This window comes from Trachurus trachurus, assembly GCF_905171665.1.
Source record: "Trachurus trachurus genome assembly, chromosome: 9".
Classification (NCBI taxonomy): Eukaryota; Metazoa; Chordata; class Actinopteri; order Carangiformes; family Carangidae; genus Trachurus; species Trachurus trachurus.
The window spans coordinates 28,064,771-28,134,492 of record NC_139895.1 but is presented as its reverse complement, the minus strand read 5'-3'; the positions used below and the strand labels follow the sequence as shown (position 1 = coordinate 28,134,492).

Sequence of the window (69,722 nt, the reverse complement as noted above, 5' to 3'; positions counted from 1 at the left end):
CAGCTCACGTCTCTGCCCTGCTGATAAAAACAGCTTGCACCGACAATTAACGGTAATGAACCTATTCATAGAACAATAGGGATATTGGCAATAGGCCAATTTGCCAAAATGTTGAAACATCACTTTATCATCCCATCCCATGTTATCAATAAAACAGCAGTTACTGTGGCAGAGGAATTGTCAAGTATTAATCACCATTGAAGATCATTGTCCAGAGAACGTCACAGTGTTTGTTGGTCTTAGATTGTTTGTTTGCAGAGTTTCCAGGTGCAGCTTCAATAAACCGTAACGTGTTGTCTTTTTTCACCACAGGAAATCCAAAGAAACACATTACTGCTCTGAAAAAAGCAGTGGACACCGTGTGTGTAGGAGAACCATCTCTGTACAACTCTCTCAACCTCGCCATACAGTCCCTCAAGTAGGTTCTGCAGTGTTGGTGTTGTAGGTCGGCCTGTGTTGTGTTACTCACTGTCACTCACGTTACGCTTGTCCTTGTATGAAGGCACATGCCTGGACACACAAGTCGAGAAATCCTGATAATCCTCAGTAGTCTTACCACATGTGACCCGGCCAACATCTATGAGCTCATCAAGGTAAAGTCACAGCCACACCCATGGTTCCACTGTCATCAGTGTCCACTTCTCTTGCTGCATCTCTGCTCTCCTTCTCTGCCATGTACAACATGTTTCTCCTCTGTCAGATCCTCACGTCTCTGAAGGTGCGGGTATCGGTTATCGGCCTGTCCGCAGAGGTCCGGGTGTGTACGGTGTTGACCAGGGAGACGGGTGGCTTGTACCATGTTATCCTGGATGAGTGTCACTTCAAGGAACTTCTGATGATGCATGTCAAACCTCCTCCAGCCAGCTCCTCTTCTGAATGCTCTTTAATACGAATGGGTCAGTAGTACACAGATGTTTTACCTATCTTTGGTAATGAATGAACTCTTCTCTTCTGTCTCTAACTGGAAACATAAAACATCACATCCACTCTCCTGCAGCTACACATACTCATCAGAGCTTGTAGCGCCTCATTATGTAAAAACGTTGCATTTTGTAATGTAATACATTTTCACCTCATGATGTAATAATGCTGCATTTTGTATTAAAATTCTTGAACACAATGTGTAATAAACTTTGCAGCATTTTGTAAGCAGTTGTTACATAATGCACCAAATTATTACATTTTCTATATGAAGTGCAACACTCGTATTTTGTAACAACTAATGCAATATGTAACAACTTATTACAGAATGCAGCAAACCTACCTATTACCTATTTCATTTAAGAATTCTATCACAAAATGTGGCAGATTATTACAAAATGCAGCGTTATTACATCACAAGGTGAATATGTATTACATTATTACATAATGTGGCGCTACAGAGCTACTTAAAGCAGAAGTAAGTGATATATTTGTGTTAATATAAGTCTTAAATAGTTATATCTTCCGACAGCAATCACTTACATAGAGTGTTTGGTCTGAAACACGGGTCTGTCAGTCCCTCTGCTCTGCTCTGAGCCGAAGAGAAAACATTTATCGTATCCTACAGTTTTTATCCAATGAGGAGAGAGAACGGCATGCAGGGCTGTGTGTGCAGCCAAGGGACGCCGTGAATGTGGTGACGTAGGGACGAGGACTGTTATGGTGCGTTCAAGGAAACTCGTAACTCGTGTTTTTCCGACCTGTGAAGTCGTACCAGTTCAATCTGGTACGACTTCACGGGTCAGAAGTTACGAGTGGCCGTTATAGTGCACTTTCACAGGTCGGAAAAACAAGAGTGGGTTGCCTGAAACGCTACAAAGTCGTAAGTTGTGACTTGAAGCTGTAATTTACGGTTTCAAAAGCCTGCCTGGAACGCAGCATTAGCCAAAACGACCGGATCGCTTACTTCTGCTTTAATATAGATTAAATGTAGATGAAAGAACTTCTTTTGTCCTGTTTGGGTTATATTTGTTTAGACCTACAGAGTCAGGGTCTGTTGAAGGATGGACTTGTCATCTGTGTGGGGTGGAAAGGTCAGACAAGTGTTGAAGAGAAATCATGAAAAACACTATTCATGTGGTCTTTTCATCAGGTTTACTGACATTAAGAGAAATGCAGAACGACATTAACCTCACAATTTTAGTGTGGAGATACTGTCCCTTTTTTTTTTTAGGATTGGTAAGGATTTGAATTCTTTGAATGTAAACTTCCTCAGTTTGCCACCAACATCACCCGAAATATGTGAAGGTAGACAGGAACATTTAGCTAAAATGTTTCTTTGAAATACTATATTCATAACGGCTTAAATCCAGTTCCTCATTAAAACATTAAGATTGTTCATGAAGAATCTAGTGAATATTCAATCAGACCCACTTAATATGAATCCCGTGCTTCCTCAGGTTTTCCTCAACACACTGTTGCTGCTCTGACTGACCAGGATGCCAAGCCTTCATTCAGCATGTCGTAAGTAGAAAACTGTAGAGTAACTGTGGGCTGTGTATACAGTCTTTGTAATGTGTTGCTCCTGGTGTGTGTGTGTCTCTCAGTCATCTGGACAGCAACAGTGGTCCAGGTCTGTCTCTCGGAGGATACTTCTGTCCACAGTGTCATGCCAAGTACACAGAGCTTCCTGTGGAATGCAAAGTCTGTGGTACGTCTAATATGTTTTTGTGTCACCATAAGGTTAAATTAAAATTTCAGTTCTCTTCTTGTGGCATGAAAAAGTATTGTCCTTCTTGACGTGCATGTGTGTCGTCTCCAAGGTTTGACTCTGGTGTCGGCCCCCCACCTCGCCAGATCCTTCCACCATCTCTTCCCTCTCCCAGCCTTTAGAGAGGTTCCAGTGGAGGAGCTCCAAGGAGACAGGTGGCTACGACACATCCACAAGCTCATACGCCGATATTGTGCTACTGTATGTCTAAACTTGTTATGATCTGGTTTCAGGTACTGCCAAGCTTGTCAAGGGGAATTTAAGGATAAAAGTGTAAGTACAGTGGCAAAGTGAAGTTGTTTTTCTTCATCCCAAAACATTTACTGTCACAGTTATATGAACTGTAGGATCCCTGACCTGTACTCTGGTCAGTCTGATGTCCTCAACTACTGTATAGCGTTAGTTGATTTTAAACTTGTATTTGTGTATTCACTTCAGCTCTCATCTTCACGTGTCTCCTCTCTCCTCCTCTGTTTGTAGATATTTACCTGTACATCGTGCCACAGTGTGTTCTGCGTGGAGTGTGATCTCTTCATTCATGATTCGCTGCACTGCTGCCCCTGCTGTATTCACAGTCAGACCGCCCCCTGAAACTTGGATGGTTGACAAAGGAAAGAACACAACACAGAGAAGTTAGAGGAGAGACATTAACATGATGTGAATCAGATGCTGTGACCTTCAGACAGCAGATTTCAATCCGGTCCATCATTTCTGGGAGATTTTGGACAATCTGTTGGGACAGCAGTCACATTTCAAAGACATTGATTCAAAGCTCCTGTCTACTCGGACAACTCGTGTCAGATGATTTTGATTGGTGCATTCTTCATAATTTTGTATTACAGTTCTGATTGTGACACTGCAACTTCAGTAAAACTGATTTTCTTTTTTTATTTGTGTGTACTGTAAATTTCTCTGTCTGGTTTTGCATTTGTTGTGTGTGGGATAGACATGGGCTGTTACTACCATTGATAGGTAGGTACATAGATTTTTTAAAAGTTTATTTAAAAAAAATGTTTGAGGTCACTGATTCTGTGTTCTTTGTCAACACCAAAATTCACACTGGATATTTTCTGACCAAATAAATATATTCATATTCACCACCCAGGTGAGGTGAGTATTATACCTGGAAATGTGGAGAACCATTTAAGATAGCATTTAAATCTTTGTCGTAGAACAATTAACCTGAGAAAACACGAAAAATCGAAATGTGCCTAAAATGTAGAATGCATTGAGGTACTGTATTGAGCCTTGACAGAGAAGACTGGTGTAAGAATTGTTGTTATCTTCAGTCGATATCATTCAAGTCCATCAGATGGCAGTGATGCGACGATACGACACAGGCAGCTGTCCGCGGAACCGGAAGAAACCGGAAGCAGAGGAAAACATTTATGCTGTGTCCGAAATCACCCCCTACTCACTATATAGTGCACTATATAGTGACCACGCCATTTTGTAGTGGTGTCCGAATGTTTAGTGATTATTAATGTTCACTATATAGTGCACTGAATCTATCCCACAATTCACCGCGAAATGTAGTGAGCATCCGATGGTCACTAACCGGAGCAAGATATCCCATCATGCATTGCGGTCACGGATCGACGCCGTTAAGCTCCGTCGGTCCAGCGTTACGTCGGTCCGGCGAACAACGTCGCCCCGGGGGTACGTCGCTGCTCACACAGGTACAGCTTCACTTACATGAAACGTCGGCGTAAACTTCTATGGTTAACACACCGGTCCAGAACGACCGGTGTAGCTACCAAATAAATGCAGTAGTGCAGCAGCCTCAATAAATGTGTCCAGCTGCCAGAGTTGTCCAGTCGCAGCTTCCACAGACTCCCACAACAAACGTCAGAGCAAATTTCCTAACAAGCTTTATAAACTGACCACAGACTCTGGATAGCGAGGCTAATTTCTGTTAGCCCGTCTATGGTGTTTTACATTAACGTTAGCATTAAGCTAGCGGACGTCATGCTTAGTTGTGACACTGGCTGTGTGTGTTTTGAATGTTGTTTCAAACTATGTGGGTTTGATTGAACATCTCTGATGCTTAAATATATATATATTACCGCTTAATATATTGCTTTACTCCTCTACACCGGCCGTTACCATGGTTGTATCCATGGTACCTGCACCGGCCGTTATCATCACGGTCGGAACGTTTTAATTACGCGACGTAATACGTCATTAACTGTGCGGCGGAGTAGTGTCCGAAAGTGTTTTTTTAATTGACCAATGAGTCCACTATATAGTCCACTATATTGAATTCACTATATAGTGAGTAGGGAGGAGGGAATGAGTGAGTGATTTCGGACACAACCTTAGTATTTTGTAGCGCGTGCTGGCGGGAAGCTCCAGTCATAACCATAACAACACACACGAGCTACCGACGGAGCAGCGTAGTCCTCTCCCGATGTCCCGCATTCTCAACGGTATCGTGGCGGCGTGTCCTGACCTGGGCATTGGATACAATGGAAATCTGCCGTGGCACCCTGTTCGACTCTGGTAAGTGGTGTTCATTTGTAGGTGAGGAAATAATTGATGCGTTCGGCGCTGCGCACCTGAAGCTGCCATGGATCTAGATCCTAGAACTTACAACTTTTAAGAATCGCAGGGTTTCTTTCTCAGTTTTCAGACCAATGACCACTTAACCACCTAACTCTTAACAGCCCCTTAAAATAAAATGGCAACATCCACTGTCCACAAATACAAGCTTAAATGCCAGCATTATCAATATCATGGTTTGATTTTACGGCACGGACAGTGTTAAGGTCGGTCGAGTTGAACTTTGGTCCAGAGTTTGGGTCAGTGTCGTGACTCGTGACCAGCGCTACAAATAAGACTTGTTTTGAATGCAGCATCGTTCGCATTTTGGATGTGATTGGAAGAGACTGAGTGCATCTGACACACACACACACGCACACGCACACACACACACACACACATATATATACGGGTGATTCTTAGACTACGGGCACTTTTATGTTCTTTGGTCAAATTTAAAAAAATACACATCATTTTGTATAAATTCCACTTTCTTTGTCAAACTAACAATAAAACCACCTTAGAAAAAATGTACCACCTTTCTATTATAATTTTTTCATACTTTTCAACATTCTTACAAGTGTCAAAATCACTGTTTTACCCTTGTCGCGCACCCAGACTTTTAAACTTCAACAATGAAAATAATGTTTAAAAATGTGATTTATTTGAAAACTACTAATGTGCCTGAATTAAGTATCAGTAAAATAACTAAAACACATTATAGTGTTTAATGTAAGACAGCCATCAATATTATTTTTTATCCAAAATATAGCTGTCGCACAGTATCATGGTCATTTCCACCACAGCACTGTAATGTCCCCTTAAAAAAATTCTCTGAGAGATTGTATGGATGGTTTCTATGGCAATGTACACTGACATCAGAGCACATGTTGGACATGGAGGGAATTTTCAATTTCATCAACAACTATTGAAGAAAAATTAAGATAAATGTTGCTCGATCAGTATATATATTTATTGCACGTCATTTCCAAACATGTTATACCTTCATAGGTGTTTTTTTAAAGTTTTTTTTTTTTAGTTGAGTAAGTGTATTTTGCATACATGAAATCCTAAGTATCAATTCAAAGCTAATCAGTTAAGCTAGTCTGCATTTTTTCACAAAATACTGTAGAAATGTCATTTCCACCACCATCATTTCCACCACATTATCCTCTGTGGTGGTAAAGAAAGTAGTGTGGTGGAAATGACATTTATGCTTAAAGTCCAAGTGATATGGATTGTGAGAGTAGTTATTTTTTAATATTACATATTAAATTAACATTAATCAACATTAATAATATAATTATATGTTATATTCCATTTATTTATATTTTTTTAAGATGCCACGTAAGACAGCAGCAGAAAGGTCACAGGCCTATAGGGACTAAATACATTTTTGTCATCTATTATTTGATGGAACTTAGATATTGGCTTTTAGACTACACTACAACCAGGGATGGTTTTGTTTAATGACAGTTTAAGAAATGTTCAAATAAATGTCTACTGTTTCTATACATTCACATTAATTTGTTGTCATTTCCACAACACCCTGTCATTTCCACCACCAAAGACATTTTAAAAAATTATTGTAAAAGTTCTCAACACACATAAAAGAAATCTCCACAATTTAAAAGGTCATGATCCACTTTACATAATAATTCAAGTTATTTATTTTCTAAAAAGCCCCTACCCAAGCAATATTAAATTCCAGATGTAGCAGGTGTACAATTCAGCAGTTGGTCCTTAAGAGATTGAATTTATTTAATTCATAAATGTATGATTATTGTGTATTATGGAAAAATGGTAAAACATAGTTACAAAAAGGGTCTCAGATAGTTTTAGAGTGGTATAAGTTATTTATAATTGAATAACAGTTGTATATTGAGATGTGGTGGAAATGACATTTGTTCATCGCAGATCAGAAAAAATGTACAAAATTAACAATTTGCCTTGTAATCTAAGTTTGTCCTCTTACAGATCTTAAAACTAGACAAACTATTTTAACTTATGAGACTGTGTTAGGTCAGTTTTGAATAACTTTTTTTTTTTCAAGTTCACATGGCTAAAAGTGCACCTAGTTGAAGAATCGCCCATATATACACACACACACACACACACACACACACACACACACACACACACACACACACACACACACACACACACACACACACACACACACACACACAAGTAAATAAAGTGCTTGCTTACTAATAAATGGAAGACAGACTTAAGATTGCACAAGTCATGGGTTAACCAGGTATCACTTACTCATTTAAATCTAAGGCCAGGGGCTTGGCTATATTATTACCTGACACATAATCCAATCCATCCCTTCAAGCACCATCTCTGACCCCAACGGGTCTTTTTCATCCACTTTCACTGATTCATCTTTCTAAATAAATTAGACTTTTAACTTCAAAAATGAAGAGTACAGAAAGCCATTTAAAAGTGAATGTGGTTGAAGGTTGGGTTTTACAAGACTACCACTATCAGCACAAAGTTTATGGGGTTAAGGTGTTTCTTCTATAAAAAGAAAAAAAAAAGGTCTCTTGTATAATTTGTCACAAATGAACACTATGCACATAAACTTTTGGCAAAGTAGTTATTCAATGAAATATGGACCTAACTGGATCATATGTTCTTTTACAGTAATGAATTCAAACATTTCCGAAAGATGACAGCGACCTCATCTGCAACAGGTAACTTATAATGACTTTGTTGCATCCACTTGTTCAGAGGTTGAAGTTTTACAAGTCACAGTCAAACATTTACAGTAACACGAATATATATAAGACTTAAGATGGGACAGAAGATTTCACCAGGGAGCTGCACAATTAACTGAAAAATAAATTAAAATTGCAATTTGGCTAAGTGCAATATAGAAATTAGAGGAGCTGCATTTTTTTTGTATCAAATATGAGAAGAATGAAACTGGGATGTGTAAGGATTGTGCACCGTCAACCCCATAACCACTGTGGTCCTCCTGGGGTTAGGGTTGAAGGCGGCTTCTACTTACAATATCTCACAAAAGTGAGTACACTCCTCACATTTTTTGTAAATATTTTATTATATCTTTTCATGGGACAACACTGAAGATATGACAGATATGGCAGTCAGTGTACAGCTTGTATAACAGTGTAAATTTGCTGTCCCCTCAAAATAACTCGACACACAGCCATTTCTGTCTGAACCGCTGGCAACAAAAGTGAGTACACCCCTAAGTGAAAATGTCCAAATTATGCCCAAAGTGTCAATATGTCTCCAGACCTTTTGTGTGGCTACCATTTTTGGGAGACAAGACAATTAAGGCAGTGCTGGAAAAAAAATGGTAGCCAGTTAGCCACACAAAAAATTGACACTTGGCACAATTTGGACATTTCACTTAGGGATGTACTCACTTTTTTTGCCAGCGTTTAAGACATTAATGGCTGTATGTTGAGTTATTTTGAGGGGACAGCAAATTCACACTGTTATGTAAGTACACTGACTGCTTTACATTGTATCAAAGTGTCAAATCCTCAGTGTTGTCCCATGAAAAGATATAATAAAATACTTACAAAAATGTGAGGGGTGGTGTACTCACTTTTGTGAGATACTGTATGTGTGGTGGTGACGTTTCTGCAGAGTTCACTAAAATCAGTGTTGTTGTAGCTGTAACCTGTATAGGCCAACAAAGAATCAAATTGATAAGCAGAATCAATGGCACTGATACCAATAAAACCTTATTAATTCCCATCCATAGTTGTCATTTCATTGCTAAGAAGGTTGAATTTGTATAGCAATTACTGGAAAATACAAGAGGTGTAAGTGACAAACTGACAATAGAATGAAAAGTGATTCGTAGATTAAGTTTCACATATCTTTATGATACAGCCATACAGTTTTGTGCAGGAATGTGGGAAATATTGTCAGGAAATGTGTACATTTAATCAACGACTGTACATGCATCTATTCACCAGGGTTCGATAACATTGTAATTGACAGATAGACACCTCTTTCAGGAAAACTTAGAGGGATATTTAACATTTTGGTCATAATCCCTATAGTTTTAGGAGTAGGTTCATTACCTTTAATTTTCAGTGCAAGCTGTTTTTAGATTGGCGGGGCAGAGACGTGAGCTCTGAACGGTATTTTCGCCTTTCCCTCATCAATACACAATCCAACAACTCCAAAACGCTCTTGTGGCGAAGTTGTGACCTGCACATTCACCACGCTATGAGATAATAATGGAACATTACAAGATGGAGTTGTTTTTGAGGCAAATGCAAAACCTGAGTTACATTCCAGACACGGCTGCTGGGCGGAGTGATTTCAAAAGCATAAAGTTCTGAGTATTTGCTGCATGTGTCCTAATGTTACATAATTATACATGAGTATTTCATAGCGTGGCAAATGTGCAGGTCACAACTTCGCCACAAGTGATTTTTGGCATTTTGGATTGTGTATTGAGTTTGATGAGGGACAGGGGACCTTACTGTTCACCTCCATTGTGTTTGCTGAGCAGCTCACATCTCTGCCCCGCGGATCTCAAAACAATATGCACCGATAATTAAAGGTGATGAACCTACTGCTATGACTATAGGGATTATGGCAATAGGCAAATTTGCCAAAATGTTGAACTATCCCTTTATCCCTTTGGTATGTTGTGGAAAAAAGTTGGTGTTGAAGTTCTAGTATGTAAATGAGAAGGAGCCTAATGTTGCTGTCCTGCAGGTAAACAGAATGTTGTGATCATGGGCAGGAAGACGTGGTTTTCCATCCCAGAGAAGAACAGACCCTTGAACAACAGGATCAACATTATCCTCAGCAGAGAGTTAAAGTATGTCTCACACTACATGCCCACCTAAACGGGCACCTAGCCACAAAGCCTGTACTTATAATTTTCACACTGCATATCTTCAAAATCAGGCTGGTTTCCAGGATGCCAAGTAGCCTACTCATTTTAATGTAACAATTGCCGATAAGAACCAGTGTCAAAAAGGGAAAAAAATAAAATAAAATTGATCAAGGACTTCATGATCGATTACCATGGCAACAAACGAAGCTTCCAAGCTTCGATTTTTTGGGGTCAGCCCTACCCTTTACCATTAAAGCTTAACCTTAGTTAAACAGCTGATAGTCAAAGGAGCAGTATGAAAGACTGTGGCCGAAAATGTTGCTGCAGTCAAATTCAAAATACTGCACGCATGATTCCTTAGTCTCTGGTGACATATTGAGTTATTTTATGACTACTTGCCATACATTTCTTACATAGCTCCTTTAAATGACTTGTTACGGGGAGAATGGAGACTCTCTGCCTAGTGTCTTTTGGCAGAAAACCAACCTTGCAAGATCAGCGCCTCTGACTCGGTGTCCCAGATCTTGTCTTGCGAGAAACATGGACTGCTTTACGGCACTGTGACACGGACACACCCGGTCATCCATAATGACTTGTTAATGTTACTCACCTCGGTAGTCATGGCTCCACTGATTGCCTTCTTGCCGGCCTCGTTGAAAACAAAGCACGTGGCCAGGGGAGGAGGGATAGCTGTGTGTTTTTACAGTGAATATATCCACTCTGAAACTGTCGGGGGAGCTCTGTAGAGAAAAAAGCAACCAAAACAGTAAAAAAAAAAAGTGACCAGACATGCAGAGTTCTCCTTTAAGTTGGTATTGATCAAGGCTGATGACTGTCACTGTGTTGGGGTGGAGTCAGAACATTTCAGAGATATATGGGCAAATAAAAGCAAACCTTATTTTTATGAACTGAATCAATGAAAGATGGGGAAGAAAATGATGTCACACTGCCGAGGAAACCTTGTAGGGGCTGTGTGTCTTCAAATCAAGTATGAACTCAGTATATTACTTCACCTCAACTATTGCTCAGTGTTACACTAACTGTAACTTTCAATATTCCCCCAGAACCCCCCCCGCAGGAGCACACCACTTTGCATCAGACTTTAGCTCAGCTCTCAGGCTCGTCAACACTGAGCTGGCGGACCAGGTTGACCAGGTGTGGATTATAGGAGGCAGCTCTCTCTACAAGGTACAAGGTGCACTGAGAGTGCTGTCACATTGTCTGTTTTACAATCTGTACAAATGTTCTTTACCTTTACGAATGCATAAATTATTATTGTGTTGTGTATGGCAACAGAAACAGTATCAATGAGGAGTTCAGTTAAAGTTTCATTCTTATCTGTATCTTACCGGCAGTAACAATATAAATAAGTACAAATGTCATAATGATATGAATAAATTGTGTGCAAATCATATCAAATGTGTCATTTTGCCATGATGGCCATACACACTCATTGTTGTGATTGCTTTGGGCACCTAGGAGATGATGGAGTGGCCAGGGACCAAGAGACTGTTCATCACGCAAATCCTGAAGCAGTTTGAGTGCGACACATTCCTTCCTGAAATTAGTCCAGACAAATTTCATCAACTGCCAGAGTAAGATCAACATACATTATTGTCGGTCATCTAGAATTATTACGAATGGATTCTTATTTAGTAGTAACAGCATTTAACAACCCACACATATCAACATTAGCAATAACTGAAATGCAATTCACAACTTCAGAGCCAATGTGAATGAGCTTATTTCCCCCTGGCCAGGTGTGGGAGTGCAGCTCACCGTGGCTGCTCCTTCTTCAGATGTTTCAGTATCACTGACATGGACATTGCCTCATTGCCTTCCTGTGTCTGCTGGGGAAAATATTCACTCATGTCACAATAAGGCAGATATACAACATGTTAAGAGTATTTGGGCCATTGGCTCTAGAACTTTAACACTAATGTGTTTACCAGATGAATTGGAGAATAAGGAGCTTTACTCCACTGGCTAAAATTATTTTCTTTTCTTTTAAATCTAAATGGTCTTGCCCCATCGTACCTCTCTGAGCTTCTGCACCCCTACACACCCAGCCAATCTCTTTTCTTTGGTTTTTTACACCACGTAGATTGTTGATTTTATGTGCACAGACATTTTATCTTTATTTATTATGTTTTATTGTGTTTTTCATCGTTAGTATTTTGTCTTTTTATTATGTTTTATTGTTTTTATTTTACCATACAGCACTTTATAAATATTTGTGTTTATTTAAAATTGTGCTATGTATGTAAATAAAATTGGATTGGATTGGGTTTGTTTCTCCAGGTTTCCAGGAGTGCCACAAGAGCTGCAGGAGGAGAATGGTATCCAGTACAGATTTGAAGTCTATGAGAGCACAGAGCAATGAAGACGATAAGCAGAGAGGAAAAAAAGATCCTTTTTGAAAATGGCCGCCACAACATTGTAAATGCAAGATTTTTATTTGCATTTTGAAGTGATTTGTTGGGTGCTTCCATGCCACATTGGAGTTGAAATAAACTAGATTTCAAATTTCAATAGGTTTCAGTTATTCCTGTTGTAGTTATTTATACATGGAAGTCGGGTCACAAAAACACTTACTAAGGAAAAAAGGGTTAATCATCAACATGATCACACTTTTTATTAGACCTTTTACAGCAAGGGCAGCTGAGCAATCTGCTGTCTGACTGCTCAGATAGACATCCGTCCAACTATCCAATTATAAAGTTGGGATTATTGTCAAATCAAAGGCAGACAACCTTAGCTATTTCATTCACTGTTTCACAATTAAATCTACCCTATATGACCTTTTGTATCAAATTTGATACATGGGTTTTTGAGACCTCTATATCCTCACTGTGATTTTTTTCCCCTTGAAAAACCTAATGTATACAATCAGATACATGTAATGGTCAGATAATCCACCAGGGTGAAGTAATTAATACACCAGGGGGTCTTCACTTGGGACATCCAAAATGGCCACCGTCAATCAGTGACCCACATGTGTTTTATCGTGGATATTTTTGGCTATTTTGAAAACATTATGGAAAGAAAAACTTTTTTTTTTTTACTGAAACTTGAATATGAACAGTTACTGCATTGATGTAATGTAAAATCATTTAATATTTAATAACTTATTTTATAGTAAAACCGTGTTGAAAATGTGTGTATCAAATTTGATACAGCAGGTTTAAAAGGTAATTTTTTTGGCAAATCTGTCAATAGTCATTTTATTGCATTTCATACATTATGCATTCCATAAAGCAACATACAGTCTTCTTATTATTTAAAGTTACTGTCCCAGGTGGCTATAGCCTATTTAAGATTTTTTCATCAAATTGCACAACTAAACACCCACCCCCTCTGTCCAAGACCATTGCTAAGTAAAACAAACCGTTGCTAGCCGCTCTGATAAGTAGCACACAGCTATGCATGATATTTACCTTATGTTTCATTTTTACCTTCATTAAACAGCTTGGGACTAATTGTAACTTGCCTTTCACACTACTGCTGAAAACCAAACCTGCATGATCAGAGCCTCAGAGCCAGTGGGTCCGAGACAGGACCATGCAGGCTTGGTTTTCAGCAGCAGTGTGCAAGGCAGAGAGCCTTCACTCTCCCTGTAACAAGTTACAAGTCACTTATCTTACATCACAATTAGTCCCAAGCTATTATTATTATTATAAAATTATTTAGCAACGGTCTTGGACAGAGGGGTGGGTGTTTATCAGGTGTCCAATTCAGGAAAATCAGTCAATCAATGAATAAATGCAGCCTTGGATGGTAACTTTAAACTAATTTAAGGTTTAAATGACATGATTAGGTATATTTAGAGTAGAAATGTATAACCTCAAAGGTCAAAGGTCAAAGGTCTCTGTATTGTCATACAATACATGTTAAAAACATGGGATGAACGAAATTGCGATGCCCTGGTCCCGTGTCAGCCCACTAAGATAAAAAATAAATAAGTACAATAAATAAAAACTGTAATTAAAAAAAACTAACCTATATTGTATTTTCAGTCTGCTGTATCATGATTGAATATTGGGTTAATGTTATAAATAAATAAATCAATAAATAAGTAAAAGCGTGATAAAAATTAATTTTTTTAACTTTCTGCCATGAAATTGAATATTTTGACGTAGGGAAAGACAGATGTACAAGTTTAATAGGTAAGCTTTAGATGAATCAGTTCAAGACATCCATGGAAAATGACTCCTCAAAGTTGAAACAAAGGAGAAGATGGAGAAGGAACATGCGCCAGTCCACTGGGAATAAAATGAATGCGATTGCATATCTCACTTGCTCTCGTCACACTCTTAACTGTAATATTCACAGTAGGCCTGATCATTTTGGGGTTGATGTTGAGCTATACCTATATTTTATCATCAAACCTCATTTGTAGACAGTAATCTTTAGTTTTGCAGCCATGCATAACATATCCAATCTTGATGTCCTGCAGACAGGGGCGTAGCACCAAATTCTGGGCCCTGTACACTCGTAATGTCACTGGGCCCCTATCCATGCCAGTGCGATAATAATGGAACGTTACGAGTTGTTTTTGAGGTAAATTTATCCAAAGCCGCCAAAGCGAGTTTCCGTCGGGGGCAGTTTTCGGCAAGCAATCTCTTTTCGGCTCTATACTGGCTTTGCATTTACCTCGAAAATAACTCGTAACGTTCCATTATTATCTCATAACATATCTCCGCCAATCTAAAAATAGCTTGCACCGACAATTAAAGGTAACAAATCTACTCCTAAAACTATAGGGATGATGGCATTGGGTCAATTTCCCAAAATGTTGAAGTATCCCTTTAACAGTTGCTTCCCCTAATTCTGCCTTCTTCTACTTGGGCCCTGGGTATTCAAGTCCCCTCCCCCCCCCACTACCACGCCCATGCCTGCAGATCCATTGATTCAAGAAGTCACAGCTTATTACATGAGATTGATGACAATAATCAATAGAATAATAATTTTGTCCCCTCTGAAGACAGGTGCCCCTCTTGATAAGGATTTTTTTATTGATAGATTCCAGTGTAGAATGTTCAAAATGCATTTGTGTTTTCATGATGTATAACCCATGTTTATTAATGGTGGTGTTATACACAGTAAAACGGAGAAAGAAAGAAATAGTGCAGTGGGAAACAGCGTCATTTATTGTTTCCATGTCTCTGTCCACTTCAGAGAGCTAAATGTGATGATGCACTATTTCCTTCATCTGTTACCAGTTGCCTTTACTGCAGAGCTCAGAGTTCCTCAGAAAATGCTTTTCACACAAACCTCTTTAATTTACCACTTCTGCATATAGTGATACATCTTTTGAAAGGAATGAATATTGCTATTGTGCAGTCCTCACCAAAACAAATGTCTGCAGCCTTGAACCTTCTGGTGACGTCAGTGGGACTATTGTCACTGCACACGTTAACAGGCTGAAAAGAAATGAGTCTTACCTGCGCAAATGCTTCACCAAAGACTACTGTCTGACTTTGGCTGCTCACAATAGGCTGCGCCGTCATTGGCTGTGCACTTTCTATTCCTCAGCTGCCATAGGCCAGGCTTCCACTGTCATCTGACATATATCAGTCTTCACACTCTCCTTTCATCAGTCGTTCTCCTGCATGGATGTCTGCTCTCACCACCGGCTTCTCCTCAGCCCATCAACTGGGAGGGGCCTGCAGCCTCAATAGCTCTCGTGGTAAAGAATGAAACACATTCAGGTAAGTTTGTGCACATACCAACAGTAACTTGCCGTGTGGAGTTGGTGTTAGTGTTTGTTTCTTCACCACAGTTGTGCTTTAATTAGTTACATTGTTTTGCTGCATGTTGTTGAACCAAAAGTCATCACATCAGCATTTACAGTAGAAGCAGTTTATTTTGGCTATTTTTAAGCTTTTATTAGACAGGACAGCTAGGAGAGAGACATGCAGCCACTTGACCACCAAGCACCATGTGCATGTGTATAGAGAAGTGATGTATATACATATAAAGCACCAGAAATAAACATTGTAGTAGTAGTGATAATACACAATATTAATCTTTTAGTCTTGACTGAAGATGACCATGATATGATGTTACAGAATAACATTTCTCAGCTGTCTGTGTCTGTCATTAGCTATTCTGTCTGTTTTGGTGCTGGTTGAAGGCCAGGCCCGAGCGCTCAAAGAACACAGATGCGGGTGAATGTCATCCAACAGAAAAGGCTGCTGACTGGTCTGGACAAATAGATTTGAGTGAACCATGACACCTTTGTGACAATGAATAAAATCGTACCCTTGGCATTTAGTATGTCCAGCAGATATCTTGATTTGTAATTGCTGGTATGTGTACTGCAGTAGCTACATTTCATTTTTCATAAGGCACATTATATAATCATCATCATAATGCCTATAGGATCTTAACACCAGTAGATTGTAGGCTACCTTATACTTTATTAATTTGACTTCATAACATGTCTGACAGACTATAACAATGCTGTATTGTATATTTAACTCCTCTACCTTGGAGGTGTTGGTTACTTCACACACAGAACGATGATCACCACCCAGTTCTACAAACAGCAGTGGAATTTACCCTGACTAACAGGAGCAAGTGAATTTTGCTTACTTGCGGCAATAATAATGATAATTCACAAATATTCACATGTATGATAATATTGGTACGTTAACTTTTGGTAATTAATAGCTGCAGTAATTGCTTATTTAAACAATCATGTGTAATTTAAAGTAATTTCATGGCAAACCTAGAGAAATGCTATTCCCTGCTGCTCTATGGAGCTTTCAGTCAAAGTTGTGTAATTAATACAGCACTTCCACTGCTGTTTGGTAGTTTTGAGAGCAGCAGAATGTTTTATTTTCACATGCCAGTTTAGAGCAAAGGGGTTTTGTGGAAGGCTGGGATAACGTTGGTCCTGGCATTATGACAGGGAATGTGTGACGCCGTGATGAACAGGGACGAATGTAAACCGCCAGACACATTGACAGATTTCATGCATAGTGACGTACCTTGACACAATCAACAACCTTGTCCTAGCCGTAGATGAGCATATCCTCTGTTTTTTCTACATCACATGACTTGTGTTTATTAAAGTCATTGCAGTTGATTTTATGGCATTCATATTAAACCTCAATTCAGTTCAACTCCAACTCCAAACTCCAATACCAAATACAGAACTGTGATTGCACCAACAACGAATGACACTCATCAGAGTGTTGCTCTCAAGGATCACCCATGCTTTGGTAATCTCAGCATGCTGTGAACTTTCTAAAATATTATCATTAGAGCCTATTACAGTGCAGTTGGAGGTTGTCAAGATCATGTATTGTAGAAGACAGCTGTAGAAGGGCTGCTGACCAACTCCCTAAAGCCAGGTCTGGTCATTAGAATGGGTTTGATGATGGTTAAAACAAAGGAGAGGTGATGTTCAGAATCTGGGAGGAGAGCAAAATTGCAAAATGCAGCAAACCTCTTCCATTGTTCCCTTCAGGATGAAATTGTAGCTCTCGGGTCTCAATTAGGTATTCTGAACCAGAGCAATGCCTGACTACTGAAACAAACCACAGTGCTTATCCCAAAACACCATGCATTATTACTGTAATTGCACAGCCCAAATTCTGAAACCTAAGTCTGACAATGGCTGCATTTATTTTCAACAATCCAACCTTGTTGGAGTTGGTCAAAGACTCACCCATTAAACTTAATTTTGTGCATAATCACAGAAACATTAATAAAAGGGGCTTGTGTGAAAGTGAAAGAAAAAAGCTGAATGCACTTGCTATGTTACGCACCAAGTGCCCACAGAAACATGGAGCCATTTAAGGCCTATTGATGTGAACTTCCATCATTAGTAGTAACCATCATTCTTTTGCTCACCCTTAGTTGCATTGACACATGCGACAGTTGTATGATGATTACATAGGGTATTAGACTCAAGACAACTTTAACAACCACAAGCATCCACTATTTCAGTTAAAAAATTGACAGTGTTGTTCAGCAGTTGGGCAGCAGAGTGAACCAAAGACCTGGACAGATGGTTGCCCCTACTAGCAGGCTGGGCAAAACAACGACCAGAAGGCAACAGTAAAAATTCATGTGCCAAAATGTGTCCAGAGGTGTTCAAAATACTATTATGAGAATATCTCTATCGTGAATATCTCAGGGTGCAGATAACAGCATGTAGAAAAGACTGGGAACAGATCTGAATGATTCAGAAATGAGAAACTAAGCACCTGCAGTTTAACTTCAGTTGTGTGTGACTTGAGGACCAACAACGCTAAGCTACCAATAGCTGACCACCAATTTTTATTTCCTTTATTGCAGGCACTCAGCTGTGTACACCTTTCGACCAACCAGTGACAATTTTCCATCAGAGAGAAGGTGGATAAGAGACAAGAAAGACTTTACAATGGATGAGTCAGCAGAAGTCCGAACAGACGGCAACTCTCTGCTAAAGGCTGTCTCTCTGAGTCGTCTGCGTCTCACTCGGCTGTTGTTGGATGGAGGGGCCTACATAAATGAGAGTAATGAACATGGCGAGACACCACTTATGGTGGCCTGCAAGTCACGCCATACAGATTCACAAAGTGTACCCAAACACAAAATGATTCGGTACGTTCCATCAGACATATGAATGCTATTGATTTGTGAAAGCCTGTGTTTGTTGAGGATTACTAGCTGCAACTTTCCTGGTGTAACAAATACAATCTTAACTCCCAGGTATCTTCTGGAAAATGGGGCTGACCCAAACATCCAAGACAAGACAGGAAAAACAGCTCTGATGCATGCATGCCTCGGACAAGCTGGAGCTGAAATTCTGTCACTCCTTCTGAGCAGTGGAGCTGATCCAACTTTGGAGGATCATGCTGGCTTATCCGCACTGATTTATGCAGTCAATTCAGGAAACAGGGATGTCCTACGTGTCCTCTTAGATGCCTGTAAAGCAAAGGGTAAGGAAGTTATCATCATCACCACCAACAAACTACCATCCGGACATCAGGTTACGAAACAGTACCTCAATGTCCCTCCACCCTCTGACCTGGAGGAGCGTTTGCATTACACTCCAACAGCTTGCACGTCTGCATATGAACTCCAGATATTAACTCCTCCCCAAGGCTCCTCAGCAAGTGCTTCTCCCCAACCAGGTAGCCCCTTTCTTGGCCTCAGGGATTCCCACTGTTTTGGCTCAGGGTCCAGCCTAATCACATCGCAACCTGGTTCTCCAATTAAACATTCTAGTCCTTCACATGCTAATGGTATAGATAAACAACACAATTTTCATAAACCACACTCGGAGCAGTGGTCCAAAAGTCCTTCCTTCCTGCTCCAGCAGAGCCAGGACTCCTCTCTGACAGAAGAGCCGGTGGAAATTACACTCGAGGACGATTTGTCCTCAAGATTCAATAGCAATGTCAGCCACAGACCTGTTGCTGTATTATGCGACCACGGTATGGATATCCAAGACACAACAGGGTTTCTGAAATCAACAGAGAATGTGTCAGGAAATAATAAGGGAGGAGTTGGAAGAAGAAGTTTTGGTAGAAAGATGTCATATGACAGTGCTGCAAGTTCACTGCATTTTGCCTCCCACCCAAACCTGCATCGATCTAGTCTCCCCTTTCCCCATGAATCCAGCCCGGTGGATGAAGATTCCTCTGACTGTCTTACACAACTGAATGTTTCTAGTCTGCAAAATGTGGTCCATCGACAGAACATTGGATTTAACCACTACAGTTCTGACTCTCAGTTACCACAGTTTGGCAGCAGCCGAAACAATGGCTCCAAGAGCAGCGGTGGAACTGGAATGGGAACAGAAAGGCATAAGCTCGTCAACGTCAGGTCTTCCACTCTGTCAGGATCCAGGGAGTCCTTGGAGAGCACTGTCTTAAACCGAGGCACCGCCTGGCTGGAGCGGAGAGGCTCTGGGGCTCTACTTCTGGATCACATTGCCCACACCCGCCGTGGATACCTCCCTCCCCTGAACCCCCACGCTCCCATACCAGACATTGGGGTCAACTCCAGCTCTTCAAGTGTAAGTAGCAAGATGCCGAGTGGCGTTCCTACAGGGTCAAAACCTTTTGTCCCTTGTGCACCTGTTTTCCCAAAGAACATACAAGCCAAGAAAATGTTATGGCGGCGCCACTCAATGCAGAGTGAGCAGATGAAACAGCTCGGCAACTTTGAGGAAACCTTTGGTCATTAGAATATTATTTTTGCATGTTTTGGGGAAGTTGTATATGCACGTACCAGTGTCACATATTGTAGTAACAGCTTACTTATATTTCAGTGAGGAATGTGTACTGCACTTTTTCAAAATAGCTACATGACTTGACCTTCTGTTTACATATCTTTCAACATCAGATTTTCTTCCTCTGTGAATTTAATGCTTATTGGTTATTGAGATGATTATGTTTTAAGTATGTGACATAAATATGGAATTCTGGTCACATGATAAGAGGGGATGGTAAACTCTGTCATGGAAAATTGATTTTATTCCTGCTGTCCACTGACTCCTGGTCAGTGATCTCTTTCCAGTCAACACTGTGAGTGACTTTGGTCTGCTGTTGTTAGCTTACTGAGTTTCATTCTCCCACTGCCACTGTGATAAAGACATACAAACAGTGAGTGTGTTCATTTACATTTTCAAATTCATGTACATACTGAGTTATGAATGTTAAACTCAAGTTAGCTCCCCCCAAAAAAACCCCAACAAAAAACAACAAAAAAAACATTTTATAACTCCATAACTTATGTGTCCATGAAATACAGAAAGAATGTGCTACATGTGCTTTTGAAAGCCAGGCAGAGTTGAGATGTAACATTACAGAAGCGTTCATCTTTGAGAATGACCTTGCATCAGAGGGAGGACGGTGCAGTGAATAAAACTCAACAGATATGACAATATATATTCTACAATAGGTACAAGTATAAATAATATATTCATTAACTAGATTTGAAACATGCTCTGAACTGTTGGAATAAATTGGTGGTGCAATACTAAGGTTTCTTTTTCAGTCCACTCTCTTTTAGAGTGTAAGCACCTCCAACACAAACCTTTTATGTAAACTGCCAGTTAGAAAACCTGCATCCTTGAAAACATAAAAACTCCTGTTACTTTTCTCATGGTTTACAGAGCTGCCAATTTTCAGTGTTCTTCATTAAGCTGTATTTTCAATAAACCTGGTTGAAAAGAAGATGAAAAGAAGATGAAAAGAAAGGAGTCCGCACACTGGAGTATAGCTCCCGACTGAATTTAATAGTCACACAACATGTAACGTTTCGGGCATCTGCCCTTCATCAGACATGGTGACACATCTGCTTAAATTAGTGAACCGGTCACCTTATTAGCTCTGGTGTGTTGAAGACATTCAGTCTGTGATATATTTTCAAATTTGGTGCGTGCATGTGATCCACTCACGTTTGTATTGTCTATGGAGGAAACGCTTCTCAAGGTCGTCGGGCTTGAAAGTCAGCCTCGGAACTGCAGATGCGCCAACTGTGAAAGGGGCAGGCTCTTTTTCAACAGCACAGAGTGGAAGGAAGTGCAATGGAGAATGGAATTTCTGTCGGTACTCTTACGTCTAGGAATGTCTAGGAAGTTCATCTTGTCTTTGTCATAATTCATGGTAAATGTGTTGATAAACTCATGGAACTCCTTGAGTAGCTCCTCAGAGATGCAGTATATTCCCAATTTGTATTGCAAAAATATATTTTTGTTTCTCACATGTGCCCTAAGATTTCACATGCAACTCTACACAAAAGACAAAGACACTGCTGACTTTCCCCTGCCAAGCAGTGATGGTCTCCTGTGAAGAAGAAACAAACCACAGCCACACAATTTGACACCTGAACTCTCTGCTTCACATGTCTGGGAGATCATAGTAGATCCTGCTGATGTCAATCTCTTCTTTGTAGCGCACAAAGTCCAGCGGTGTGACCGTGTCATTCTGGCCGGTCCACACAGTTAGAGTGTACCTGTAAACAACATAAATATTTAGTGAACAGCTCAAAGATCATAACATTACATTTAGTAATGTTAGTAATCAGTATTTTGACAGACACTTTTATTCAAAGTAACTTGACAGTGAAGGACAAAACTGAAGCTTTAGTACAAAAGGAGGCGTTGGATTAAGAAAGTCGTCTTACACCAAGGAGCAAGGAGATCAACAAAAGAAGTCAAAGTCATTTTATTGGTCTCCCATGGGAGACATTTGTCTTGGACAAAGGGCATGCTGCAATACAGTACAGAAAAGCTTCACCTAAAGTGCTAAAAACATGCAATAAATATCAACATAGTTGTCTCCAAGAATGTCTTAAAATGCAATATGCATAAGGAGTATAGAAAACAAATACTAACACACATACGGTACATACATTCGTACATTCATTCACAGTTCATCTTGGCATTAGGGGCCTCTTTGAATCCCGCTCCTCTCCCACTAGCTGCTGAATTTAATAGGCAGGGATGGACTGTGACGTGAACTGTGATGAAGCGTTTGAGAAACCCTGTTTGTTTGTTGAAAAGTGCACGAGTTGTGTCTGATAAAATATCGTTTGTCTGCCTGATGGTGGCCTGTTCAAACAGAACTTGAGGAGTGAGTAGGGCAGGGGGAACCCATGGTCATGTACAGTTGAGGACGAAATTATTAGCCCCCCTAGGAAATTTCACTTCTCAAGTGCTGTTAAACAGAGCAAATATGTTTTTATCAGAGCATTTTCAAACATCATAGTTTTATTTTGACTGCTCACATTAATTTACTGCACACAGAAATTTAATTATTTCACAATAACCAAAAACTACCGGGTCAAAATTATTATCCTCCCTGATACAAATAGTCAGTTGTGTATCCCCTGCTCTACCTTTACCAGACCACAGTTTTCCTTTGCATGGCATAATACCAAGATGTGTTATGTCCAATTGTTTAACAGTGGAACTAAACAGAAACGCAGTAAATGCTGATGTGAGTGATCACCCTCATTAATAATTACCTGTCTGACTGCTGCAGCAGCCAACTGAGCTGGGAGAAGGACTGGGCCAGGAGAGCTGCACGAACTGGGAAGGTGACCGGATTTTTTAGGTTTTTACATATCTCCTCCATCACATGCACCATGTCCCAGGTGTAACCTGAAGAAAGTTGACATGATACATTTCATCACACAGGCTGCCTTCTTAGCTTAAATACAGGTCAGTTACTCCAGGTATTACTGGTTTCAAGAGCATGCCTGGTAATTCTAGACTTTTCTTTTTTGCAGACAAAACCAATATGCAGACCCAAACCATCCATGAATTCTCAAATATTTCAATTGTTGTATAAAAACTATTTAGACACACTAGAATGGTGCCCCCTTAGGGTTAGCTGAGTAGCTCGTATCTCTGCCCCGCCGATCGAAAAATAGCTTGCACCGACAATTAAAGGTAACAAACTATATAGGGATTATGGAAATGGGCGAATTTGACAAAATGTTTAAATATCCCTTTAACATGACATTTTTCCTCTATCGATACTAAAATGTAAACAGTCAGGGACAATGAAGATTCCACACCTGCGTTCTCTGTCCCAGCAATCCATCCAGTAGTCCAGCCAAGCGACAGCACGGTGTGAGTGGGGAGAGTTTTGACGGCAGAAAGAAAACCCTGAGGCTCGAGAGGCGTGGCCCGCCCGCCAGGTCCAGAGAGAATATCTGCATTGACCCACACAGGACAGCTCAGCTCAGCCAGCACCACCTCCAGCAAAGCCACAGAGGGAGACACTGCCTCTAAGCTGCGTGAAGAGTAAACCACGGTGTTATCATGATACACAATCACACATCACTTATACTACAACTGCCTCTCACCTTTTAAAATCTAGTTTGATTCCCTTGTCATGTGCTTTCACTGCCTCCAGCCACTCCTTCAGTGTGATGTCACTGTCTGTGTCAGGGGGGTGCGCCATGACCGGCTCTTTGGGGTCATGACCTCTCATGATTACATCAGCCTCCAGCATATGTGAGGAATCTAAGGGTAAAATTTGTTAAAGAGGGTAAGTGAAGAACAGTTGGTTATTTTCTTAATTCTGACAAGGTCAACATATAATCCAAATTTTGATACGGCCAATTGCAATATCCACATTGTAGGAGCTGTAGTTTCTGTTTATAGGTGAAATGTACCACGTCCACTCCACACCCGTCACGTGTGGGTGTGGTGGTGTGGTTTTCGCTACAGGTACAGTACCATGTGCTAATGTTGACATTGGAAATAGGGATGGGCAATATTTCGGAATGATCAAATAGATGCTCAGTTAAAGGAACAGTTTATGAGACTATCATCTTGTCTGATAAAATGTAAATTTTCCCTTTTTACTGTGGCAGAAGGAGAAACTCCTACAGCCATTAGAAAGTTCTGTGTGAAACTCTGTCAAATAAAAACATACATAGGAAAATAAATGTTCATGCTGCTTATTGCAGCCGATAACTTCGCACTTGGGCTGCTTGCTTCTTACTGTTGCTGTTCCGGAAATATCTCTGCGGGCGGAGCTCACCTTTTTCGGCCCAGGGGGAGTATAAGTACCGGGAGGGCACACTATCTTTATACTATCAATTAAGGGAGCGAACAGACTTTTTTCACCTCCAGACGTCAGAGAAAGGCCACGGGAACACATACAGTATAACTGCTACAAAACCAGTATAAAGTGGATTTGGGCCCTTTAATGTCACCAGCAATACAATGAGAAAAGGGTGACTCCAGAAATGGAGAAAATTAACTATTCCAAACTCTGCAATCACTCATCATTTCAAAAAACTAGTAGCGGAAGCAGTGGTTTAACAGGTAGTCAAGCCACAAAGGTTCCCTTTTCCCACCTTCTGATGTGACACATTTAGTACTTAGAAAATGTTGTCTTGCACCTACTTCCTGTCAAAATAATAGAAATATCTGCAGCTTAGTCAAAACTAAATGCATTCCTGTCCGATATCTAATTGTGACTTAGCAGGACATAGATCATTGTTATCTGTGTAAGATTGAAGAAGAACATTGTATCTCTAATATGCTTAGCTCATTACACATTACAAAGCCTCTACATTTCACACAGCATCACTACTGATCAGCAACATCCCGCTGCCTTTATATGGAACAGAAGTTGTTGTTCACCTGCCAGAGCCTGTGAGAGCCTGCTCCTGCTGTTTACGGCATGAGACCATTTTACCTCGGCAGCATGTCTCCTCTGGATCTGGTTCAGATTCAGGAAATACGCCAGTGTGTCGTCACCCATCCCCCTGAGGACAAACCGTTAACATTAATTAGTTCCCACTTTTTATATGAGTTTGGGTTTATGTAGGCTTCAAGAGTAAAGATGAGTTAAGTAATGTTAGCAAGCTGATGCAATGAGTATCCTACCGTGTAGTTGTAAAATACTCTACACAATTTATATATTTTTGGCATTTCGTCCTTTTAGGTATGTCATGAACTGTAGCCTACACGTCTCATTAATAAAATAACTAGTTGGCTTTAATCATGCTGTCGAACATTTAACAATGGAAGAAATCTACGTTCCCCCCCATTAATGTTAATTCCACATAAACCTCTCAATAAGAGCAGAAAAAGTGAACATCACTGACATGCTCTATTGGCTCCTGAGAGTGTAAAGACCCTGCATGTGTCCCCACAAAACAATGTCATGTGCTACAGATAGGCACAAAATCTAAGACCAAAAATATAAGGTCCATAAACTACTCATCTTGGTGAGGGACACTGATGCCCGACTGCTCAAAACTACACAGTACTTAGTAGAAGAAGCTTTATTGTCATTGCATGATACAACAAAACTTTGTTTAGCAGCAATCTCTTGTCTTGTAGCAGCTACCGTATCAAGTGTATTAAATATAAAATAAATAAATATGTATACAAATATATTAAAAAGTATTAAAATGTGCAAAAAGAGCAGTTATTATAATGGTAAATAAATATAATCTCGGTGAGGAACACTGACTACTCAAAACTACACCTTAACAGTAGAGTAGTTTATTAAGTGCCTATTCCAAAAATATGAGGTGAACTACTTCTCAAAGACATTAATTCCACTTCAGCTACCATTTCGCTATCATTTACTTAGGATAATTCAAAAAATAAACAGTAAAAATATTCCATGTCTTTTGTGGAAGTAGGAGTTGGGGAAGTACCAAGTCCAACAGAAGAAAATGTGTAGGCTACTGGTATTCCACTTCAAAGTCAGACGCATAATATTTTTTGTCTAGCATGGATCTACTCTAAAAGTTGGAGAAAGCACTGTGCTGTTCTGTTACAGGGGCTTAAAACTACGGGGCTAAACTAAGATACCGGTAAATATACACAAGACAAACTGAGCAAAACAGTTAGACAACAACATACAGCTTTCTGTGTAGCCCGTTTGTGACAGTCAGCTGTTAGCTTCTGAGCTCAGTTGGCTGCTGTGACTGTGGCGTGGACAGACGGAGCAGATTCAAGTAGATCTCCTTCTACGTGCTCACGTTTCTGCAGGTTGAAGAACTGTTGATGATGTTACTACGAACGCAGTGAACGTCACCTCAAGTCATAAGGCTCGTTCGAGATGAGCCAGGCGTGCGCAGAATCGATCGCCGGTGACCAGCGCACAATGCATGCCGGTTAGATTTGTGTCCGACTTGATCCCGACTTGCTCTGACGTCATGCACGCGCCTGCAACGATAACCTCACGAGATCAAGGCGGCCGCAGTTTTTAGAGCCAGGCGCCGCAGTTGCAAAGACGGTTTATAAACCAAGACCTTTCATGAGAGTCAGCTTCCTGTATGCATGTCACGTGGGCTTCTGCACGGCCACGCCCCTTTAGAGAGACCAGAGGCAGCTTGGAGTGTATTGATTCCTATGGGACAATTTAATGTGAACACCGATTATGGTCGGGCCTTTCTCCCCACGGTCACTGAACCAAATTTTGAACTCATTTTTCACAAGCCACATCTCTTCTGAACAGTTTGACACCAAAATGGTAATTTTCAGACGGAGAGATCCGGAGAAAATCCACTTTGTTCCAGACCTGCCTCTGTCTCTACGACACACTCTCGCGAGATTTGGCACCGATCTCCATGGCAACGTCAAACAAACGGCCGCGAACTCCCGTGAAAATGATTTAAATTATTTTTGTCATGCTAAATATTACTGTTAGTAGTGTAAATATTTAATGTTATCATAAGAAAATATAAATATCTCACTTTCATCTACCTACAAATTGTATAAATCCACACACACGATCACAGACGAGGTGGGGTGACGGTTGGCCACGCCCACTTAGAGAGACAGGAAGTGTATACCATTTCATATCATTGGAGCAGCCGCTCATGAAGTATCTTTCCATTTATTGAATATCTTTGGCAGTTGCTCTCCACCGACTGCAACCGCCTGCAGCCTCAGGGCATGATGGGAAACGCACCGGATCATGATCTGATTGGCTCTTAGTTAGGACTGCAAACACTACGTGTTGTTGTATAATGCTAGATTATATGAATCTCATGTTGTAGGCCTATACTGCTTAAAAAAATATTCACACTGAATCAAACTTATATCCTGAGAAATATATTGGTTATTTATTAGACAATTGCAGTACAGCAGAAGAAATATATGCTTTGGTGACTTCCTGTTTGTATTGACGGCGGCTGGAAACTGTCCGACTTGACTGCAGCTTTCTGTCACCGCCCCCTGCTGCTGCCGCCTGCTCTCGCCGGCCGTCCAGGCGAGGCGCAGTTCATCTCGAACGAGCCTATATTCAGGCTGTTTACTGCACCTTTTCCGTGACGAGGGACCATAGACTGTACGTGAGCCCAAAGACGGTTTATAAACCAAGACCCCCCCATGACGAGTCAGCTTCCTGTATACATGTCACGTGGGTTTCTGCACGGCCACGCCCCTTTAGGGAGACAAGAGGCAGCCTTGAGTGTATTGACTCCAATGGGAAAGTTTAACGTGAACACAGATTATGGTCGATTCTTTCGCCCCACTGTCACTGAAGTAAATTTTGAACTCATTTTTCACAAGCCACATCTCTTCTGACACGACAACATTTTGACACGAAAATGGCAATTTTCAGACGGACACATAGCCTACAGCACGTCCGGACGATGTTGTTAGGCCCATTGAGAACTCGGACTGACCGTCTGTGGCCAGAGCACACATTTATTTAGAACAAGTTGTATTCCAAAAAATATTAGCTCTGCCTCTGACCATAGACTGTAAAAAAAAAAAAGGCTCTGACCCAGAAAAGGGTCTCTGAAAAATAACCCATAATTTTATGGTCAAAGTCAATCTTCTGCGTTGGACTCCCCTCGCACCCCCAGATATATTAAGTTTGGAGAAATTTGAAGAAATTTAAATTTTTGGTAAAAAAAAAAAAAAAAATCAAAATGGCCTGTGTGGTTTTTGGCATTTTCTCCAAAATCACTGGCCCGATTTCAACCAAACCTTCTGCGTTGGACTCCCCTCGGCCATCCAGATGATATATTCGAATTTGTAGACATTTGAAGAAATTAGATTTTTGGTAAAAAAAATAAATAAAAAAAACTTTTTTGACACCCACGGGGGTTTTTCAAAATAACCTGTGTGGTTTTTTGGTCATTTTCTCCAAAACCACTGGCCCGATTTCAACCAAACCTTCTGCGTTGGACTCCCCTCAGACCCCCAGATGATATCCAAGTTTGGAGAAAATTTAATTTTGGTCAAAAAAAACTTTTTCGACAACTTTTGAAAATCAGCATTTTGGATCAAAATTCAAATTTCTCCAAACTCTAATATATCATTTGGGGGGTCAGAGTGGAATCAAAGACAGAAGGTTTGGTTGAAATCGGACCAGTGGTTTTGGAGAAAATGGCGAAAGACCCCTCCAGCGAATACTAAAAACGCCCCGGGGTGTTGATAAGTAGCTAACCTTCCTTTTGAGCCCAAAATGACCAAAAACCACACAAACGATTTTCAAAATTTCCCAGGGTGTCGAAAATTCAGACAAAAATTCAAATTTCTCCAAACTCGAATACATCATCTGGGGGGGGGGCTGAGTGGAGTCCTACGCTGCGCAGAAGGTTTGGTTGAAATTGGGCCAGTGGTTTTGGAGAAAATGGCAAAAGACCCATCCAGCGAGTGCTAAAAATTTCTAACTCTGGGGGATTGTCGAAAAATGGCGTTTTGGGCCCAAAATTCAAATTTCTCCAAACTCGAATATATCATCTGGGGAACCGAGTGGAGCCCAACACAGAAGGACTGCGTCTAACGGTGTCCTTAACACTTATTTTACACATCACTAACCTGAGCTCTGGTCAGGACGGGTAATTTGAAGACTTTTACATCATATTGTATCCGTCAAAAGAAAAGCAGGTTATCATTTTTGGAAGATTGAATACAAAGCCACTTAAAGGGACAACGAGGAGTTTTGGAAAAGCGAAGCGTTTTCACACTACATTTATGAGCCTCCGCGCGCACCGTACATTTCTTTGACCGGGCGCAAGACGGACTCATGTTTTCATTCATCAATAATTAAAGTCAGAGGTTCAAAGAGGTTCACATACCACCGTAGTTCCGACCATAAACGGCGATGCGGCTGCGTTATTCTCATGATTCGCAACGAAGGAAACGCTGGTCGGCTCGACCAGCACTTCCGCCAACACTAATAATAACAAAATAGCGATAGAGACAGAACGATATATTTATCGAAAATGGGCCCATTAACAAGTGTGGGTAGCGGAGATTCATCCACATTAACGTGAGACTTTTTTATAACCGAATAGAAACTCCTCGTTGTCCCTTTAAAGCAGAAGTAAGCTGACTGTTTGTGTTAATATGTCTTAAATAGTTATATCTTCCGACAGTTTGGTCTGAAACGGGTCTGTCAGTCACTCTGCTCTGCTGTAAGCCGAGGAAAAACTTGTCCTTGTATCCTACAACCTTTAGCCAATGAGGAGAGAGAACGGCATAAAGGGGCGGTCCTCTCTGTGTGTGCAGCCAAGGGATGCGCGTGAATGTGGTGATGTAGGGACGAGGCCGGGGACTGCTAACTCCATCGGCTGACAGGAAGTTAGCCAAAACGACCGGATCGCTTACTTCTGCTTTAAATTAGGCTACTTGATGACACCGTCTATGTGGTGAAAGTGTTGTTAATTATATTATTTTTTATTACACACTGTTGGTGTAAGGTTTGTCTGGATTATTATTTCCCTAACATAAGGTCCGAGCAGTGAACTCTGATGATATGGGGTCACATTTTCTTTCAATGGACCATGTGAAGACTAGGTCTGTCGACAGAGGTCATGAAGAGGAGGAGCCAGGGTCTTTGTCTTATGAGTCAGAGGTTTATGATGACATTAGGACACTGAGTGGAAATATCTCTGACTGAAACACATAAACATCTTGAGAAAAGTCACATAAATTTTACTCTAGAAGAATTAGAATTTAGAATTTATTGAATGAAATACGCTAATAGGATAACCTGTGCTATTCACAGTCCTGGCTGTTGATTTTCTGCTTTTGAAATAGTTTGGAATAGGTTATGACAATGTGGATAATCCAGAGACAAGGTTCAACTGTTTTCTATGTTTTGGATTTGTGCTTCCATTGCAGCAGAAATGACAGTGTGTACGGTAACAGAAATCAGTGATTGGGTGACGCCTACTGGTTAGGATGACTCTTGCAACTTTGATAGTCTGCTGCCAGGTCAGTTTCACTGCTGAAGCCTTGAAAATCTCTAGTTCGAACAGACTGCAGAGCAAATACAGTAGCCTATATGAGATAAACCATCTACAACATTGTCTATCATCATTACTCATTACTTTTATTGACCATGCAATACATTGTCTGTCTCTCTCTCTCTCTCTTTTTTTTTTTTTTTTTTTTTAAATCAGAGAACAGTCAGGATTCATTATGATAAATTGGTGGTATAACCATAGACATAATATATAAATGTCTATGGGTATAACAAGTGGATCTAATATGCGCATTTACTTCAAGCTGCTGCTTGTCGTTAAAATTAGTACTGTTAGTTTATTTTGACGTCCATTGATGTTAGGCTATAGGCATGCCAGAATGTGAAATAGATCGCTCCTCGTTGACCATAATGCCGTCGGGACAGGACAGCAGGACAGATGTATGTTTTTATGTCTGATAAGATTAGAGGGGGGGGGGGGGGGATTAAACAGGATGCAGCTGATCTCAGGTCTGTGGGAGGTCTGCTGTGTTGCGTCCGTGTCACACACCCCACCTTTTTTCCCCTTCTGTTGTCTCCTCTCTCGCGAGAATCCGCGAAGTTTCCGGTGTTGTGTATGTTCCTGGAAACATGGCGGCCAGCTTCCGCGGCCGTCCTATCCGGAGTCTTCGGATGCGAGGTAAGCGTGAAAAACTCGACCCCGTGGTATCTCTAAAAACGGGATATTGCAAAACTAGAATTTCTCGTGCATGTGATGACCTTGGTGTGACCCCTCCCCGTGTGCTCGGTGTGTGTTTGTGACAGGTCGGAATGACAGCGGGGAGGAAAACGTACCGCTGGATCTGACCAGAGGTAAGCAGAGGCTGCATCACATCACCCTGAAAGCGATTATTGTTCAAAATGGATGAGGGGCATTTCTGCACACACCAGCCCCGTGGAGTGAAAAACCCAGTTAGTCTGTGCACAAGTCCTGCCACCACTGCTGTTATGTTGTACTTTCCCCCTTTCTGTTCCCTCTGGCAGCATCGCCAACAATATCATAATAACAGGCGGCATCGAGCTAACTAACTAGCAGAGTTAGCGTGAGCTAGCTGCCACAGCTAACCAGCCATGACGACGCTCTGTTGTTTTGGATAGTGTGAGTGGGCAACACAGCCTGTTATTTAGCCAGCCAGCCATAAGTGCTACAGTCATGCACCGGTCATCCCTCTAGGAGAAATCGGGTTTCATGGCTGTTTAGCTGAGTAGCAATTAGACATCACAGGCTGCGCAGGGTGGTTTTGTCTCACTGGCACTGATGCACAGCTGCACAGGCTGATCAGAGCTGCTCCTCCAGCAGCAACACTTCATCCCGACTGGTTCAATTACAGCCGTGCAAACCGGGGTTGTTATTGCAACGAGGACGTCAGATAAAATCAACATTGAAAGCCAGCGCTGTTAACAGTCTCGCCAACAACGAGGGATGGGATGGGGTGGGAGGCTGGATGGAGGGAGGGGTGCACTTAATCTGTCAGCTGTTTCATTATAGATCGTCAGAATATAGTATGGAGGATATGTAGGAAGTTTAATTACGGGTTAGGGTAAGTGGGTCATAGCATTATTGAGATTTGCCACAGGAGCTTTGCGCAGTTTTAAAACAGAAGACTCCACCATGTCAGTGCCAAAGACTTTGAACATCACCGAGCAAGAAATCCTCATGCAAATTTCACCTCGGATGTTTTTTCCTCATATGCACATTCTTAGATGTTACACAGGCTCAAACTTGTCTAAACCTGGTGCTACTGCACCTGTGTATGCCAATTAAATGACCTCGAAGTATGTCTGATTCTGCAACGGTGTATCTTCCCCTAATATGAACTGAAATTGCCTGTCAGTGCTTGTTTAATTTCATTGAATCTAATATCACACCAGTAGACAGGAGTAAATAATACTGATTTAGTGCTTTTCCTTCATGGAAATATAGAAAAGATGTTTGTACATTATGTTCTCTGTTATGCAGAATACAATCAGTGCTTGCAAAAACAGTTTGCAGCAGTACAATAAGCACTGATTGTCTTTTCATGTCTTTAAATCTTTTTTTCACTGTTGTTATTTTACACATTGAAAATGAACCTCACTCATAATTTGGCTAACTTTGTTACTGAGGAGAAAATATTGTATGTTATTTATCAAGATGGTATAATAATAGTTTTTTTTTAAGCATTTATCTTTTTGTTGAATGCAGTATCTGGAACTTGTTTATTCTGTTTAATAATAGCTGGAAGGAACTGAAAACGAAAAACACTTCCCCGCTCAAGTCTTGCTTTTACTGGCTAGACCTTGTTTTGACTGTACACACTAATTTAGTTTGACCAGCTAAACCAACTTCCTTCCTGCAACATATCAAATACGGTTCATTGACTGTTATTGTGTCAATACGGCTTAATGCTTGTCTTAGTTACATTTTATTTCCTTTTTTTGCTCTCTTACAGAACCATCAGAAAACTTCCGAGAAATCCTCCAAAATGTGGCCAAACCGCATGGAGTCAGTAACATGCGAAAACTGGGCCACCTGAACAACTTTATAAAGGTAACGCTGTCAGGTTCTGATGCTTTTACCCCAAAGCTTTATTTGAACTTGAGGAACACTGTGAATTAATTAAAATAACATAAATTTGCAGGGTATCTCCCATAACAAAAAAACAACACGAGCGCCTTGTAAAGCTGCAGATACAAACATACAGCTTTTCAAGAAGGTCGAGTCACTGTTCAAAGATTTTCTGCAAAGACCGGCTAAACGTGCTCCCCCTCCTCTGTCGTTGTGTCACCACTGACCTCTCCTTGATCCTCTCCTCTTGGGTGTTGCTGCCAGCAGGGCTAGCTGTGCCTGTCATTGTGATGCTGACAGTGAATGTAACAGGAGCCCTAGGGATGGGAAAGCACTCTGACCTAATGTGCATCAAGAGTAGCACTCTGACTTTGAAACCTGAGATTTTTAATGTCTGGTATTGTTCTTATGAACCTGAGACTCTCAGGTCCAAAATATAATTTTTTCCCCCAACTTTACTTTATATTCTACTGGAGTTTGGCGCTGTGATGTTGATGGTAGAAGTGAGGAATTTCCAATACATTGCACAGTGTGAAAAGTCAAAAAAAGTCTTATACTCCACAAAACCAGCTACATTGTGTTCAGCTAAACTGAAATACAGAACCATTGATCGAGGCACCAGGGAAAATAACTGGACTGTGTGTGTCCCACTTATCGGTACATAATGACTGTGATGCACAGATTTATAGTTTGCAAATGAAAAAATAAGTAAGAATTATAGCTGCTGCGCAGCGATGGGTCGGGTCCGGGCTACTTTTGGGCAAATTTAGGCAATTCTGAGCAACAAACAGGAGAATAGGAAGACAAGAAAGCTGACCTTATAATGTTCAATTTGCATCAGTTGAGGATTGAACCCACAACCTCGGGAACCAAAGACCATTGTCTATCGCACTGAGCTAATTGACAAGTGTCATTCAACAGTGGCTTCACAAATTGAGTAAGCCATTCACTGTCGTGTAGGCAGATTTGAAACCACAGTAAAAAGAAAAATCAGTTTTTGAGGTAAAATAATGATATTTGTCAAACATCTACTATGAGTCTAAGATGTTAAGAGCCTTCGCACATGGACCAGTCCAAGCTATTTGGTTTTTTTTTTTAATTTAGAGGCTTGCTGTGATGCCACCATTAGGACAATTGTCTTGTGTTTCATATTGAGGTCAACTGACATTTTGATCTGTCATCATCACCATCAGCCTTGCTGGGTCTCGAACTCACAACCTCTGACACCAAGAACCAGCTCCTAACTCGCTGAGCTAATTGGCTGGTAGTGAGACCTGCTGTGTAGCTTCATTTATCCACTCAGGTGAGCCAGTGCCCGGGCAGCTGTTGTCAACGCAGATTTCAGAAAGTCAGAAATTCTATTATCTAAACAAAAATCTGTTAATACATAAATTGCATTTAGACAGCAAAACAGCTTAAGGACATGTGACATTTTGATCCGTCATCATCATCATCATCACCCTTGCTGGGTCTCGAACTCACAATCTCTGACACCAAGAACCAGCGCCTAACTCGGTGAGCTAATTGGCTGGTAGTGAGACCTGCTGTGTAGCTTCATTTATCCACTCAGGTGAGCCAGTGCCCGGGCAGCTGTTGTGATGAAATGGTCAAAATGTCAATAATTCAGTCATCTAAACAAAAATCTGATAATACATAAATTGCATCTTGACAGCATGGAAATGTTGGTGATTTGTTTTTAATGATAAGTGTTTTGCTTCATAAGAGAAAATCTGATGTTTATAAATTCCACTCTCACATTGACTGCAGTTGTTCCCATGAGAGCAGAATTCAAAATGTTCTCAAAAATTCAGTTTTTGAGTTAAAATTCTGATATTTGCCAAACTTCATCAACCATGACTCCAGAATATTGTCATTTTTTTTCAGGAAGATTGAAAATGTATTTATCAAGAATTTGATGGTATATGTTTACAGTACTGTTTGCAGTCAAACGTTTTCATGCACTGTAGGCTCAATTTTTGCTTAATCAAAAATCCGAGAAACAAGTTTTGTGGAGGACGGTCTGGAGATGCTCTGTAGCAAGTTTGGTGTCAATTGAGCAAAAATTGTGGGAGGAGATACATTTTAAAAGTTTTACAGTTATTGAAAAAAACAGAGTGATGGACTTCATAATTTGTAATAAGTTTAAGTGGACAAAAGTTTCAGCAGTATTGAGGCTACATTGTGGTGAAGTTTCAACACTGTAGCATCTACCGTTGGTTTGGTAGGAATTTTTAAAGTTTTTAAATTTAAACGCTTATTGTGCCCCCCCTAGGAGGGGGGGGCACATGTCCTTGGAGTTGAGTGAATCTGGCATGGGACTGGACCTTTGTGCAAAGTTTGGTGAGTTTTCGCCCATGGGAAGTATGACTTCCTTGGAAGAAGAAAGAAAGAAAGAAGAAGAAGAAGAAGAAGAAGAAGAAGAATTCCTAGGAATACAATAGTGTCCTGTCAGCTGCGCTGCCCGGACCCTAATGACAGATGCAGTTGATTTTCTGTTTTTTTTTTTAGCATTTTACTGAAGATAAAGAACTTATTCAGATGGAAATTGTTTTTAGATTTGAGTGTTTTCCTTTGTGTGGACATGGTCTGTGTCAGCCCTGTGATGGTCCAGTGACCTCTCCAGGGTGTTTTTCTTTGCCTTTGACCCACACACATACAGAAATAGTCTTGAGCTTTCCTGTTTGAACAGGAATAACAGGGTGTAAAAAATTACTTGCAACACTGCAGCTAATATGGATGGGGGTGGGGGGGTTGCTCATCACCCCATCGTTGTGAATTTTCGAAGCCATTTATTCAACTGTCCAGTTCACCAGCCTTGGGCTCTAGATGTTTAGATGTTTACTGCTCAGTAACCTGTCATGGACGTGTGTTGACCACTTGTTGGTGGCCGTGCAGCCGGTGTGTGTTGACCCTCAGACAACTGTTCAGCTGGCACCGCAGTGAGCTGAAGGCTGCGTGTGGGCCTGAGTTGTGAGTCTGTAATCTGTACACGAACTCTCCTGTTTACAACGGACAGGAGGGTAATAGCCATGACGTGTGTGTGTGTGTGTGTGTGTGTGTCTGTGTGTATACGTCTGTTACAACACCATGCCTCTGACTCCTTATAAGGGTTCCAGGACAGAGAGGGTGACCTAATCCCCCCGGACAGTGTCACATGCCCCTCTCTCCCCATCTCCTCTCTCCCCCTCCCTGCTGCCTGCCTGGGCTCTGACATCACAGCTGGTTTAAAACAACCCCCTACTCACCCACCATGCCCCTGCTCACCCATCCCATCTCTCCTCCCGCTCTGCTCTGCGGTTCACGATGAAGGCGAGAGGAGATTTATATTCAGTTTAAAGAAACAGTTTGCACATAAATTACCAGCTGAATTTACTGCTCATCTCCCCTGCTGATGCTGCAGCGGGATAGGCCGAGGTAGACTGAACCACTGTGGTGGAGAAGCACTGCATTGTTGGTGCCTCAGGGTGCCTGTATGAAAGGTGGCAGCTCCCAAATGGCAGCATCCTTTACCCAGGAGTTCATTACCCTGTGCATGTAATGAGTTTTCTAGAGTGCGCTGTCATTAGCCTTGGTCTGACTTATGAAGACTTATGTATACAAGGCTTATTCAGATTTTCTGTACACAAATGCAGTTCAAATGAACTGCTTTTGTTCACATAAAATTTGCATCTTGTGTGTCGGGCCGCTGTTAATAATGGAGGACCTGTAATGAAGCAATTGCTAAAATTGGATAATATATCCTGAAACCAGGGTCCACTGCCTGGCCCGATAGGGTACACAAAAACAGGAGAAAATACTCAGTCAGTGGGCGGAAAAATTCAACAGAGTCAGCCAACCTATTGCTTGCCTTGTGTTCGCACCATTTCTGTTCACATATCCAACACATACAAGTGCATACACTCATAAACAACAAATGGTGGAGGTGACAAAAGCCAGCATCAACTACTGGACCTACAAATGTGTTGTCTCAATCCTTCTGTAATCATAACCTCCATCTACCATCAGGGGAAACATAACATTATCCAATATCCATTCATGATTCACCTGTTCCAGTTAGCTCGGCGACAGGGTGTAAGAGAGAAGATGAATTTTACAACAAACACAGTGGCACGGCTGCATGGCTTCAGGAAAGTGTTGTTCTGTTTGTCAGTTTTGTGCGTCTTTGACTTTGATGTCGTCTTGAGGTGAAGGGTGGTTCCCTTTGTAGACAATTGAACTCCCCTCTAGATGCCACAAGGTGCTTTAGTGTCAATATAATGGCATGTTGATGCAGTCCTTTTTATCAAATCATTTATTTGTGCTTCTGTTTTTGTGTTACAGCTGCTATGCAGCATTGGCCACCGTGAGGAAAAGTTTGGCTTTACACACGAAGAAATCATCGTTTGGTAAGTGTCATCAGCCACCAGTCAGTACTGATTGTACACTGTGTACTTTTTACTGACATGTGCCTCCTGGTTCACTGGAATATTATGTATACAGGCATGTGAAACTGTCAGGAAAGATGGCTAGTTGGATGATTTTTGCAATAATTTTATTGTTCTTAAAGGTTTAGTAAATAATTTTCATTTAGTAAATAATCATCATATCCATTTTTTGGACTAATCTAATTGTTTGATTTTTTTTGTCTAGTCTGCGTCTAGCTCTTCTGAATGAGGCCAAGGAGGTGCGTGCTGCAGGGTTGCGGGCGCTCCGCTACCTCATCAGAGACACCACCGTGCTGCAAAAGGTCCTCAGACTGCAGGTCGACTATTTAATAGCAAGGTGAGATCCTGCTTTGACCAGTCGGATGGACACGTGCTGTCTTGCGTGACTTTTAGAGCGTATTCCTTTTTTACTGCAAATGACTTAATCTGTTCAGAAATTTGGTAGGACCTTTGAAGAGTTAAGCCTCAGTCATGCTCACTTTTCTTGTCTTCACACTGTAATTTTTCCTTCTGTTGTGGGAAAAAGAAACAAGGACACGACTAATAATATCTCTGCGTTTCAGATGCATTGACATCCAGCAGAGCAATGAGGGGGAGAGGACTCAGGCTCTGAGACTAGTCCGAAAGGTGAGACAATAATACGCATATTTTTCATTTGTCCGTTCCTCCACATCCGTTTTATTTTTTACAGTGTCAAGTCACGAGGGGGAATTTGCCCTCTGCCCTCGCAGCTCAGCCTTAGTGCCAGCAGAGAGATCATTGGGTTAGCAGCCGTGTCAGAGTGTGGACACTTTGCACAAGTCTGCAGGCGAGGTTATTTATAGCTCTTTCTGTAGTTTACTGTAAACCTTCTTCACACACACACATACACACACACACAGTTTCAAGCTCTAGTTTCAGAACTATTAGCCATACAGGCAGTAACATAAACCCTGTGCTCATGGCATATAGCTTGGCCTCTTATCATTACATTTATCTCTGCTATTATTTCCTATATTACAAAAATCCTTCGAATACATTCAGGCGCTGCTGTTGCATTTCTAAAATTGATCTCCCTTTGTCTGAGATAAAGGAGTAGTTATATTTTGCCTCTGTTTGTCCAGACTTGTTTGATGACTCATGTTTCTCTCCTCTCCCTCCCCCTGTAGATTATCACTGTCAATGCAATGCTGTTCCCCTCCTCTATCGCAAACTCTCTAATTGCTGTGGGCACTGATGGACTACAAGAGAGAGACCGTATGGTCCGTGCAGCAATTGCCATTGTATGCGAGTTAGGTGAGAGAGAATTGCTGTGTCCGCCCACAAAAGTTTGTAAAATTAGCTCATTTTGGAGAAAGAACAAACAAAACTCTTTTTTTCCTTTGTTGCATGTGCAGCCCTGAAGAACCCAGAGGTGGTGGCCAAACGAGGAGGCCTCAGCACCATCCTGAAGAGTGTGATTGACTGTCAGCTGAGTCGCATCAACGAAGCACTGATCACCACCATCCTCCACCTACTCAACCACCCACGTACCCGTCAGTACGTGCGTGTTGACGTCGAGCTCGAGGTACACACAGATACAGATCTGGGGGGGGAAGCTGCTGTTTATAAATGAGCCGGTGTGCTGGGAGTCATCCCAGTCAGGATTTACAGCCGTAGGTTGGCTGTCTCTTTCCCATGGAGCTTAGAGTAATCAGTTACAACATTTCTCCAAAGCCTCGTTGTCTGTAAACAGACACCTGGGAGAGAGGCGCCTTCCTCATCGCAGCCATTGTATCCACATGCATGTTATATGAGATCCATAGCAGTTTCATTATTCCACCAAGATGTTTGGTTTAAATATTTCTACTTAATTATACTTAATAAGCCTGTTATATTTTGCACTCATCCATCTTTTGTGTGTTTGTTCTGTCCTCCAGCAAATCCTCGCCCCTTTCACAGATTTTCACTACCGACACAATGCAGACACGGCTGAAGGGCAACTCAAGTGAGTGTGTCTATATACGTTTGCATGAGATGGGTGGTATGAAGAGTGTTACTGTTACAGTAGAAACAAAAAGATAGTGTTTTGACATCTCCCTCTGTTTACTGTTTGCTGTATTCCTATATTGGTATCACCATGCGTCGAGAACGTTGAGGGTTTGTATAGTGTGTTTGTGACGTGACCCTTGTTATCAGGGCTGCTTGACTCCTGAATGACTTGCCTGGGGATGTAAAGCGCTCTAAGTCGCCACAATCCTTTAAGTCACTCTGAAAGATTTGCTTTTTGCTTTAAAAGATCTTTTATTGATTCCCTTTTGATGTTTTTCCTTTGTGGTGCAGTTTGAACCTTTGTGAAGTGCTTTTCAGTGCTCTGTGCAAAGAGAGATCATAATGATGTTGTGTGTATGGAACTTGGTGCGCTCTTAGTAATGTGTGTGTGTGTTTTCATGTTCTCAGGGAGGACAGAGAGGCCCGTTTCTTGTCGAGCAGAATGGCCATAGTGGCAGCCTTTCGCTCCTGGTCTGGTAAGGACTTGGATTTTGTGATAACAGCATGTGAATAATTATTTATTAAATGCGTTTTCATTCTGAGGATAACACAAGTTAAATGTGCCCCTTTGTCTCTCTTTCTTACTCAGGGATTATCAACCTATGCAAGGCCGGAAATCCTGGAATCCAATCTTTAATTGGTTTACTTTGCATACCAAATATGGAAGTTAGGGTGAGTATTGAAACAGCTGCATACCAAATTTAAAAAAAAGTCAGGGATAAGAAGGACATTTGTAGATTTAGAAACAGTTTACAGTTTTTGTTTGCTACCTTGGCAACTTCACTGATGTGTAAAGCTTTTGGGACCATCACATCTCATTTTACCGTAGATGTTGAAAGACACAGGCTTTCTCTTGTGTCTGGCTGCAGTCAGAGTATCAAAGCACTGACTGAGATATATTTGTCATAGCACACACTGATCAAATCAGACCAACAGATCAAGTGCTTGCAGATATTATTATTCTCTTTTGTTTACTCATGCAGACCTGACTCTGTGGACATTGCCCAGAGTTGCCCGTTCACACATGTAGCACAGAACAAGAGATTGTCCATGTCAAGTCAAGTCATGTGAGACGTGTTCTCACCTACTGGAAACACTCAGTTTGGTTTAGGGGAGGGATGACCGGATACTAGAAATGCCATCATTGTGCACGGTCGCTCACTGTGAAGTCTGCGGACAGTGACCGGCCCTGTCCACACATCAGCTCAGTTGGACATTACACAGACTTTGTGTCAAGGAGCAGACAGGGTAAAGTCCATTTAATGTCCAGTCCAACTGATTTAGACATTGGCGTTCTCACATCCGGCTCCTCATGGTAATGCTTAGATAGATTCAGGGTTGCAGTGCATGTGTGAAAGCAGCTTATGGCTCCCTTAAGCCTTCAGAACAGTGTGTTACACAGCAGTAACATTAGGGTATTGGAAGTGTGCTTTCCGGCACCGCTTAATGTTCTTTGTGCCATATCAAATGTGTATGTATCTGATTTTCCCCTGCAGAAAGGCTTGTTGGAGGTGTTATATGAGATATTCAGGCTCCCTGTGCCCATTGTAACTCAAGACTTCACTGAAGCTCTCCTCAGTGTTGGTGAGTGAACAGTCTTTGTACTCTTAGAGTTCATTTTTATACTTCCATCCAGTTCTACATAACAGTACTTGATATGCAGTCGTAGTTTGGCTGTGTGGCCTTGTACGGTCATGACAGAAAGCATTCTCCAAAGTATTTTACACTTTTCCATCCAGTTCATATTTTATTCACACACATAAACAACTGATCTTTGCCTTTTTTTTACTTTAGACCCTGCCAGGTTCCAGGACACCTGGAGACTGTCTGATGGGTTTGTTGCTGCTGAGGCCAAAGTCATCTTACCCCATCGGGCCCGCTCGAGGTGAGAGAGCAGAGGAGGAACAGGTTGACTAAAGAAAACAGTCCAGTGTTGACACAAGCCATGAATCACATTTCTTTTTTTCATTAGGCCTGATCTGATGGACAACTACCTGGGATTTGTCCTGTCAGCCTTTATCACCAGTGGGCTGTTAGAGGTGAGTTGATATGGTGTTTTTTAGACCTTTGCACCAAGGGATTAATTTATATTATAGTTGGCTCTTAACTACTAATAAAATGGAAATTGATATTTGGCTTGAATGTTTTTTAGGGAAGATGCCAAGTCCTGGCACCTGTGATTGCATTGTGTTTACAGTCATACACCACATATCTGCATTACATTTCTGCATGGCAGCTTCATGATGTGAATGTGACTATGAAGCCACAACCTCATCTCTCACCTCCCTCTGTCCTCTGTAGGGTCTCGTTGAAGTTGTGACCAGTAGCGATGACCAACTCGCTCTCAGAGCCACCATCCTGTTGGGAGAACTCCTACACATGGTAATATAAACGTTGGGAAAGTTATCTGAGACACACAGCGTGTTTTGGAAAACTGGAAAAAGAAAATATTATTTCACCCACTGAAATCTAGCACACTGACAAAGCCCTAAATGTTTGTGCTTGTGTGACACTGCAAAATAAACAACTGAAGATTTGTGTATTTTCAAATGCCTTCTGTCACTGAGTAAGTGGCCACTGAGATTCTCATTTCGAAACGCATCTTTGCTTTTCCCTCCGCCCGCTTCTCTCCTGTTTAGGCAAACACCATCCTTCCTCATTCCCACAGTCACCACCTGCACTGCCTTCCCACCCTCATCAACATGGCAGCCTCCTTTGACATCCCCCAGGAGAAACGGCTGTGAGTACACAGTCACACGCACACGCTCATACTTCTTTTCTAAAAATAAAATCTCTCTGGTCAGTTGTATTCTTAACTGTGATAACAATACAGTAATTAATTCTGAACACAAATATTATCTTTTATTATCGACTACTGTTATTATATTCACATTTTTCTTGGAGATAAAAACATGCATGTGTATTCCTCTGTATGTTCCAGTCGAGCGAGTGCAGCGGTCAACAATCTGAAACGTTTCCATGAGAAGAAGAAGAAAGGTTTGAGACCACACAGTCTTTACTTGGACCACATCGTCCGCAAGTCTGTGTCCTCACACAACCGCAGAGAATCCCACTCGCGTTCCCACAGGGACATCTATGTCATTAAGGTAACAATGAAGGTGCTTAAAGTGTTGTTGCTGCAAAATATTAAGGTAGTTTGAGTTGTGTTTGTCATCACACCCACAGTTAGTGTCTGCCCACTACAAACATCTGCGGTGGTTTCGTTGGCTGAGCACAAACACTGAAAAATGGGGAAACGGATACAGCAACTTCCATCACAAATGATTAAAAAAACTGGTTTCACCGCAAAAATAGATTTGTTGACATGTCATATTTTTTCATCTTAAATGACCTGGATGTGGGGCAGCAGATCTACCAAGTGAGCTATAGTCCTCACTGCAGGCGGCCCCGGTTCGAATCCCGCATCGGGCAGCCCTTTCCTGCATGTCATTCTCCCCCTCTCTACCCCCCTATTTCCTGTCTCTATCTCCACTGTGCTATCAATTAAAGGCATTAAAAAATGACCTGGGTGTTGTTTGGAGGTTGTGTATAGCCAGATGTGTGCAGCCAGATGTTAAGTGCTCATGTCCAATTTCTATATGTGAAGATAGATAGAAGAAAGATACAATGTTTGTACGAGAGGGCTCTGCTGTGAACCATTTGCTCTTTCCCTTTCTTTCTGCAAAGCTGATGAGTTACATAAGTAGAGTGAATACAGTTTTTGCAACAAAATGGGATGATTGAAGTGATAAACATCAACAGCCACATGTTCCTGCTTTTCATGTCATAAAATCAATGTTTTCTGCCTCCCAGGACACAGAGGAAGCTCTGATGCTGAACCTGAGAGACAGTCACATTCTCAACCACAAGCAGAACCTGGAGTGGAACTGGTTGCTCATTGCCACCATCCTTAAGGTCAGGCTCTTCTCATGGAGCACCACACGCTTCATCGTCAACTTCTTTTCCTTGTCTAATATTGTAATGTTGTTTTTCTCTCCCAGTGGCCAAATGTAAACCTCAGGAACAACAAAGACGAACAGATGCACAAGTAAGACATGCATATCTTAAAAAAACAAAAAACACTGCAGTATTTAAAGTGGTTTGCGCAACATCTCGTTTTTTAAACTCTCTTTTGTTTTCTGCATTCTACAGGTTTGTGCGGAGGCTGCTGTACTTTTATAAGCCCAGTAGTAAACTGTATGCAGGGCTGGCGTTGGATCACGCTAAGGCCAGACAACTCACTGTGGTTGGTTGTCTGTTTATTGAGTTCCTCATGGACTCAGATGAGGTCAGAGAGGTGTGCATGAACTCACACGCAACAGGCAAAATCCTGCTTTTTTTATTTTTTTTTTAGCTTTGTTGTTTTCTAACATACCTCTCTCTCTCTCTCATCTTCCTTTTATTACCAGGATGGCCAGGGCTACCTGGAGGACCTGGTGAGGGACATGGTGTCGTGGCTCTCCTCGTCCTCAGGACTGAAGCCCGAGCGCTGTCTGCAGAGCAATGGCCTGCTCACCACACTCAGCCAACACTACTTCCTCTTCCTGGGGACGCTCTCTGCTCACCCACAGGGAGTCAAACTGCTGGAGAAATGTGGCCTGTTTCAGTGGTGAGGGAACACACAAGTCTAAGAGCGTTCTCTGAGCGCTCCCAGGCCTGCGTAGTGAAAGAATCTCAGACACATTTATTCTTTTGATGACGCATTTGTCACAAGACACACTTGATTTAGGTCCCACCAACAACTCAAGTGTGTAATTTCTGTGCTTGTTTTTCTGTTTTTGCAGCCTGCTGAATCTGTGCTCTGTGAAGAACCAGGACGCTGTGCTGAAACTTGCTGTATCCACACTGGACTACAGCAGAGATGGTCTAGCCAGAGTGATCCTCTCCAAGATCCTCACTGCTGCTACTGATGTAAGACATCGGGCATCAACTCATCATTAATTTACACTGGAAGCCAGTGTCTCTCTACAACTACAATAACCATGTCCCTTCTTTCCTACAATACTCCCTGTCTCACCGAGCAGATCTGTCGGCTGTATGCCACCAAACACCTCCGCGTGCTGCTGCGTGCGGGCGTCGAGTTCTTCAGTAGCTGGGGCATGGAGCTGCTGGTGACGCAGCTTCACGACCACAGCAAGGCAGTGTCCATGGAGGCACTGGACATACTGGACGAGGCCTGCGAGGACAAGGTGACGTGCATCACTTAGCACAGTCAGCACAACTCCTATTAGAGCGTTTGAGAGACCGGCTGAATTTCAAGTAGGATGTTGCAGTGGAAAGTGCCTGTAAATGCAGCCTCCACTCCAGTAAAGAGTCAGAACACATTTAGTGGATATTCATTGACTTGGGTATGAGCTGTGATGCTGTGTCCTTTTTGTTTGCCGTCTGTCTGACTGACTGTGTCGTGCTGCTTCACAGGCCAACCTCCATGCTCTCATCCAGCTGAAACCAGCTCTGTCTCACCTGGGAGACAAAGGCCTCCTTCTGCTCCTCAGGTGAGTATAAAACACATCAGTGCAGCTTAACACACGTGGCTCAAAGTATTTTCTGCACTCACGTCCCCTCTTAAATGAAACTATGCCATTTCCCTGCTCTTCAGGTTCCTGTCCATTCCTAAAGGTTTCTCTTACCTCAACGAGAGGGGTTACGTCAGCAAACAGCTGGATAAATGGCAGAAGGTATCGGTATTATTATTGATGTGCAATCTAATTAGCAATGATTTTTTATTCTTTGTCTGTTATTTTTCCTGTGTGACCTCAACATGTTGTGTGTTGCAGGAATACAACCTTAAGTACGTGGACCTGATAGAGGAGCAGCTCAATGAAGCACTAACAACCTACCGCAAACCTGTTGATGGAGACAACTATGTCAGACGCAGCAACCAAAGGTGAGAAACTGGACTCAAAGATTAGAAGTAGTCGGTCACCAGTAGCTCACATTTTAGAGGATATGCTGCAAACAGTTTTAATCGAATTTCTTCTCTTGTGCCTCCAGGTTACAAAGACCAAATGTATATCTCCCTGTGCACTTGTACGGTCAGCTGGTCCATGATAAGACAGGCTGTCATCTTTTGGAGGCTCAGGTGAAGACTGTTTCTCTGCTCAACCGCACAGCTCTGTGCTCCTTCCCTCTTTTTTAATTTCCTTCATGTGTCTCCGGGGAGCTGTGGGCTGTCCAGATTTAGCTGCCTGTCATCCTAACATGTGTCTTTTTTTGTCTTCTCCAGAGTGTGGTTCCTGACCTCAGCTACACGGTTCGCTCCCCGATGCTGGACACCTGGGAGGGCATTAAACAGCTGAAGGCTGCTCTCTGGGCACTGGTTAGTCACACTTGTTATCTTTTAATGGCACATCAGTTACCCTGACAAAGACAAAATGATGATGATAGTTATAAAGAGACCATTCTGTTAAAGTGCGTGTGTGTGTCTGTTTCACGCAGGGCAACATTGGCTCTTCAAACTGGGGTCTGAATCTCCTGCAGGAGGAGAATGTCATCCCTGACATCCTCGCATTGGCTCAGCACTGCGAGGTGCTCTCAGTACGAGGGTAAGAGTTTACCAAAATACCCATGTTTCATTTTCTTTCTTTTCTTCTTTTTTTAATTGTTTGTTTATTTGGAACAGACAGAAGAATACATCTGCATGACATCATTAGTAAAAATAAAAACAAATGATACTCCAGTTTTGTTTGTTTTGACTCCAAAAAGTGAGCAGCACCAGCCATCGGGGCATGTGAGATCAAAAAATGTACAGTCTCGAGTCGTGTGTCAGACTTTGTTTGTCCCTTCCAGATCCCATTCACCTTTAAAAACAAAAACTTCACAGGACTTGCGTTAGAGTAGCATCGAAGGAGACACAGATATCCGCTTATAGCCGCCATGTTTAATTTTCAAGCAGTATATCAGTCTAAACTGAGATTTTTGTATCCCCATGTATGTAGGAGTTTTTGGTTTCTTCTGAAGGAACACAGTGTTCTCAATAAACAGGATTTTCTGGTAACGAGGGCAGCTCAAAATATAAATATACACAGTGAAGTGAAAAATGTGATTAAAAACTGCTTATTATCCTGCAAACCTAGCAAAGTCTCCAAAGTTTTAAAAACTATTTTCTTAGAACATAGTTATAACATAGTTATAATGAAATGAAGGTTTGACTTCAGCTGCACCTTAAAATCTTAAAGCAGAATATTTGTACTACACTACTTCTACACTGGATTAGCTGAAATTTAACCATGGTCCGTTTCACTGTGTTGACCTGAAGGAAATCAATGAAAAGCAGAACTTGTGGTGCGTTGACTAACGGTCATCTCCCGTCCACAGGACGTGTGTTTACGTGCTGGGTGTGATCTCCAAGACCAGGCAGGGCTGTGAGGTGCTGAAGCAGTACGGTTGGGACGCGGTCAGACACAGTCGCAGGACGTTGTGGCCTGTCACTCCAGATGAGGTCGACACACAGCTGACCTCTGAACTTTCCTCGGTGCCGAGCACCCTCAGTCTGAACTCTGAATCCACCAGCTCACGCCACAACAGCGAGAGCGAGTCTCAGCCCAGTACGTACATCGTTACACCGTGATGATAATCAGGAGATTTCAAAAGCTGTAATAATTCACATTAGCTGGGTTTTTACTCCTGTTGTGTTCTTGATTCACTCTTTGTTGTTTCAGACATGTACATCCTGGACGACGACAAGTGTGACGTTCTGGACCAGTCGGACGAGTCCTCCTTCTATCTACACCCCAAACCAGTCAAAGACCGCAGCCCCTTCACCATCCTGGCCTCCACGCGCTTCGTTCGCACCCGCCTCCTCAACTCCCTGTCCCTCCCCAGCAAGAAACTGCGCTCCACCAGCGACCCCAAGACCCCGTCTGGCTCTCGCACCCCCACCGAACTCAAGGGGAGCATGAGGCGGAACAGGACGGTGACAGAACCCTCGATCTACAGCTCCAACCAGGGGGACGTTTTCACCCCCGTGTATAATGGCAGAGGGATGCCGAAGAGTCCCACGGTGAGCCTGGAGACGTCCTTCGTCGGGACCAGGGGGGGCTCCGAGGAGCAGCTTGTGGACGGACGGCTGGCCAGAGGGGGCGGCTCCGGCCTGGGACTGAGCGGTCTAGGAGGGCACGGGGCCGTCGAGCATCCCAGCCGGGAGAGGGAGCAAAGCAGCCGGGAGCGTCTGGCAGGAGGAGATGGCGGTTCCTCCTCTAGCGGAGGCAACGTGGGAGGGGGCGGAGGCGGCGGCGGAGGTACTCAGTTTAAAAGCCGCAGTCAGAGTTTTAACACAGACACAACGACCAGCGGCATCAGCTCCATGAGCTCCAGCCCCTCCAGGGAGACCGTCGGAAACCCCGAGCACCCCGAACCCGAGCCGGACTCTTCTGACTGCGTGAGCCTCAACACGGTGGTGTCCGCCAAGACTGTCAAAACGCTCTCCTCCCTCACCCCCCAGGCTCAGACCAACCACTTGTCAAATATGTCAATGTCCAAGTCCTCCACCCTCTCTCTGGTACCGCCCGGCTCCTCGCACACCCTCCCTCGCAGAGCTCAGTCCCTCAAGTCTCCTTCAGTGACCACCATCAAGAGCCTGGCCGACTGCAGCTTCATGTACACCAGCCCGAGAGACGCGCTGGGCTACGCCACGCTGAAGAGGCTGCAGCAGCAGAGGATACACCCGTCGTTGTCTCACAGCGAAGCGCTGGCTTCGCCCGCTAAAGACGTGTTGTTCACCGACACCATCACTATGAAGACCGGCAGCCTGGACTCCAGATTAACACCTCGCAGGTAAATCAGCTGTCCTAACAGGGACTGTATGACAGAAAGCAGCCACTATGTCTCTCTTTGTCTACATGAATGTGTTTATTTGTTTATTTATTTTTAATGTGTTTGTCATCGCATGATCAGAAAGATGTGTGTTCACTTGTTCTCCGCCTTTGTCGCTGCTGTAGCCTGAGCAGCTGTGTGTCGGGGGTTGGTTTCTGTCTACCTTGGCAATGACAGGTGTTGTGATGTTTTTGTGCACCCTCTACCATGTCTGTCAGACTATCAGAAAGGAGGGATACGTGTCCAGAACCAGAACCAAACATCTTAAGCCCGTACCGCAGGCTGTCCAGATCAGTGGTACCGTGGTGGGTGGACTGACCCTGTGTCGTCCTTAGTCGAGACGTAGCTCCTTCCAGACAAATGTGTTCTTGCTGCTTTTACCTCAGGAGCAACTGCAGCTCTTATGCCTAGAGTTGTTTTGCCATTGCTTTGACTCCTGTAGCCCTGTAGTGTAGAAGTGCCCCCTTTTGGAGCTGTATCCCTTTTTATAGAGGTGTAAACGTCACACAGGTAACGTAAGCCATATAGATGTGGTTATACAGCGTAATTGTGTGAAAGAATGGGTGGAGGAATTTACCTGGGACCAAAAATGAGGGTGTGTTGGTGAGTGTGAAAAGTTGTCAGTGTGCTTTATCCCTCTGAGCACACAGACTCTTCACGGTGCCTGAGGGCAGAGCCATATTGTGAGTTCTCCTGTAGCTGCTGCCCTGATAGCTCTGCTGCAGTATGTCGGGCTCTAGAGCCTGTTGTGATCCCAACATCCTTCTCACTCTCTGCTCACCATGTCTCCATCTCTGTGCTTTTATCCAACATTTTTTTTTCACTTACTCCCCCATGCTCCTTTTTCTGTCCCAGCCTCTCCCCCCGGATCCTCTCACGCACCTCTCCTCTTGCCCTCCCTAGGTTTCTGAAAGCTCTAAGCTTCGCCTCTCTGGATAAAGAGGAGCTACTCAGTCCCATCAACCAAAGCACCCTTCACCGCTGCTCCTCGGTGCGCTCCATGGTGTCTAGCGCCACCTTTGGGTGCAACGACGACTACATCGGCTTAGCGCTGCCCATGGACATCAGTGACATGTTCAACATCCGGGACCCGGCCTACTTTCAGCAGAGGATCAGCCCCCCATCTGAAGAGAGAAAACGTTTCCTCTTTGGCGATGGAGATGGTACATGCTGTTTCCTGTCATATTAAAGGAGAATTCCGGTCATTTTCTAAATAACGCTCTATAATAGAGGCCAAATTCACGGTTTTAAAGGTCTGCCCCATTACTTCGCTGTTTAACTGCAAAGTTTCGCAGCTAGCAGGAGGAGAACTATGTCCGGGCTGCACATATTTTTCTTGGGTCTTTTCCTACGGTAGGACTCAGGGACCTAGAGCTGTAGAGCGTTATTTAGAAAATGACCGGAATTCTCCTTTGAGTGAATTTGTGAGTTTTTCTCAAAAATAGATTCAAGTCAAATCAAGAAATGTATTGCCATGTCAACAAGTGATAGGAATTTGTCTTGGTTTGCTCTCAGATACATACAGTAAGACCTCCACAACACCATACAAACACCACATAAAAAATACAGACTGGCAGAAGACAATTGTTGAGGTTGATCTGTGTTGGGTTCTTCCCTCTAGGCGATCGTCCTGCTATCCCAGCACTAAAGCAGCAGTTCAGTATCTCTGAGCTGATCGTGTGCCGCGGTGACACCCAGAACCACACGGTGGGCGCAGAGGAGACAGGGCTGCAGGAACACACCGAAGAAAACTGCCTCTACTGTGTCGGAGCCATGGTCCTTGGATACCCCACACAGCCACAGCTCAACAGCACACACCCTCGGACAGGTGAGCCAACACGCGCATGCACGCACACACAAAAATTATTAACATGGACCTACTTCAAATTCATGGCAAAATATAACGAGTGCTCCTGTTTTTTTGTTTTTTCAAACAGACTATGTTGACTTCCCGTCATGGGGAGGTCAGAGTGGCCATCGTCTGGAGGTGATGCCTCAGTCCAAGTTCTCTGGGGTGTCAGGCTGCAGCGACGCTGCTGTGTCGCAAGGCTCAGTCTGTAGCACACCCACACCTGCCGACATTGTCATTGGTAAGAATAACGGACAGTGCAGGAAACTAATCTGTTAGGAAAAAGAAAGCGCCTCCACCAAGGTCAAACAGTCCCACACACGTCTGTCTTGCTCTGATAGATCTGCACCAAAATGTAATGATTTCCTTTGCGGCCCCCGGCCTGCAACAGGCCTGGTGTAGGGATGGTGGTAACAAACATACTGTACACCTGACGACAACGAACCACAATGAAGAGATATAATAGTATTAAAATGGAATAAGGCAAGGCAATTTTATTTGTATAGCCCGTTTTTACAAACAATTTGTCTCAAAGGGCTTTACATGGCATCGTAACAACATCCTCTGCCCTTAGACCCTCACATCGACTGAGGAAAAACTCCATGGAAAACCCTTTTAACAGGGAAAAAAATTGGAGAAACCTCAGGGTGAGCAACAGAGGAGGGATCCCTCACCCAGGACGCACAGACGTGCAATAGATGTTGTTACAGACAAGAAAACAGTTCATAGTTTATGACACAAAATGTGGGAAACATGGAAATGTGAACAAGAGTTGAGATTGAAACTATTATTATTATTGTATTTTCTGTGGTGAACATTCAATATTTATTTCCGTCCTTCAGATGGAAAGGCGATAGCAGAAGATGGCCCCGCCTCTCGGGTCTTGCTGAGGAAGGAGGTGCTCCGCCTCATCATCAACCTCAGCTCCTCTGTAGGAACCAAAGGCCACGAAACAGGACTACTGACGTAAAGCGCTTTTTTCAGTGTATATTAATGATGTGTGTTCAGTTAAAGATCAGTACAAGTCTTTTAATGTCCTGTTCAATTTCCCCCTCCATTTAGGATAAAGGAGAAGTTTTCATATGCATTTGATGACATCTGCCTGTACTCCGAGGTTTCTCACCTCTTAGCCCACTGTATGTTTCGCTTGACCTCAAGACGTTTCATACAGGAACTCTTCCAGGACGTGCAATTCATGCCAGTAAGTGATCACACCACCCCCTCCCCCACATTCACCAAAACTCACCATAAATCCCACGCACTCAATCCCTGTTCCTCTTTTTCAGATGTATGAGGAAGCAGAGGCAATCCTGACAAAACTACCAAAACCCGTCGACGAGGACGCTGACCCTCCTGCAGAATCCTGATCATCCTCCCCCCTGTTTGTGCTCCCTGCACAGCCCTGCAAACATGGAACCTAATGCAAGACTTGTGAGAAATTAAGTTATGGCTCTTAAGATGGGGAAACATTTTGGCAAGTTTCTGTTGCTCAGAACAGAGTACCGTAGCCAAGAATGATGATGAGGAGGAGGAGGAGGTTGTCATCACTCACCTTTCTTCTAGCAAAGACGAGCTGGAAACAAAGGAACGTCAGTATCTGTACACAAAATTTAACCCGACACACCTAATGCTGTCTCAGACTTTTTTTTTTTTAACAGGAAAAAGGGGGGAGCAGTTTAACCAAATACTGTTTTCAGATGGGTTTGGCAATCTTGAGCACCACTCAATAATACATCAACATAATGCTTGAGGACAAGCTGGATCATTAAGACAAAGACTCACGCTGTGTTTTAAAAAAACGAAAAAATCAAAAAGGAAAAAAAAAGAAAAAAATTCTATCAACATTTTATCTCTTTTCCAGAGGTGGTGTTTTCCTGTAATGAAATGAATAAGGCATGTTGTTGTGTCCACCCAGTGATTCCTCGGACCTTGCGTTCTTTTCTCCTTATGAAATAAAACACTACAGAGGAGTCCTACTGTTTTTAAAAACGTATCTGGAGCCTTCCTGGTTCATATTCCACCCTGACCTGTGATCTGTTCTAGCCAGATATGTGCTTTTGCTTCTCTTGCCTCACCACTTCCTACAACCTGTAGCCTCTTGTCAGCACAGACAGCCAATTACTTTTCTATTTCTTGTATCTCAGACAATCAAACATCACTAGTATTGTATTTTCTAAAGCACTATATATACCACCCTTACACAGTACACGAGAAGAATAGCATGTAATTTAATGCTAGTTTATGCCATCCTTTACTTCCTTAGGACCTTTAATGTTTTTTCTTCAGCCATTGCATTATTAGAAAGCTTCTCAGGAGGCGGGTTGATCTTTGGAGAAAATGCTCGGTCGTACAAGTTTTCTGTAGAATGACTCATTACAGATTTTAGTACCAAACTCTGCTCACAGACGTTTCCTAAACCTGCATAAGCTCAGCAGCTGCCCGAATCTATGCCTTCTTACCTCTGTGCTTCACCTCCACTGCATGTGCAACAAGCATGGCAAAGTTGTAATGTCACCTTAATGCATTTCTTGCTTGTAAAACTTTAAAAAAGAAAAAAAAAGGTTGCCATTACATGCTGCCATTACATTGTAGGAATATAATTACCCCTGAATCTATTTCCACAATGCAATATCACTGTCTGTCATTGGCTGAGATGGAGGCGAGTAGGGTGGGGGGTTGCGATGACTTAAGGATTTGTAAAAGGTTTCCAGGGAAACAGGGATCTCTGTTTCCATTGGCTTGTTTTTGCTATAATGCTGCTACAAAAATGGACTCATAGAGAGATGATTCATAGATCAGCTGAGTGATGTCAGATCCGATCTATTTATTATATGTCTGTACCATAGAGTGAGCTCAACCAGAGAAGAAAAAAGTTATTTATATTTTTTCCTCAAGACTGTATTATAATTTAAAAAGATTTTTTTCTTTTTTTTTTTTTGCCTGAATCGTGGTTTCCCTTGTATAATGTGTACAGTATGTTTTGGGGGCATTGACGACCTAAAGAAACATACAATCCTATCAAAGGGATGCATTGTTAATAAAACAAAATTTGAAATACCCAAGATATTTGACATATTTCCTTTTTTTTCAACTTTTCATTTGCATGTTTTACTTATTTTACTCATTTCATAGGAATGCCATCATGTCCTTCTGTCTGAGGACAGCAGGAATATTTAATTTCTCTTGTGGAGATTATCAATTTCACAATTTAAAAACCTTCTTTCCAAAGGTAAAAACATGCAGAAAGGGCAATAAACTGGCACCTCAACATAGTGGTAGTTACCATGATTTATCCAGCCCCCCAAAAAAATTGAATTTATAGACTTAGTAGATGTCAATACAATGCAATTCATAAAGTGAAAAATGGGCAATTACCACCAAGAATCCAGAGGCTGTTTAAAATGAAGGACCGTCAATACAACTTGAGAGGAGCATTTATATTTGAAAAACCAAAGATGCTAACAAATGTTAAAAATGTTTCTCTGTCAGTAAGGGGGGGGGGGGGGGGGGGGGTTAACCCAGAGGAATAACAGTCCTGAAAATGTTATAACATGTAGAATACTGAAAATGCTCAAAAAACTTTTCAAGAATAATTATGCAATACACTATCCTAAATTAAATCAGCCTACACCCTTCCGATCTAAAATCAAGTATTTATTTATATGTTCTTGCGAATGTAAATGGGCCAGAATAAATTTTCATTCTTTCACTCATTCATTTATTCATTCATTCACTCACTCACATTGTCCTACTTTAATAAAGTTTAAAACTCAGTTTCTATATTTCCAAACACACACCTGTTGTGTGGCAACTCAAACTAGTAGTATTAGATACATGATAAGAGACAAATAGGGACGTGTAGAGCAGGAAGCACTGAGAAAACATCAACCCTGCTCTTGGTGAGGAAGTGCACAGAAAGATAATAAATAAACAGATCTTACTTCTCAAGGTTAAAACCAATCATCAAGTCAGGGTGCAGTGGGAATCGAAAGAAGGATTTTATGGTCCTGAAGTCCACTTGATTTAATAGTGATAAAAATAAACCATAAAAGTAGTGATAAGAGCAACAACATATTTTATTTCAACATCTCAATGACTCAGTAGTTTTTGGACTCCTGGATAATGTTATGTACAAACATGTCATATCCAAATCAACATCTCTGCAGGGCCAGCATTCCCTATTTATAAATGCACAAGCACCTATAACAGAAAACTAAAACACCAAATGTTATCAATAAGGATATTTATTCACATAATAAAAACTTGATTGCACGTTATACACCAATAGCATCATACTGCATATTGATGAAATGCTGGAGTGTGTCATTTTAAATCACTCGAAACAGTACTAATGTGAAGTATTCACATATAAAATAATTACAGTCAATAAAAAAATACAAAATTCAACAACATTTGTCAGCTTCCTGTCCTTTGAATCTTGCCCAGCAGCAGCAGCAGCACGTGTGATGAGAAATGTGTCGTCTTTCATTTGCTGAGACGAGAAAGTTGACTCTTCATTGCTATAGTCCACTCCGGCATTGCTCAGAAATATTGCACAACTGTGTGTTGTTGTTGACAGTCCCACCGGTCTATTTCTGATTGAGGTACATAGTTAAGTTAATGATTCCCATACGGGAGAGCCAAACACCTGACTCTTGTGTTTGCTATCTGTCCGTTTCTGTGTCCATCTTTGTGCAGTTTGTGACAGAGGTATTTGCTCATCAGAGCTTTTGTTAGGAGTCTATGGCTGGTGCTCAGAAACGCTCAATTTTCTCCTCTTTCTGCTTTTCCATACTATGTGGTGCTATGCTGGCCTCTGTGGTTTTTGTTGAGTTGTAGTCTGGCTCTTGTTTTACCTCATTGTCTTCATAGCTCAGATTATCATAGGCTTGTTTCCTCATCTCCATCTCCTGGTTGGCCTTTGCTTTGGCCTGCTGGATCTGCAGCAGCACGGCCTTATTCAGACCGGGGCCTGAAAAAAGAACAAAAGAAAACATCGAGATTTAGCCCTCGCTCGCTCTGAGTTTCATTGGTGCCCTCTCTTATGCAGAAACTAAAGTGCATACCGAAGTAGCTGAGCAGCACAGGGAGGAAGATGAGTCCGTGTGCCATCCCCAGAAGTGTGATGACCAGATTTAACCGGAAGAAGAATATCTGGATGAGCTGCGCTTTAGCAAACGCCAGCACAAGGATGCCTGGTAGGTTGGTCATGGCAACGCCAGCAAATACCTTCAGAGCACAGAATTAACATGATTAACTCAGACAGCAGTTACTGTGTGTGGACATTCAGTGAATTACCTGCATGGCACTATACGTGAATATTACATTTTTGAGTGTCTGTACTAGACTTTCTCTCACAGTTTACTTACCGCGCTGCCCATGTTTGCTGTCGCCTCCTTGGCTCTTTCCACACGTGTGGGCTTGGTGCTTAATGCAAAGGATCTTGTCATATGTGAGACGAACTCCACCGAGATGCCCACCGCCTGCAAAGCACACAGAGAAGGTCATCAAGTAGGAAATGACCACATGAAATTCCCCAAAGCAATGTTCCTCTTTATCTTTGTCTTTCTATAATCATATTTTCAGAAGTAGCAATCAAACCTGAAAGGCCAGACAGAATTGTACTTTACATATCGAGCATGAAACCGTGGTGAATAAATCTGTACGCAATAAAATCAATGAACTTCATTTGTAAAATTGGCAGAGTCTCCCTTTAATCCTCATCACAGACACGTCCGTACCGTGACCAGATTGATGAGGGCCACCGCGTTGTAATCGATGCCCCACAGTGCCATCACCCCCACGGTGTCCACAGTGATCATGATGATGGTGATCAGGTTGAGCAGGCCGGAGCGGATGTCCAGACCCAGCAGCAGACAGCACACCACGAAGGTCGGCAGCAGGCAGATGCAGATGTTGAAGAGGCCCTCCGGCACAATCGTCAGATACTGCTCGTAGAATACATTAGTTACCCTGAAGGAGGGAGAGATGTAAAGTGCTGCTTTTAGGTTTAATGTCCAATTCTGTATGACAAGAAACTGCACATCCACAGCGCTGTAGAGTAGGGATGTCACGATTATAGATTTTCTTGGTACGATTATTGTCAGAGAAATAATCACGGTATTACGATTATTATGCATTAATTAATTTCACAACACAATGAATGTGTAAAATCAAATATAGTCAAAATATGATTATATGACTAATTATATACACAAAATATATGAAGTATCTATTAATATATGGCCAATTATTAATCCCCCCCAAGGGAAATGTTTGAACTATTAAAGTCATTAATTGTCATCGATACCAAATGTTTAAGTTTATAATTACATTATTTTTTTCTAACAAATGACATTTAAATTCCTACCAATTCAGTGTTACCGTTTGTTGAATTGTAAATTCAATTGTAAATTGACATCAACGTAATTTAACGAATACACACGCAGTTGTTGTGTGACTTTGTTTTCGTTCTGTGGCTGATCTGCCGATATGGCTCCTACATAATCATTTTTGGAAAGTGACAGTATTTAGGACACTTTACAATTAATTAATTGTGGCGTTTAATACCACTGTTAATTGTGACAACAAGTAATCGTGACATCCCTACTAGAGTAAAGGTGACATGAAGGAGCGTGGGAAATAGAAAGCACATACGTGTAAGGAAACACTTCAAAGTCAGGAGAGGTGCCTGGTATTTTCCTCATGCTCGAGGTGATGTCTTTGGCTAACTCTCTGGCCATCTGCAGTGCAGCGGTGAACTCCTGAGAGTTGGTTAAAGGCGTGTGGTAAGCCATGAACCGTGAAGCTGGGAATATAAGAAGATAAAAGTCATCATCTCCATTTAAATGGATATAAACAATAAATAAAATAAACATCTCTGACTGCTCTGAGATGACTTACCTATAACTTCTCCATTCTCATCTCTCACTACGGCCGTGTCATAAGCTCCTAAACCACTGTTGTAAGAGAAGATAAGCAGTGAGAATGTTGTTTTCATGTTGTGATGTCTTCGTATGTGTGCGGCTACGATACGATACGATACGATACACACCCTTTGGGGCACTGCAGGTCAGGCCTGTTACCCAGGAAGGCAGGGAGGAAGCGGTCGAATTTCTCCTTACTGGGCCTGAGGACGCCATCTGAAGGAGGATTCATACACTTGCGCAGACACTTCCAAGCAGCTGTTGACGTGGAGCAGAGAGTGTTAATCCAGTGAGGGTAATTATCTTTCATCATATAAATGGAAACTCAGAGTAAAAAATGTGTGTTGATGTGGTGTGTTTTTTTTTTCTCACGTTCGCTTGCAGGACAGAACTTTCCAAAATTTGGGCCCACATTGTACAGACGACAACATTTGGATCCAGGGTTCAGCCAGTCGATGAAATCATCCACCCAGGAGTTGGAAGGAATAGCCAAGTAGGATCTACACATCAGATCATCATGGGTTAAAGAAAGCCCAGAATATAAGGGGGTCCTTGATAAAGGATGAGACTAATGTTATGTGTCTTTTGACCAGATCTCATGCATAAACCTAAAACACAAAATGTGTGAATCCTCCATCAATATTTATTGCAACTGAGATCTAAATCTATAAAAGCAGGTCAAAAATGTGTATTGAAATGGTCTGTGATCTGTAGTGTTTACAAACATCACCCAAATTTGTCTAGACTGTAAAGTCAGTATCTTACCATAAAGATTGGAAACAGCTAGACTGTCTCTGTCCAAAGGTGAGAACCCACCCAACAGCACCTTTCACAGCTCACTGATTAACACGATATATCATCATTTGTTCAGTCTGTGCAAAAACTAAAATGTAAATATGAGAAGTTATACTTCACTTTTAACGATGTCTTTATGCTACTCTAAGCTACCTGGCTGCAGCTTTATACCAGCTGTAAAGATATGAGAGTGGCATCGGGTTCGTCATCTGACTGGAGGACCCTTTGGTCAGCGTGATATTTACATTAGTTAAGGTAGGAGACACACAGTTTTGGCTGAATTAATCATACAGTTGGACCGCACATGGTCACGGAAATTCTGTCAAATTACCCTTTTATGAGAGGAGTGTTGTTGTTTGTGAGTAAGCTGCTGATAATGTCAATGCTGCTGATAATGTTGATGATTAATGCACTTATCTCAAGGAAACAAACGTGTGTTCTTAGTTATAATCTATCCAGCGGTCACAACACCCTTCAAGTTATTTGATAATATGAAAATAACAGCGTGGTTAATGTATCATATTTGGTTATTCACCGCCCCTACTATATGTACTGTATGTGCACAGCTTAATTTATGTAATTATAATTCATACATTTACATAGAACCAGAAATGATTTCTCCTACACTTCAAGATATTTAACTAAAAAAAAATGCACCAAATGGTTCTGCTTACTTTACTTTGACTAATTACATTGATTATAGGAAATGCTTTGTATGTCTGCTCTGTCTTTACTATGTGATCAGTTAGAGGCAGCTTTTTATCTGCTCTGTGCCATTCATGTAACTCAGTTTATCATTAACTGATCTGATTGGCCAGTATGCAAAAGGTTGCTACTGTGATATCAGTAGGTTCAAGGATCTGTCAATGAAAAATGATGATGTGATAAACAAAGAGAGAAACTCCCTCTCTGCTGCTCTGACTGAGGAAGTGGTTGATGCAGAGTTGAGCGGCGCCAACATTTTTCATCTGTCTGGATCATTAAAAAACTGAACCCACTGACTCACCGTTCAGGGTGGTTGGTGGCATACTGGATCTTCTGGGTCAGTGAGAACTGATCACAGCCCACGCTGGAGCAGACTCCATTCATTCCCTCCACACTACTGAAGTTGTAGCCCTTTTTCGTTACAAAGTAAACTGGGACTCCAACTTCAAAGTATTTGTACAGGTACTTGAAATAGTCCAACATAAAAGAGCCCTGCACCAAAAACAGAAAAATCTTTGTACGGTTACAGTGAAAGAAGAGTGTGTGGTCATTGATTTATATCCATGAAGCACCACTTACTCACCTGAGGCATAGCCAGCTCCTGATCCAGACCAACTTTGACATGAAACGTAAGGAACACAGACCCAGAAAGCATGAAGATAAAAACCAGCATCTGGAGAGAAGACATGACAGAACTGATTCAAGAAATACTGATTCAACAAACAGACTTTTTAGCATTAGCTTTGTTTTTTAATGGTATTTTATGCACAACAGTGAGTATGTCTTGTGTTATTAGCTGAAGTGTCACTAGCCTTACCACTACGGCCCTGGTGTAACGGTGCAATAGGACAGGGGCGTAGTATTTCCTCATGAGGGGCAGGAGGAAGCCCTCGTTGGGCTTGTTGGGACGTTTTGTAGATACAGTGACACAGCAGACCAGTTCACAGCGGTTGTTGTCTTGGCGCCGGGCATCCAAGGACAGCAGCGCCACAAAGGCCGTCATCTGGAGGATGAAGTCCATGAGCACAGCCAGAGCAGCGTACAGAGCAAAGGACTTGACTGCTGGCATGGTGGACAGGGCCCCTTGGATAGAAAAACAGAGACAAGGTTAGAGGTTAACACACTGAATGGAAGCTTAACAGCCCCTTCCTATAAGCATCTTTTTTTGCATCACATATTGCTCTTTGTTCTTTTAGTTTTTGTCATAGTCTAAAAAAAAGAAGAATGCTCCTACCTAGAAAGAAGCAGACAGACTCAGACAGACTGCACAGGAGCATGCTGGGAGCTACGTTTCCAAGGACACGACCAATCTGCTCCTCTCTCTTCTCTCCAGACCTCCGTACATCTCTCTGGAAATAAAGTAGAGTTAATGAAATGGTATCCATATATTTTACAAAATCACCAATTATGCATGCTGGTGTTGCACACTAATATACAAACCTGGTACTCCAGAACAAAGATGAAGATGTTGTCAGCTCCTACGGCCAGAACCAGGAAGGGCACGACCTGCAGGATGACCAGGGAGGAGGGGATGCCGATCCAGGAGTAGAAGCCCATTGAAGCTAAGACAGAGCAGCCGACCACCAGGATCCCACCCAGACCCACCAGGAACTTGGAGTCCACCTTGAAGACAGAGTGATAAGATTCAATATGTACATTTAACTACAGTATGTGAACTTTTTTCACTTCCTCATATCTGTTTTGTCCCTCTTCATGTATGACTTGAAGGCCAATAAACCTTACGTGCTCTGTATAGATAAGCACTATACAGCTGAGATAGCTATACTGTACTACAGCAGTTTCTCCTTATCGTATACAGTATATGATAAGTACGGTCTCATAAAATGTACTGTCTCGATGATGCTTATCATATCTGAAGCACATGTTGTATACCTCTGTTTTAGAGTAAAGCAAATTTATGTGACAGTTTAACAAGACTACTAGCCTATAACCATGCTAGCACGTCTGTGAGGCTGCATCAGCAAACATGGTCGCTAACAATGTTAACATTTGGTGATTAGGCCATCACACAAATGATGGTGATAGCAATCCAGTTACTTTAATGGTTTTTGATCTTGGTCATTACCTTAACTTGATCGTCTTACCAGTATGCGTTTCCATGAAGAGTACTCTCCTAGTGCAACAGCAATGTAAACAAAAATTACAGCATAGCTGATCATAAAGATGGGGATGTCCTCTGCTGTAGTCCGATTAATCTCATCCTCCAAAGACCTCTGTGGACACAGTGGGGAGAGAGAAGTCAAATATTAGCGGCCTAAAGGTTAAGATGGTAAGATGATAGAAAAAGAGGTGAGAACTGAATATGACCCTTGGAGCTGTGATTGCAGATTTTTATCAGCATGTCACTGATAACTTCTCTCTCTTTTTTAATTTTTTTTTTTTAGCATTTTTGATTTTTATGGATTTGAGACAGTAGTGAGGATCTTAAACCCTTGGCTACCAGTACCACCATAGTTTATTGTACCTCCGCCATGTATGCAAAAGTGAAGTTGGTGTTAGGGTTTCTCTTGTATTCTTGGACAATCTTTAGAAACTCCGTCTCCCATTGCATGGCCACTTTAAACTTGGGGTTGTCACGAGCGTAGTTGTTGAGGGAGAAGGTCAGGATGAAAGCCTCAGCGTTGGTGTAGTCGTCATCTGGGAGCAACAATAGATTGGATGTAAATGAGTCAGAAATGCCCCTTTTTTCATGGTTTTTCATGAGTAAAATGTGAGGTTTGAAAGCCACTCACTGTTATAGCCCCCCACAGCCAGAAAGGGGAAGACTGGAGCTCCGTAGTCGGCCATGCAGCTCATACCTAAATCGGTGATGTCTTTGAAGGACAGGGGAGAGCTTGGGAGGAAAGAGAAGAGGAAAATGTCACGTTTAAGTCAATGAGAAATTACAGATTACTGAGTTTGTTCTTCAATTGAAGAGTTGAAATGACATTTGATGACATGAATACTTACTTGAGGCAATAGATTAAGTGATCTCTCCAGTCCACTTCTTTGGTCACTCCCAGCTCTGTCATGTTCACCTTAGCGTCAATGTTGTCCAAGCTGTTCTGGAAGTACTGTGGCAAACTATTGACAGCACAGTCTGTCAGGGAGGAGTTGACTGGGTTCAGCGGTGCGAAGCACACATCTTTCAGATTTGCCGTGCGGTTCAGATCCTCTGACCAGAACTCAATATCCTGACAAAAGAAAGGCATCATTGTGTCAAAATAACACAGTCAGCTTTTACAAACACCATCAAATGTCTGGCTTTGAGTCTGGGCTTTTTACCCTTATTCGTGTCTGAAGCTCCAGCAGTTCAATGACGAGGTCCTTGGATACGAGCCCACTGAAGTTCTGTGGTCCGAACAGCAAAGAATCATAAATGTGGCCTTTTCTGTTTGGAGCAGTCAAGATCAGCTGGTTCGTCCTGAAGAAGGGGCCAAAGTGTGTGTCATGGAAGTCTTTTTCCTGACGGGCCTGGCTGTTGGGAGCAGACCACAGTTCAACCGGGTCGGTGGTGAGCTCAATGGATTTGAGGCCGGCAGCGAAAGCAGCCACGACTCCAGCTGACAACAGGAGCACCTTAAATGAAGATGAAATAAGACAAAATATCAACCACTGAGACATACTGTCATCTTACATTTGGCTGACAAACTTAGTTTTTGTTAAAGTCACTATGCGTCTACTGTTTTATATTGATAGATATGTTTCAAAGATATTATGAAGATGAAAACTTGTTTCAAATCATTGTGATTGATTGTTTGAAGGACAATGAGACAATTCTAGTCAAAATATTTGGATTTTCCCTTCAAAAACATATATCAGCTTTTAAAGGGATAGTTCACCCAAAATTCAAATTTCATTCATTATCTACTCAACCTCATGTCGACTAAGAGCTGGGAGAATTTTCAGAGTCCTCCGTTCCTTCTCTGAGTTACGGGGGGGTCCGCACAGCAGTATTTGTCCATATAATGGTTGTCAAAGGATACCAACTTTCTTCATCCAAAAAGACACACCAAAAAACATCCAAATACCTCCATACTGCTCGTCTGTAATGTCCCTCTTGTATTGAAGCCCAGATATGAGAAATTGTTCCGAAAAAATTAAATAAGTCTATATTTTAAGCTTGTTTGTAGCGGAAGCTCCCAGTGTCTCAGTTAAGTGCTCTTCCTGTGTCCGTGCAAATCTCTCGCGATTTGCACTGACCGGCAGAACAATTTCTCATGTCAGGGCTTCAATACAAGAGGGACATTACAGACAAGCAGTATGGAGGTATTTGGATGTTTTTTGGTGTGTCTTTTTAGACAAAGAAAGTTGGTATCCATTGACAACCATTATATGGACAAATACTGCTGCGCGGACCCCCCCCGTAACTCAGAGAAGGAACGGAGGACTCTGAAAATTTCTCACAGCTCTTAGTCGACATGAGGGTGAGTAGATAATGAGTGAAATTTGAATTTTGGGTGAACTATCCCTTTAAATGATGCCAAATGATGCAGACTGTATCAGACTCTATTTGGGATTGGCACTCCACTGGTTTAAAATACTTACCGTGAGGGGATAGGTGGCCATGAGGGTTCCCCAGCGCTGAAACCATGCAGTCAGATGAGTTTGAGCTACCAGGCTGGTCATGTCAGCACACGTCACATCTAAGGGATCAACAACCTGCTGGGTCACGTCATTAGAGTTCTGGTCTTTTCCTTTCTTCTTTCTCTTTCCTTTCTCCTCATCCTTTCTTTTCTTATGCATTAACATGCAGGACACAGCGAGGTAAAACAGGAAGGCAAATACCAGGACACAGAGCAGGATTAGAGAGATGACGAGGAAGCCGTCTATCCCGAACAGGCTGAAGGGGCTGGGGGGTGGGGGTAGGGGGGGCACATTTGGGCACGACTCTTGACAGTCCTGGCAGGAGCAGACTTGACCTCCTGATGGTGTGGTCTCATTACACTTCAGAGCACGTCCATTGTAGGGAATCACACCCGCTGGTACTCCCTCAGTGTCTCCCTCGTTTATCAGCCTGAAGTCGATGTCCAGTGGAGCCAGACCGTTACTGGAGTCTCCCTGGAAGTCATACCAGCGCTGAGGGGTGCAAAGCTTGGCACCATACCGACCACACATGGTGGCAATTGCGAAGCCTCCGGTGGCAGGAATCCTGACATTTTTACATGACTGGAAAGCACCGTTTGCAAAGTTGGTGGTGAGGAATGCCTGGTAAGCTGTCACAGCCTCCCTCGTCTTGTTCGTGGTGTCGGTGACGTTCTGGACCTCTGTGACCTTTACCACCTGGCTCTGGTTGGGGCTGCAGGTGTTGATGCAGTGCAGGTGGGCAAAGTTCTCAGCACAGGAGGGGCAGCGGATCAGCACAGCCTTGGACAGGGACAGACTCATTTCCAGAGATTTCAGCTGTTTCGTGGAGCAGCAGGCGAAAGTGTTGCCCTCACCTCGGTCCAGGATGGGACACACCTGCAGCAAGAACAGACTTGTTTTTTTTTTTGTTTTTTTACAGAAGAAGACTCAAACACAATAAACCTGACACATGAAATAGTTTTTCTAATGCTTTTTTCCTGTCACCACTTAACATTACGAAGGGTGAACAGACCTGTTTAAGTTGCCTGTAGTGTGATCCTGTGACTGGTCGAGCACGGCTGTAGTCGAAGCAGGGGACAGTAGGCTTGATGAGGGACCCTTCTACAGAAGGGTTAAGTCCACACTCGTCATAGAAAGCACAGAAGCCAGCCTCATGTTGGGCTGCGGACAACACCTGTGGGGAAGACAGATGTAAAGTATGAGGCACAAACATTTAAGAGCAGTTTCTACTGATTACTCATGTAATTTATGTGTAGTTTTTTTTTTACACTATTTTGAATTTATCACTATTTGTATTGAACAAATAGTAAACCATCATTGTGTTTCTTTTAAAGACACTTAAGTAATAACCCATAAATGTCTTTATAGTGACATAATGACTTTAGGGCTGTACTATATCCTGCTGTGTCAGCTACTTAATGTCACCTTGTTAGAACAATAAAATATTCAAATTCAAATATGTCCCGTAGGTTTAAAGTTTATTACAACACCCCAAAATTACTTGTAAATTAATAAATCTCTTTTATGTAAAAGTAATTTATTCAGTTTTTATATAGTAGTTACACATTTAAACATTTTTTTTTTTCATTATTTTCTTCTTCCTTCAAAGCACTAAGTAAAGTAATTACCATCCAACCACAATGTTGATGCTTTGTAGCCTACTGAATTAAATCATTTTTCTTTTTTTAACTAAAGGTAATGTGAAATAGAAACATTTATAATATATGACATTCAATACGCATAAAAAATTAAGAATATTATCAACATTATGTCTAATGTTTAATCTTTAGACATAAATAAGACAGACAAAACACAGTCTTTACACTTTACTGGGAAGAATGACACAGTTAACACACACTAGACGGAACAGAAGTTTTTGAGATCACTTTTAAGTATGTGAATGCCAGTTTACATTACTTAATTAAAAACTATTTATTAGTTATTTAGTTATTTAACTTGTTGTATGGATAAAAACTGAAATATAAACTTTAACTTTTATGTGGGCATACATGAAATCGGAAAACACAGGTGGTGAATTTCTCTTTATTTCTCTATTTGATTTATTTTTATGTAGGCATTTCACATCTTCAATAAAATTCAACTAAAATGTCTCATCTGAAACACTTTGCTCAGGTTTTTGCTGCCTACAAACACTTTGCCAACGTTGACTTTGGATACTAAGGTGTGACACAGCACAACAATATTGATTTGGCTTTTACATTTATGGCTCTACTGTTGAAACTACTTCTTTAATCCACCATTTAGTCTTGTGATTATGTGATAAATAACTACAATTTAATTACAATATATTCCTTTTTTCTGTAAGTGATTACATTTACTTATTATTGAAATGATCAGACTATAGTTTTAGTAATTTTTTTCTGAAGTGTTTTTAGTGTTGTAAAAAGTAGTGTGCCATTGCGGAAGTATCACATACTTGCTCATGAAAAAAAAAGACCAGACCAACTTACCATACAAGTAAGAAAAGCGATCAGAGCTGTGAAGTGCCCCATGATTCCTGAGGGTCTTTCAACAACAGATGAGTCGGGGTCCTCAGGTACAGTGAAATGGAGTGTATATCAATCACTGTCGCCCTGTTGGAAGATACATTAGACCAAGTAAGACAGTGAGAGAGGTGCTCTGTGGTGCTGAAGTTACCTCTCCGTCTGTCTAGTAGTGGTAGGGTTGGGACAGGAGTAAAATCATGACATGCCCAACTTCTGTGACGTCTCACTTTTCTTATCTGGTCTGATGTTGTAGCTGGCCAATTGCAGCTGCAGATGATCAATTCCTTTGTCTGATCATTAACATAGAAGAAACTTTGATAGGGTTGCTGGGAGATCCAAAGCAGATGGCAGAAACTACAGGAAAATCCATAACAACAGCCGCACCCAGTCCTTCACTTGTGTGTCTGGTCTCCACCGTGGCATTAAAAAAAAGAAAGAAAGACAGAGTCACATAATGACACTGTTGATCTGAATCAAATCAGTTTGATCACAGCCTGCAGAAAATAATTGTTTCTTAATGGTTGTTAAGCGGGTTTGTGCCACAATTATTAAAACAACAGCATACTACTGTAGATGTGTGAATGTCCATGCCACATTTCTCTCTAATAATATTTCTCTTTTTTATATGTATAGGTTTTACATCAGAACCGGTGCCAGCTCAGAGGTGGTAGCAGGCCGTCGTGCCAAGCCAACATGACTAATCACTTTCCGGATCTAAGATCAGCTTTACAATTAATGTCTTTATCACATGTCAAGGTCAGAGCTGAGATAAAGCTGACAGCCAAGGCTCTGTGGAATCAACAGAGTATCAGAGCTATCAGGGCGAAGGTGCACAAGCATTTCAATGTGTGATAAACAGAGATGGTAAAAAAGACAAGAAGAAATGGGGCAGATATGGTGATGTTCTTTGTTCTGTCATACGTTGATAAGTCACTGCAACATGCAGAATTTTGTAACTTGGTCAGCACACCAAAAACCGCTACACTTTGCAGTGCACATTATTCTAATCAAAGAGTATGATCATGTTGTTTATCAGCACCCGTATCTACTTATCTGTCATTCATCAATCCATACTGGGAGAAAGTATACCCTAACAGTGACAGTGCCAAACTGAGATTAGTATATTAACAAGCTTTCATCCAATACCTAATTTGGTGCTCTCCTGTAAATAGAATAATTGTTTTGTTCATATTTATCTCTTGATTATATTCATATTTTATCATCTTTATATGACCTTGGGAGTTACCCATTCTTTATAGTCCATATTTGACGGACTCTGGCTATTCATAAAATTGCAATAACTTGCTGATCAGATTCAACAGCTTGACCTCAAATGTTTGATTAACATAGAATTATGTTATTATATGAGATTTAATGTAAAACATCACAGGGGTCAAAGGAGTTGCAGTACTTCAAAATATGTTATATCTTTAAGCAATGTGTGCACTTTCTATTAGTAAATCACCTTTTTCAACTATACACTTGTCTGGAAAAGAAGACATTAAATACACAGTTGCCCATAAAGTTGATAATAATAATTTTTTTTACCTCTTCTCATGAAATGATTGTGACAGTGTGATTTATTCTTGATAAAGTGTATATCTTCTCAAAACGTTATCGATCAATCTCTTCCAAACATATCACTGTGAAAATTAAACCACAATTAACATTCATATTAAAAAGAGAAATGTGTCTGAAAACAAAAGTATTCCAGCTTTATGTGCAACAGTGTTTATGGTGAAAACTGCTTCACCAGTCATCTGAATTGTAAAGGAAATGCAGACATTTGACACATTGTGAGGAAGTCCTAACTATACAGTACAGTGTGATAACCTTACTGCTAAAACAGAGCAACAGAAAATAACCATTAACACTACATTTGCCAAGTGTCCTTTGACAATGTCACATTTATTATGTGCTAAAAGAACTATGAATTTTTGATGTCCTGGTTTTCATAATGTACCTTTTTGTACTATTAGCGTAGACAGGAGTAGACAGGAGTTCCTATCATTGTTTCTAAAATTAAATATTAATCAAAGTGGATTGAGTATAAACTGAACAAAAATAATAACTGAAAATGTTTCTAAAGTATTTTAATTTAAGATGTTTTTGCATATGTAAAGGCAAAACCAAAATTGTTATTTCACCTGATATTTTAACTGCAATTTAAAACTGAATAGAATAATCATAAGATAGTCATTAAATATTATAGACTTTTAAAACACAATTTCATTTTTGTCTAAAATGTCCATACCTTATTTTTGTTGAACACTCTCAAAAAAAGGTCTTTATTTACTATTTCAATACACATTGCACAATTTGATAATGAGACATGGATCATTTAAATGTTATGTGCGCTTAGCATTTCCTCATCATATTGCATAAATGATGAATCTGGGTGCTGTTACAATTTTCTGTGCTCAACAGCACAGAAAAACTTGATTTAAACATAAAATGTAATGCTAAATAATTTATCTCTGGAGGTCCCGGCAGTTAAAACTTTAACTTTAATACGTTTTTTTATCCACAGGTAACAAGTACAAGTCTGAAAGTCTAAGTTACTTGTATAAAATATATTTATTATTTCTAATGATAAATTGTTTTAATTATAAAAAAAAGGGAAAAATCCGCACACCAACAAAAAGTCTGAGGAAGGGTCTTTGAGCCCGAAACGTTACTCCCTTTGGGTGATAATAAATTATCTATTGCTCTGGAGCTTTTTGTTGGTGTGCGGATTTTTCCCTTTTTTTATCATTGACCTTTTTTGTCCAGCACCCAGCGTCAGTTTTTTGGGATGTGCGTGCTTTGTTTATACTTTCAAATTGTTTTAATTACCCATAATTATGTATTGAACACATAATTCTGTAAATTAATCTGCTAAATCATTGGGTTTCATGGGTGGGGGGTCAAAAGCCACAGATTCATGACTGGTAAAAAAAAAAAAAAAAAAAAAAAAAGACACCTTACACAGAGAGAGCTGTAGAAAATCTCCTGTAGTCCTTCCTCCAGTGTGCAGAGGGTTTAAAAGAAGAGAACTAAACAATTTTTGCTGATCTCAACTCCAGATAACAAACACTTTCCCCTATTTATGGCGGAGCACTTGTCAGCCATTATTGTTCTGGCTGGATAGTGGAGTGAGCTGGTTATCTTGACATTTTGGACTCCGACACAACATCTGCAATTATCCTTGGGCCCTCTGTCATTAAAGGAGGTTGATAAAGCATTGAATAGCTGGATGATTGATATTCAAGATGGTCAACTGTAAGATTCTGCTTTTGATTCTCTTTGATTCTCAGTATCACACTAATATGTCCCTGACTTCATCTTTTTGTATCAGAATTTGCTGAGCAGATGTTGACCCACATGCGTCTAGATTTCTAGGCTAGACAACACCAGTATAAAAGCTAAAAATAATAACATGAAAATATGTGTCTGAATCAAAGCAACTTCCTATTCCTTCCCTCCTCCTCTCCCCTCCCTCTGGCTCATAAGTCTGGATCGTAAACTGTATAAAAACAGGTTAGTGTAGTTACAGTGGGTGGTGTTAGTCAGGACACTGTTCACATATGCAGTGCGGTGTCATCACCCTCTGTGTCAGACACACACACACACACACACACACTTAGTGCTGCTATAGCAGGGAAGGTGCCTGTTCCTCTGGGTGTCAATGAGCCTTAAAGGGATAGTTCACCCAAAATTCAAATATCACTTATTATCTACTCACCCTCATGTCGACTAAGGGCTGGGAGAACTTTCAGAGTCCTCCGTGGCTTCTCTGAGTTACGGGGGGG

General features: G+C 41.6%; 6 protein-coding genes across 10 annotated transcripts in view; 4 read left to right on the top strand and 2 right to left on the bottom strand.

Moving 5' to 3' along the window:
* gtf2h2 (general transcription factor IIH, polypeptide 2) overlaps positions 1–3,562 on the top strand; it is an 8,214-nt gene extending 4,652 nt beyond the window's left edge. Inside the window, exons 8-15 of the mRNA XM_083978907.1 lie at positions 313–418; positions 503–593; positions 701–896; positions 2,382–2,445; positions 2,529–2,632; positions 2,745–2,847; positions 2,926–2,965; positions 3,173–3,562. Of these exons, the coding sequence (XP_083835033.1) occupies positions 313–418; positions 503–593; positions 701–896; positions 2,382–2,445; positions 2,529–2,632; positions 2,745–2,847; positions 2,926–2,965; positions 3,173–3,283 (815 nt within the window). The 3' untranslated portion in view covers positions 3,284–3,562. The remainder of the gene's footprint in view (positions 1–312; positions 419–502; positions 594–700; positions 897–2,381; positions 2,446–2,528; positions 2,633–2,744; positions 2,848–2,925; positions 2,966–3,172) is intronic.
* A 1,454-nt stretch (positions 3,563–5,016) lies between these two features.
* dhfr (dihydrofolate reductase) lies at positions 5,017–12,592 on the top strand. The gene is made up of 6 exons (XM_083978915.1): positions 5,017–5,194; positions 7,886–7,935; positions 9,950–10,055; positions 11,138–11,261; positions 11,553–11,668; positions 12,375–12,592. The coding sequence occupies exons 1-6, from the start codon at positions 5,103–5,105 to the stop codon at positions 12,454–12,456; spliced, it is 570 nt and encodes a 189-aa protein (XP_083835041.1). The 5' UTR covers positions 5,017–5,102; the 3' UTR covers positions 12,457–12,592.
* A 5,876-nt stretch (positions 12,593–18,468) lies between these two features.
* Positions 18,469–20,262, top strand: ankrd34bb (ankyrin repeat domain 34Bb; the record flags this gene model as incomplete). Its single annotated transcript, XM_083978897.1, has 2 exons — positions 18,469–18,671; positions 18,780–20,262. 2 exons carry the CDS (start codon positions 18,469–18,471, stop codon positions 20,260–20,262), a joined length of 1,686 nt encoding a protein of 561 aa, XP_083835023.1.
* Positions 20,263–21,294: 1,032 nt separating this feature from the next.
* Positions 21,295–27,902, bottom strand: fam151b (family with sequence similarity 151 member B). Of its 3 annotated transcripts, none has more exons than XM_083978912.1 (6): positions 27,827–27,902; positions 25,186–25,310; positions 23,895–24,054; positions 23,604–23,821; positions 23,049–23,184; positions 21,295–22,034 (listed from the first exon to the last, which is right to left on the bottom strand). In XM_083978912.1, the coding sequence occupies exons 2-6, from the start codon at positions 25,304–25,306 to the stop codon at positions 21,920–21,922; spliced, it is 750 nt and encodes a 249-aa protein (XP_083835038.1). In that variant the 5' UTR covers positions 25,307–25,310; positions 27,827–27,902; the 3' UTR covers positions 21,295–21,919. The 3 variants fall into 3 exon arrangements, with proteins under 3 accessions (XP_083835038.1, XP_083835036.1, XP_083835037.1); XM_083978910.1 differs by lacking the exon at positions 27,827–27,902 and adding an exon at positions 26,422–26,607; XM_083978911.1 differs by lacking the exon at positions 27,827–27,902 and adding an exon at positions 26,541–26,601.
* A 3,448-nt stretch (positions 27,903–31,350) lies between these two features.
* On the top strand, positions 31,351–52,026 carry LOC310991255 (rapamycin-insensitive companion of mTOR-like). Of its 3 annotated transcripts, none has more exons than XM_083978893.1 (37): positions 31,351–31,406; positions 31,532–31,579; positions 33,199–33,296; positions 37,635–37,699; positions 37,944–38,075; positions 38,302–38,365; positions 38,887–39,013; positions 39,115–39,284; positions 39,637–39,704; positions 40,157–40,224; positions 40,338–40,420; positions 41,245–41,332; positions 41,543–41,633; positions 41,721–41,787; positions 42,050–42,130; positions 42,388–42,488; positions 42,690–42,855; positions 43,562–43,663; positions 43,750–43,796; positions 43,901–44,036; positions 44,158–44,357; positions 44,533–44,659; positions 44,773–44,937; positions 45,167–45,243; positions 45,348–45,426; positions 45,526–45,635; positions 45,743–45,830; positions 45,975–46,067; positions 46,187–46,293; positions 47,066–47,295; positions 47,410–48,523; positions 49,466–49,725; positions 50,184–50,390; positions 50,500–50,652; positions 51,254–51,377; positions 51,474–51,612; positions 51,698–52,026. In XM_083978893.1, the coding sequence occupies exons 1-37, from the start codon at positions 31,358–31,360 to the stop codon at positions 51,776–51,778; spliced, it is 5,205 nt and encodes a 1,734-aa protein (XP_083835019.1). In that variant the 5' UTR covers positions 31,351–31,357; the 3' UTR covers positions 51,779–52,026. The 3 variants fall into 3 exon arrangements, with proteins under 3 accessions (XP_083835019.1, XP_083835018.1, XP_083835017.1); XM_083978892.1 differs by having other exon boundaries at positions 49,418–49,725; XM_083978891.1 differs by having other exon boundaries at positions 43,901–44,045; positions 49,418–49,725.
* A 2,445-nt stretch (positions 52,027–54,471) lies between these two features.
* On the bottom strand, positions 54,472–66,083 carry npc1l1 (NPC1-like 1). The gene is made up of 21 exons (XM_083978894.1): positions 65,896–66,083; positions 64,437–64,598; positions 63,386–64,300; positions 62,123–62,416; positions 61,808–62,031; positions 61,591–61,691; positions 61,323–61,495; positions 60,943–61,071; positions 60,278–60,460; positions 60,072–60,186; positions 59,655–59,920; positions 59,421–59,510; positions 59,139–59,329; positions 57,710–57,837; positions 57,466–57,595; positions 57,315–57,370; positions 57,069–57,219; positions 56,153–56,384; positions 55,781–55,894; positions 55,478–55,640; positions 54,472–55,383 (listed from the first exon to the last, which is right to left on the bottom strand). The coding sequence occupies exons 1-21, from the start codon at positions 65,935–65,937 to the stop codon at positions 55,166–55,168; spliced, it is 4,077 nt and encodes a 1,358-aa protein (XP_083835020.1). The 5' UTR covers positions 65,938–66,083; the 3' UTR covers positions 54,472–55,165.
* Positions 66,084–69,722: the final 3,639 nt, after the last annotated feature.

What these genes read in the sequence shown, in the direction of transcription:
- fam151b (XM_083978912.1), bottom strand. Translation starts at nt 25,306, where the DNA reads ATGGGTGACGACACACTGGCGTATTTCCTGAATCTGAACCAGATCCAG. An exon ending in GCTCTCACAGGCTCTGGCAG is followed by an intron (nt 24,055 to 25,185) that starts GTGAACAACAAC and finishes TTTTACCCTTAG; the next exon opens with ATTCCTCACATATGCTGGAG. An exon ending in TGCTGGGACAGAGAACGCAG is followed by an intron (nt 23,185 to 23,603) that starts GTGTGGAATCTT and finishes AACTTTCTTCAG; the next exon opens with GTTACACCTGGGACATGGTG.
- npc1l1 (XM_083978894.1), bottom strand. Translation starts at nt 65,937, where the DNA reads ATGGGGCACTTCACAGCTCTGATCGCTTTTCTTACTTGTATG. An exon ending in TGGCCACCTATCCCCTCACG is followed by an intron (nt 62,417 to 63,385) that starts GTAAGTATTTTA and finishes TCTTCATTTAAG; the next exon opens with GTGCTCCTGTTGTCAGCTGG. An exon ending in GGCTGTGGGGGGCTATAACA is followed by an intron (nt 61,496 to 61,590) that starts GTGAGTGGCTTT and finishes TGTTGCTCCCAG; the next exon opens with ATGACGACTACACCAACGCT.
- dhfr (XM_083978915.1), top strand. Translation starts at nt 5,103, where the DNA reads ATGTCCCGCATTCTCAACGGTATCGTGGCGGCGTGTCCTGACCTGGGC. An exon ending in ATCCTCAGCAGAGAGTTAAA is followed by an intron (nt 10,056 to 11,137) that starts GTATGTCTCACA and finishes ATATTCCCCCAG; the next exon opens with AACCCCCCCCGCAGGAGCAC. An exon ending in AAATTTCATCAACTGCCAGA is followed by an intron (nt 11,669 to 12,374) that starts GTAAGATCAACA and finishes TTGTTTCTCCAG; the next exon opens with GTTTCCAGGAGTGCCACAAG.
- LOC310991255 (XM_083978891.1), top strand. Translation starts at nt 31,358, where the DNA reads ATGGCGGCCAGCTTCCGCGGCCGTCCTATCCGGAGTCTTCGGATGCGA. An exon ending in TGAAGCTCTCCTCAGTGTTG is followed by an intron (nt 41,333 to 41,542) that starts GTGAGTGAACAG and finishes TTTTTACTTTAG; the next exon opens with ACCCTGCCAGGTTCCAGGAC. An exon ending in AAATGTGGCCTGTTTCAGTG is followed by an intron (nt 44,358 to 44,532) that starts GTGAGGGAACAC and finishes CTGTTTTTGCAG; the next exon opens with CCTGCTGAATCTGTGCTCTG.